The sequence below is a fragment of the Vidua macroura genome, chromosome 2 (genome assembly GCF_024509145.1).
Source record: "Vidua macroura isolate BioBank_ID:100142 chromosome 2, ASM2450914v1, whole genome shotgun sequence".
In the NCBI taxonomy this organism is placed as follows: domain Eukaryota; kingdom Metazoa; phylum Chordata; class Aves; order Passeriformes; family Viduidae; genus Vidua; species Vidua macroura.
This window is the reverse complement of record NC_071572.1, coordinates 4954383-5008451: the sequence shown is the minus strand read 5'-3', so window position 1 is coordinate 5008451 and position 54069 is coordinate 4954383. Positions and strand designations below refer to the sequence as shown.

Here is a 54069-nt window from a genome sequence, read left to right as displayed (position 1 = left end):
CCTGTCCAGGCTGTCACCAGCATGGTGCCAAGGGAAATTTCTCCAGGGTGCTGGAGATCAGGCCCAGTGGCTCTTCGCTGGGGTCTCAATGCTGGGCTGACCCCAAGATCGTAAAAGTCCTTTTTCCCTAGCTCGTGCAGCTGAAGAAGTCTGGAATGCGTAGGATCGAGTTTTCAAGGTTGTTTATTTATCGTTGTCTATAAAATTCTTTCCCTGACCTGCTGAGCTCTGTCTAGTAAAGAAGCCATGGCAATCTGCTCTGCCCTTCAGGGCGGTGTCTACATTTTATATCAGAAATTATGTGTGTTATATTTACAGTAATGTGCCAATAACTATCACCTATGTCAGACGGTGTGTCTCTACCTTAAACCAATAGAAAAGTGTCACACCAAGACATGGAGGACAAGAAAAAGGAGAAGAAGGCTAGGGTATGCCCAAATTCCTCCATCTTGTACCCCTGAATCACATTCTAAAAATCCCAAAATTCTACTTTTCACCCTGTGTCAATTCACCTATCACACTACTCAAACCCTTGTGGCTTGTAATTCCTCATACAGAGTTGGCAACCTTGCCCATGGGGCTAAAATGGAAGCCACAGGTATTTTTGACTTCATGCCAAGGTCTCCGAGCCCCCTGCCAGGGTCTGGAGACAGCCAGGGCAGCCAGAGGGATGTCCTGGACTCCAACAGTTCTTCAGCCTTGGTGTTGCACAGTTGCCACTGCTTGGAGGAGAGTTTCTGCCATTCTCCAGCACCCACACAAATTACCAACGGCTCTGCTTGCTCTCCTCCCACCTCCCAGTAGAAGAGGCATCCTTACAGAGCAGACAAAGCCCAGCAGTCCCTATCAGCAGGCAGATAATTACTTAACATGCATCTAATGCAGCTTTTTGAAATAAAAAAAATCAAAAAAAAGGTGGTTTTTTTTTTTAATGCAGCTTTTTGAAATCAAAAACCTGTCAATCAGGAAGTGGCTGGCAGGACACAGCAGCTGCAGAACCCTCCTAGAAGCTTCCAGAATCAAATGGAAAGACATAAATAGCAAATTAAAAGTACAGAGCAAGGCAGAGATGCACAAAGTGTTGTACAAGCACTGAATTCCACTGTCAGATGTTTTTCTCTCTTTCTGCAGGTGAATAAAGCTGCTCTGAAACTTTTTTTCCCTGATAATTTGTAAGAAATACCCTAATTATTATGTACACCTGTGTGGTTTTAATTGGCTCTCTCATACTGCAGCAGTTTTGGTATGAATATTAATGGGCCTAGATGCTGAGGTAGAGAATTGCCAGCCAGTAGCAGTTTGATTTTGAAGTGAAACAACCAGCTTGGGCCCACTTGGGATGAGATATTTTAGTGGTATTGCTGAAACAGGACTTACATTTCCTAGTTCTTCACCTCAGAGCAAGAAATCAATATTAAATGTTTAGTTTAGAAGAAAGAGGAAGAACATTTTAACAATTTCCATTTCTCTACAACTCAGAATTCCAACAAAAATGTATCGGAAAGTTTGAAAGTTAGTGATAAAAATGGATTAAGAGAAAGTGGAGATAGGGAAAACAGTCATATGAAGTAGAGTTTATTACATCTTTGCATTTTTTTTCTGCTGTCAGAAATATCACGGTGATAAAATTCCCATGCAATCTTTCTTCTCCTATCTTATATTTTGTTTGCAATTTCTTGTCACACTGATGTCCCCCAGTGCGTGCCCAAGTGAGCATTTTTAGATTAATTATCTTTTCCTATTTTTTGCTTTTTTTGATGAAGAGTTGTGCTGCATTTCCATTATTTCTGTAACTAGATCAAAGCTATCTTGGTCTGCTAATGTTGTGGGGAGGGGTTTATTCTTTTTGTAAGAAAATTAAGATAATTAGTTTACTTGCTACTTTTGTCATAGTCTACTGTAAATGTGAGGAATATCTCCCCAACATAATTCCAAACTCACACCCATTGTAGCATCATCTTCAGTCAAGCTGAGTTCATTCTTGGAGAGTTTAAATTACTTCTTTTCCCCTGCCGCACTGTTTGTTAGTACATGAGTGACCTCCAGTGGTATTCTTGAAAAAAATTTAAAGCCTCCTGCTTGGAATACAATCAAGGAAACCTGAGAACATCTGCAAATCTCTAGTGTGTTACAGGTTGCTCCTGAGAACAGGACTTGCTCCTTTTGGAGATCCTCAGTAAGTAAAAAAGAAGTAAAAAAATCCACTCAACTGGTTTATTCCTCATCTGTGACTTAAAATTGTGCAAAGAATAGAAATATCTTCTTCTCTGACTCAGCAGAACGGTGCATAGTCCTTGCACCAGTATTAAAGCTGGCACAAGGAAAAAAGCTTTGGAAAAATCAGGACCAGAGCATTCATAGCATGTTTTATCTCACTTTTCAGAAGAATTTGTCTCAAGTGTCTTTTCAAGCTCCTCTGCCTAAAAGTAGCCCCAAACAATATTTTTTTTAAATGTTAATATCCTTTCAAAGGGTATGGAAGAAGCATTACTGTTAAAAAAATATTGCTGCTCTTCCTCCTCATCCCTCAATCACACCAGATTTTGTTTAGCCATATAAAACTGAGGTTGTTTTCCCACAAGGGGTCACCATAGATTAGCCTCACTACAGGTCTTCATCAAAAGAATTTATGTTCTCACATTTTAAGATACAAAGAAAACATTCAGATTCTCAAAGCAGTACTAAAAAATCTATTGAAGCACATAACTTTGTAATAAAATGGATCCAGTGAAAGAAAACTGCAATGGAGTAAAGCAACAACTAATTTTAGAAGTTGCATTAAAAAAACCCAAACCAAAGAAATAAACAAAACAAAAAAAACCCCAAACAACCAAATAAAAATCACAAAAAAAAACCCAAGAAACTGGAAAATAATTTCCTGTTTCTTTTGCTTACCACAAAAATAACTTGGAAGATTCCAAGGACATTTTCTTAATTTCACCTGTGTTTAGTGATTAGTCTCATGCTGTGTACACACCACATTAGGAATTCTCTCTCTCTCCCAAGCACCAGATTGTACAACCAAGAAACCTTGTATGTTAAGGACCTCATTTCAGCTCTGATTTTAAAAAGTGTTTAGAGTTGAATCTGTGCTCATGGGGTCCCAGGAAAGCCAAAACCAGGGTCCTTGTGAATAGAAGAGCTTGTCCTTGCCCTTCCATTGTTAAGACTGAGATAGTTTCAATGGGTTCCTGAGTGTGCTGCCTGTTCTTTCTGTTCATGTTCTTCCTGTTCAATTGACTCAAACAGCAGACATGGAGAGGTCTTTATAACTTTAGTACAGTATTTTGTGACTAAGCATTTGTCCTCACCACAAAAAAAAACTTAAGTTCCCAAACCCTCTTTTAAAAATGCTCTGAAGTTTAATTCATTGCTTTCACTGAAGTAAAATTCATTGGAGTGCATCTGTATAGAGAATAAAAGAAAAGCACAGTGGGATTCTGGTTTGAGTGCTTTAGGAATCTGTTAAGTATACTTAGCTTGTCAGTAGTGTTGTCCATGCACTGTGGGTATCTGATTAGATGCCAAGACTGGGTGGAACAGAAAAATCCATCCCCTGTAAGAGACAGACAGACAGACAGACAGACAGACAGACACTTCCCCCAGCCACATCCTTCTCCCCTTCTGTCACCTCCCTCTAGCAAGCTGCACACACTCATTAAGGATAGGAGCTGGATGGACAATAACAGGATTAGAGTGCCATTAACTGGCTTTCAGCAACATTATTTCTGCAGGCTAGAAGGACTGAAAAGCAAAAAGAAGTTTCATTGTTACGTTATACACAGTGGCAGCAGCATAGGAAAGCTGTTAAAGAAAAGAGAAGATGCTGTTAAAGAAATGAGATGATGCTGTTCTTACAGGTTATTTTTCACAACAGACCCACCCTGAAATACATGTGATTCCAGTGGGTGGAGGGAGAGATCTCACTCGATATTTTATTTTGGTATTTTAAAGGAAGACACAGATTCTTAAACCAAACTGGTGTTTGCAGCCCAGTCTAGGATTGATGTATAACAGCATTATGGGAAAAAACTCTTATTATCTCTAGAAAGGTAGAAGAAAATTTGTAATGAAATTTAATATCACTAATACATTAAAAATGACCAGTCTTTTAAGTGGCTTTGCTGATTTTCTTGTATAATACAGCCCTTTCTCAGCCAGACCTGTGAGTCACTGCCCTCCCTGCTGACCACAGAGGAGCCTGGCCACCACCTTCAGAGCTCAGAGCACAATCATCCCTCACACCTGCCTCTCTTGGCTGACAGCAAGTGTGTGCTGGGCTGAGATGTGGAGAAGTAGCCAAGCCACAGTCCTCTCAGCATTGCAGTGGCATCCTGCTTCCCCTGATTAAGAAAAGGTTGTGGTCACATTTGGCGTTTTTCTCTTTTTCTAGGAGTGCAGCTGTAGCCACCCATCTCCTGAGCTTGAGTCTTGTGCCCTTGCTCATTAAAGAGCTCCTGTCTTAGCCCTGGGACATTTGACTTTCACTGTAAAATTGCAGCACTGTCAGAAAACTGAGAGCTCAAGCAACTCCACCAGAGCTGGAAAGTCAGAATGAATCATTGCAGCTGCACAGCTGAGATAACAAAATCTCTACACCCACAGATAAAGGTGCCTGTCAGACACTTCTCAGCCCCAAAGCTGGAATGTTGGATGGGCTCCTCTGCATGCCCCGATGGCTAATGGCATGCAGGGAGATGTCACATAGGAGCAGGTAGTGAGGAGTGAAAATGAAAACAGTTTTTAGTTATGCTCTGAAAGAAATATTTTCACTTTCTCCTTTCATTGAAAGAAACATTGTACTTTCCTGGAGGCAGTTATCTGATAAGCAGAAAGGAAAAGCAGGAGAAAAACAGACAGTGGAAAGGCATGTTCCTGTTGGTGCATAAAATTTCGGGGCTACGTTCTGTTAATTAAACACATCACCTAGAGAAGAGCTGCAGAAACCTTCCAGATGACCCACTGGGAAGGTGGGCCACCATTAATAAATTCAGCACAAAGTAAATCTGTTGTTCTGCAAGTGCCAGCTCTGGAAGGGTTCAGAGTTAAAGCTGCTCATGTCACAGTTTTGTCATCAGTACAGTAACACAGGGCATCTTTCTTTGTCCCAGAAACAGTAAAGCAATTGGTTCATTTCCCTTCAAAAAGAAATAATTTAGACCCTTTGGCAATATGCATCACTTGAGAATTGCTGGATGAGGAGCTGATGTGATAGAAAATGGACTCCCTTTGTAGAAGAGGTGAATAAAGAGTCAGTCTGGTATTTGCACACACAGAACTGATGGAGTGAACAGGAAATACAGTGGCTTTAGCTAGAGCTGGTCTCCTCTTCAGGTAGGAATTGACTTTTTTCAGTCACAGTCTTTCTGTTGTCTGAAAATACCCAAGTGACTAAAGAAGGAAAAAAAAAAAGGGAATTCTTGCTGGATCTAGTTCAGTCTTAAAAATACAGCATTGTTTACTTCAGTGCCTCTTGGAGTGGAGTTTATAATCAAGTAGTTAAATATCCATATTTATTAAATGTTTTTATGCTGAGGAAAGGTTAAAAGGTGCTTTCCTTACCACCACCAGAAGTGTTATTTCTCAGTTGAACACCACTTCTTAAGTTCATTCTTCTCAGTCACCAAAATAAAAACAAATCCAGGCACCAAACTCGGAAGTGTTTTTCTGTGCTTTGACAACTCAGAAAGGGCATTTCCCACCCTCTATGTGTCTTCTGGATGAATCACTGGACTGTGATGAACCATAACCTGCCTTTGGCTCCTTTTTGAGAACTGCAAAGGCAGAGATGACCTCTTAATCTTCCATGATAGTATTTCTCCAGTTAAATGCTGCGTTTGCTCCGTGAGTCAATGTCTTCACTGGTGGGTTGACCATCTGCCATTTGTTCTCCTCTTTCTGTTCTTCACAGAAACACATGCCCAGGGAAGGGATCTGAGAAGGAAGTTACCAGCAGGGTCATTGCTTTGACTTGAAGGAGGGGCTTTGCTACAGAAAAGAGCAGCCCCTGATATTCTGTCACTTCTGAAATGAACTAAAACCAGGCTGGAAGCCTGAGGGGTGAAAGCTGAACTTGTGTCACCACCCCACATTCATACCTGGGCAAGCTGTTCCTGTGCCTCACCCTCCCCCACAGTAAAGAATTTCTTCCTAGTATCCAATCTACTCTCTGTCAGTTTGAAGCCATTGCCCATTGTCCTGCAACTCCAGGCTCTTGTGAGTTTCTCGCCATCTTTCTTGTAGGCTCCCTTCCCTACTGGAAGGCTGCAATTAGGTCACCCCAAAGCCTTCTTTTCCCACTTTGAAAGGAAGGAAATTAGCTCCAAGTGGAGAGGTTTCCAAATGCGTATCTTGTCTGTAGGTGTTACGTGGCATTGACTTTCCAGATGAAAATCTTCTCCAAAGACTTAACTGCCAGTCACATACATAGCCCCCAGAATAAAATCCTTCTCTTTACCTCCAGTGCTTTGCTAAAACTGTGTGAGGCTCCCTTTGGAACGAGAGAGCTGACGTCACTGGTGCTGGCATGCTGTTATACATGTCTTGCTGCATAGGTAGTCTCATTATTAAAAATATAAAGCAACAACCCAAAGGCTTCCTGATGGAATAAAATCCTCTTACCTTCTGCACCATCTGGGCAAAGTCTCTGCTGTCTCTGCTGGGGAGCCCTGTGAGCGCTCGGGTGAGAGGTGCCAAGGAGGAGCCGTGGCCCACGATGAGGATGACGCCTGGCACAGCAGGAAAAGCAAAGAACTGTGGTAAGGGAGCTGCAGCACTGCCACAGATGGAGATGAGGTGGTTTGGGGCTGTTCATCTTTGTAGACCTTTTTGACAATGTGGCAGAGCGTGTTGTGATGGGCAGAAAATATCTGGTGTGTTGAGCATGCCAGCTACTGAGAGAAGGCATTTGCGAGGGAAAGAGAAAAAAGCTTTCCAGAAAAGCATATTATCTTTTGCTGAGCTCCATCCTGATGTAGAAAGATGAAGAAAAGCATATACTTTTGCAATGTTAGTACTCTACTGTGTCAGTTTTATTTTACTTTTTTCATTTCTATTCCATAAATTGCATTTATGTTACTTCAGTGTAGCCCAGGACAAACACTGAGTCACCTTAAGCTCTGTGCAGTGCCAACAGCTCACATTAAATGTGTTTCTGCTGGCAAATCTCTGCCAGTTCCTGTTACTGCAAGGGTCTGACAGAATATTTAAAGACCTGAAACTCTACCTTTGCAGGGGCAGGCACTGATGATGTGTTTTATAACCGCAGAGCTTCTGTTGACATAATCTTCATAACTTTCTGATGGCACCAGAGAAGAGAGTGGGAAGTTACCCCTGACAATAAAATCACAAATATATGTTAATCTAGATGAAAACACTCTTAGCAGCATTGAATGACTACACCAGAGAAAAGGCACTTAGTTAAAAGGTTTATCTACTGGCTTGGCTGACACACTGTTACCTCTGCTTGTCTGAAGCATTAGCTTCTCTCTGAGAAATTTCCATTAAATTTCATGGATAAGTCTCATAGCTCATAAAGCACCAGATGCAGGGAAAACCAGGCTTCAATAAAACTTGAAGTTCACAGTGGAGATTATTTAAAGCAGGATTTGTGGCTAAGAAAAGCTTTGAGAAATTCTGCCAGCAAGGACCACTGCCCAAACATGAGCTGCAGAGCTGCCTGGGTCTTCCAACCCTGACTGAGTTCAAACAGAGGAGAGACAATAATGATGTGAATGCTTGCAAGATTTGGTACCTCAGCATTAATCTCCTCAATAAAGCAAGTAAATAAATATCTACAATGAACGAGGCTTATCTGCATTGCTGGCCAAATGGATAGTAAAGACTTCCACTGCTAGATTTTTAAAAAAAGGTGTTTCCAGGGACAGTAATCACAATGCATTACTCCAAAGTATCTGAGCACTTCTGCTGAGACCAGGCATTCTTCTTTCTTTTATATACCAAGGCTTTCCAGGCACCCAAAAAAAACTAAGAGCCAGACCTTCACACTGCTGTGAATCAGGGCAGCCTCAGAGGTCTGGTGGGGCTTGGGTGATGGACAGCTTTTGCAGTGGTTGAATTGGTAAAACCAGACCCTGCTGTCCCACAAGCTCAGTAGTAGAGTGAACCTTGGCAATGAATTTTGTTGTGCTGACGCTTAATTTTGTATCTGGTTTTTACTGATACCCTTTGCTGGTGATTCTTTAAGTGATCTCAAACACTCATTTATGACACCTAGCACCCAAGGATTTTTTTAGCCCTGCAATTGATGGGAAGAAACTGGCATTCTATGTGCAAGTTTATAGTTCATCCACCCTGGAACTGAGTGAGCTATGAGGGGCCTAAACACTGTAGTTAACATTGCCTTGGAGATTCCCCTCTGAACCTCCCACTGCTGTGCATTTGCACAGTTTCTTTTGAGGCAAGTGATTTTGTACCAAAAAACCCCTAGAGAATACAGTCTGTTAGTGAAGAACACACCAGAAAGACTTGTGCTCCAAAAAAAAAGGATTTTGGAGACTTTATGCAGTCTCAAACAAAGATACATCTTTGGCTGTAAGGAATGTGTTAATACATGATATGTTTCCTTTCCCCCTTTCTTGAATACATGGGAAATCCCAGAGACAGCTGAGTAATTTCCTGGATCTGGCTGTGCACTGCAAACACTGAGCAGCCTGGTTTGTGACCAAGATGAGGAGCTAGTCTGAATTGGAGGTTTATCATTTCCTGCCGGGCTGTGGTTTGCAAGCGCTCAGAAAAGGCATCGACCCTCACCCCACCAAGATATGAGGGCTCCAAAAAGTCCTTGCTGAGCACAGTATTAATCTTTGAGCAACTTAAAATGATGCCAGAAACATCAGTTAAAGTGAAATGCTCTTATCTTGCCTGTCTTCAAAACTTCCTGCTGCTGCCCTGCAGACCCTCAGCCAAGGGCTGACTGACCTTATATAATGTCACATTTCTTTGTCACTGAAAATCAGGTTATTCTTCACATTTCCAAAGTGTTTTTCACATGAACCAAAGGTAAAAGCAAAGCTCCTGGGACCTGACATTAATGCCCATAATGTCAAGGCAACACCAGAGGAGAGCTGGTGCTACGCACAAGACATTTGTGCTAGTGCACCCATGTGCTTGGTGACAGCATAGCTTATTTTTATATCCTATTTTGATCTGAATTTGATCAGAATCACCCCATCTTTGCAGTGTTTGTAATGATTTGTGACACATAAAAAGACAAGATAGCTCAGGGAAAAACCCCACAGCTTTATCAGACACAGAGCAATTACCTGTAACTTGTATCTATGTCGTAAGATGCCTCCACCAGTTCTGCCACAGTCATGAAGTTAGGGATTGCTCTGCTTGCTTCCCACTTGGTCCATTCAAACAGTCCTGGTTCCACCCTGATTCTGACTTTTTGATTTAATTTAAGCCCTGCAAGAACAAGAAATAGATCTTAGGAGAAAGGTACACTCAAAGTGCTACATTCAGGCTATACATTCTGCCTTGTTTGCTGTTGTAGTTTCATTACTGAAAATGAATTACTTATTATCAACCAATTAATTAATGGAAGCCACCATTATATTCTTGTATGACTAACATAAAGGGACTGCAAGTTATTATCGTCATTATCATGATCATAATTTTTGAAGCTCTCTTGTGATGCTCTGCTAGAAGGAAAAAAACTCAGTTTTGCAATGTTGCAATCTGAATAAACTTCAGACAGGAAATATTTTTACCATTTTTATATAGCATTTTGCTCCGTGTTCCTCAGTGGGGCAGTAGATTGTCCAAATTGTCCAGTATTAGAAATGGAATTCTCTTGTCAAAAGAAACATTATTTTTTGAGTATTCTCAAGAGAGGTTACTGAGTGGCAGTGAATGCATTCTAATGTAAACATGGTAATGAACTGTGAACTTGCTGAAAGGTAACAGAAGATGAAAAAAAGATGAGAGGGAGAGGAAAGGAAGATAAAGATGTTCTGCAATATGAAGGATTAAAATAGTTTGGTTCACAAAAGGAATCATGGAAGCAGTCTTCCCTGATTCACATTCAGATCCTTCAGAGCACTGGAAACATCAAATACTTGGGTCAAAATATTTTCTGGAAGAGGTGGCAGTGGTGATTTGATGAGCAGCTACTAATGTTGAATTCCAGCAGATATGAAACACCTCAGTTTCACATAACATTAGATTCCATTCTAACTAGGAAGACACAGAGTTACTGTGATATATCCCACAGAATGCACATACACCAGCAGGTTTGTTGCTGCCTGCATTACCAGCAGTCAAAACCACTTTGTCTTGCCTGCTTAAAGAAAACCACAAACAACCACAAAGTTGTGCATCTTCCTAATTGCTCATGTCAAATGCTTCACAGAAGTTTGGTGGAGATGTTTGCAGTGTGGCAGAAGCACCTGGCAGGTTTTGCTGCCTTACCCTGCAGTATGTGCTGAGCTGTCTGCACGCAGCGCAGGGCAGGGGACGAGTACACGTAGCTGACTGTCACCTCCTGGTCCAGCAGAGCTTCCCCTGATGGCAACAGCAAAGTGAGAAATTACTACAAAACACTTTCTGAAAAAAAAAAAAAAAAAAACCCAAAAAAACCCCAAACCCTCAGAGCTTTGCAATTGCATCAACATGGGATATATTGACAGTCCCTTTCTATTAATTTTCTTCCCACTATCTGCTGATTGAGCTCATTAGAAAGCTCATTCTGGTGGAAACATCAATTCTAAAATGATGTTGCAAAGATAATTACTGGAGATTCACCCCAAATCTGCAAACAGCAGTTATAGGCATGTGGCTGTCTCCATATATCTGAGCCATCAGAGACAAGCAGTTGCAGCAGACCAGCACTGTCACAGTCATACATCTTGCTCAGGGAGCACAACCAACTTCATCTGGAGAGTGAATTGAGTCAGCCTAGCCCACACCACCCATCCTCCTGCAGCAAGGTGACCACACTCTGTTGACCATGGAGCTGTTTCCTCTGGCCAGCCCCTGCACTCCTCACTGTCCACTCAGGGACAACTGCATAAGACATTCATCCCTTGCAGACAAGCAGCAGGGCACAGGTAGTGCACAGGCTTCTTCCAGGACCTGGCAGAGGGGGTCTCAAAGACAAGTAACCAGCTGTGTTCTCTGTTTTATTATTTAAGAAGATCTTGCAGTGGTTGCCCACAGAGAATTGTGGCCACAGTGAGTGCTGGCAGGAAATTTTTCTGCTGCAAGGCCAGCATGAGCTTTGGCAGATGATGACAGGCTGCTTCCCAAACCCTTACATTTGCAGGAGGACAATATCCAGCTTACCTGTAAGCCTTGACTGGAAAATACCACAGCAAGATAAAGGAGGATCACATTCAAACTGCTTCATGCTGTCTTTCTGCCTTGGCAGGGAGGAGGGAAAGTTCAGATCTGCTCTGTAGTATTTCCCTGAAACAAGGCAGGACATTTTGTTGTGGCACAAGGGAGGCAGCAGCTGTGTTATGTTTGTTTTACAGACAGTCAGTGTCTCACTGATGAAAAATAGCCAGTGTTATTACCTTAAAGGGGTCATGTTTTAAGGTCACAACAATGGCTTGGGAAATCATCTGTCCTAAGAGAACATCTGTCCTCTTCTTCAAGCTCAGAAGGAGCAAATGGGGAGGAGGAGGAGGGAAAGAACAGGAAATCAGAAGAATTTGGCTTTGTGGGATTCAAGAGAAACAAAAATCGACTCCCTATCTATATTCTTTTACAGTTGCCAAAATGACCAAAAAAAACCAATTTCCACTGAATGAAAATGAAACCAATGCATTGATTATGCAGCTATATGTTACCACTCTCCTTATCTGCTGTGAATTCCGTGCACTAAACATGGGGAATCTCCAGCATAGCAAGGCAGGCTTTCAGCATAAAGCTCTCACTTGTGAACTCCACCTTCTTGTTCCCCTCCTTCCTCCTGACACACATTTCCCAGTTTTGGGTCAGTTTTCTTCACCTGAAAACATACCTTTTTCTTTTAATTTTTGAGGGAGAGAGAGGAAATTCAGATTTTAATTTATGTCAGTGCTGACATTTCATTTCCACTACAGATTCCCCAGGCTGGACTAGTGATGTAGTGTGACTGATCAAGAGCCTGTGATTCTGACTCAAGGCTCGGAAAGGTGGAGGGGTCTGACAACCATCACCTCATGTAATGAGAGGTGATGAGGGTGCTCCTGGGATTTGTTCATGTACCAGTGAGCCACACTTCCATCAGCAGCACAAGAGCTTTGTTTATCTGCAGAATTCAGGGAGCATGAAGGACTTTAGGACATTGTGACCTGGTTATGTGCAGGTTGAAGCAGTGCTGGGCCTTGCTTGCACTGTTACCACTCCTCTGTGCCAGCGTTGACATTTACACAAAGATTGACTCTCTTCTACCCATTACTGGGGTTAATTTGGTTTGGTCCTGGTTTTTGAAGATCTCCCTGTTACCTTACTCACCATCTGCAGTCAGGCACTGCTGAAGCCAAGATTTGCCAAAGACCTGATCCACTCTTTCCCCATGGCACATCACCAGCACCCCTCTCCTCAGGGCGGCGTTCTGAGACAGCTGGGAAAAGGGAGTTTCATAAGGATGTTACCTACAACCTGCAGGAAAAGCCTGGATTCCTGGAGAAGAGACAGCATAATAGATGCCTGTCCTTAGGACAGTGACAAGCCTGACTGGTTCTCCATTGAAGGCAAATGAAAGAGAATCATAAAATCATTAAGGCTGGAAAAGCCCTTTGGGATTATTGAGTCCAGCCTTTGACTGACCAGCATGTTGTCAACTCAAGCACAGCACCGAGTGTCACATCCAGTTGTTTCATGTACACTTCCAGTTTTGGTGACTCAACACCTCCCTGGGAAGTCTGTTTAATGCTTGACCATCCTTTCAGTGGAAATATTCTTCCTGATACCCAGCCTGAACCTTCCCTGGTGTGGCTTAAGGCACTTCCTCTTGTCCTGTCAAAGGTCACATCCCTGACCCCCATGGGCTGCAGGTTTTAATTCTGTATTAGCACAAGTGAAAGGCAGTGCTGGTAACAGATCTTTTAACCTCAGTGTGGGAAGGAATCATAACTTTAATTTGTATCATATGGGTGATATAAACAAAACCCAGAAAATTAACTAAGATCTGAGTGGCAATGCCCTTTTCTACACCAGGACTAACAGCAAGCTTCTCCTTCTTTTCCTAGTGAAAATACTACTTCTACATTTTCATAACTGTCTGTTCAAATCAACAGTGAACCCAGATCTCCTACAGGGCCACTTTTTTTACTTAGACTGCATGGAATTACAAATAAATTTGAAGTCGCTTGGGGTTAGTATACAATGAACATTAAATGCAACTGAGAAGAAGAAACAAGGAAAGGTTTTAAAACAGTGTTACTGCTGCAGCATTGAATTAAGTGCTCTGCATCTTCTGCAACAGAGAAGGGAACTCTTAAGAAGATGTTTGAGGTTGATATTCATGCATTCTGTTAAATACTTGCAGTTCTGCCATGAAACACCCATCAGCTGCCACAAGATCGGAGTATAGACCCAAGGTTTTGTGCTCTTCCTCTTCTCCTTGAGAGTAACCCAGAGGCCAGGGAAACTCTAGACTGGAGATGTGCCCTTCTGCAAAACACATTTCTCAGGCCAAGCCTTGGCTCTGCCACAGATCTGACCTGCATAAGAGAGGCCAAGAGCCAGAGGAAGGACGTGCGACTTGTTCAGAAAGGTCTTGCAGTCATATACATGGTGTCCTGGAGGCCCCAGGATGGAAGTTCCCTCAAGGTGCCCTCAGTTTCTCTGATGTTAGCACAGACCAGCCCGGAGTTATTGCCCAGCACAGCAGGAAGAGAGGCTGTGGGGCCAGTAAGCTAAAGGCGTTTCTGAGGCACGCTGAAAATGCATTTTGGCATCTCTGACAGAGCCAAAAAGGCAAAGCAGGTGCAAAATGTGCTGTAGGAAAAAAATCAGAGCTCTTATTTGTTTTGCTCTTCCTACCAGAAGACCAGTGGACACAGGAAAAAATGATACCTGTAGATTCTGGACCTGGGTGAAAAATGTGATCCTACCAGTGCTGTTAACCACTCCAGCTAGCTGTTCTGTGCAGTTATCTGCACTAGCTACTTATCTAAAAATAAGGAAGAAAACTGAACATTTAAATGTCATCTGGGGCCATGGAAGCCTCTAAGATGACATCCATAGAATCAAGATGTAAGAGCAGCTGTGAACAGTGAGCCTAATTCTGATTTATTTACTCTGCCTGAAGCCATGTGGAAGTCAGGGGAGGTTGTGCCTGTGTCTCACCTGTCAGACTTGTCTCCATAGCCACTGAGGCTGTGCTCAGAGAAACCTGAGCAGAGAACTCTTGTGTTGTGCTATTATGACAGGAACAGGGAAAGATTTATGAAAGACAAGTGTAATAAACATCATATACATTACAGAAAAAGGTATGAGATATTATACAATACAGTATGAGTGTGTATATATATATATATATATAAAAATGTACAACATAATAAATAAAACGGTGTGTATAAATGTACAACAAAACATGAAAATATGAGGGAGGAAAAGGAAGATACGATTAAATTTACCAAATGCCATTAATTAATAGCATATCTGCCAAAGCACATGGCAGAGATGAGAAATGGAATAAACGATTACCTGAAGAGAAAGAACATTGGTTACACTCCTTGACATACTGAGATTTTGGGCTTCCCCATTCAGCTTTACATTGGGTTCCTTTTCTGTTTTGGCGAAGGATTTTGAAGCTGTGTCAAAAATATATTCCCTATAGAAAAAGCAGAAGCAACATACACATACACACACAAACATACAGGTACACAAATAGAAGAGATTTTTGAGTCATGATGTTGTTTACAGGATCAACAAGTCAAGATTCATGTTCAATACTTTTTGCCCACTTGCAATCCACCTCATAGCTTTGCTGTTCATTTAGAATATGCCCAATAAAAATGAGGTTAAAATATGAGGAACTGATGGTGTATATTGGGTGCAACCCTGCCAAAGTGGGACCTTCAAGCAGGAAATAACTACCTGGTGGCCTCCTCCCTTTCTCTAAGACATCAAGAAGTGCACCAAAACTTCCCAGCTTAGAAAAATCAGCTCTAATCTACAAGTAGCATCAGCTGTGCTGCAGAATGTCAGCTGCAGAATGAAGTGCAGGAAGCCAACAGGTGCCTTCTGATGCAGGGCACATCAACAAGATAAAGGTGGTGCCAAGGTGGTGGAGCAACCTTTGTGTGGTTTCATTTCAAGCTAACTTTACAAACCCTTGAAATGAGAAAAAAAGAAGAGAGCAGAGAGCCAGGCTGAAGGCTGAGCCTGCCCTGGCAGAAAGTGCTCTTTCAAAATTCATTAGGGCGTTCAGGTTCTTCAAGAGTGAACAGGGGTCATCCCTCGAGCAGCTGAACTTATGAACTCTGGGTGCCTGCAGAGTCCTGTCTCTTTTCCCTCAGATATCCCACCCAGACCCTCAGGATTCCCCCTCTGCCCACAGATCCCGGCAAGGAGGAACTGCCAAGGAAAGCCACACCCATGAAATCCCAAGTTACCTGTGCTTGACCCAGGTGTCTGACTCGTGGGCCTTCTCGGTGTAGTTCTCTGGGAGGAAGCCCCTGCAGCCGGTGCGGTGCGAGGTGCCGATCACCCAGCCCTCGCTCGCGTCGCTCTGCTGCCTCGGGTCCACGTAGATCAAATCCCCAGCGCTGATCATCAGCTCGTCAATGTTCTGGGGCTTGTACTGGAAGAGGGCCCTCAGCCTCTGTGGGGACACACAGCAGGCTCAGGGTGTTCTCCGTGCTGCAGCTGCTCAGGTGTGGGAGCCCAGGACATCCCTCTGGTTGCCCTGGTTGTCTCCAAACCCTGGCAGGGGGTTCGGAGAGCCTGGCACAAAGTCAAAAACACCTGTGGCTTCCATTTTAGCCTGTGAAAAAAACTGCCAACTTTGTATGAGGAATTACAAGCCACAAGGGTTTGAGTAGTGTGGTAGTTGAATTAACACAGGGTGAAAAAGTAGGATTTTGGGGCTTTTTAGAATGTGATTCAAGGGGACAAGATGGAGGGATTTGGGCATGTCCTGACCTTCTTCTCCTTCTTTTTGTCCTCCATGTCTTGGTGTGATGGTGACACTTTTCTATTGGTTTAAGGTAGAGACACACTGTCCAACATAAATGATAGATATTGGCACATTATTGTAAACACAGTACACGTAGTTTTTAGAATAAAATGTGAACACTGCCCTAGAGGGCAGACAGAATGCCATGGCCGATTTGCTAGACAGAGCTCAGCAGGTCAGAGAAAGAATGTTAGAGATAAGGAAAAATAAACAGCCTTGAGAAGCCGACCCTATGCATTCAGACTCCTTTGGCTGTTCAAACTGGGAAACAAAGACTTTTACATTCTTGGGGTCACCTTGATCTGCAGACCCCGAGACTCAGGGGATGTTTGTTCGCCTCTCTCTGCTGGACATAGAACCAGCTCTGTTTTCCACTCTGCAACCTGCTCCTTAGTGGCACGTTGGCAGAGGAAAAGTATGGGGATTTTGGAAAGAATTCGAGACAGGACCTCTGAGTTTTTTCAGATGATGTGATTTATTTTTCTTATCTTCTACATAGGTAGGAAGGGTGAGTTTGGCTCACATCTTCATTGCAAGGCTTAGAAGGTCATAAGACCCCTAGTTACAAGACCTTTGTCAATAAATCCTTAAAAGGATTTAAGGATTTATTGACAATAAAACACTGCCAACAAGGATATTTATGTTTTTGACTCGATCCTTAAATATTTCATCTTATGGACCTATGCTACACTGTGGCTTTCTTAGCCAATCATGTTATGACACACAAACCTACAGTAAGGTATTCTAAACTTCTTGTTTACCTTTGTAACTACTTTTATTTTTTCTAGATCTTAAACTCTAAAACTCTAAACTTTCCTCAATTTAACTTGTCTCTGCTTTAAACTATAAATCCACATTCTTGTTTCTAGCACCTAAGTTTGGAAGCCTTTTCCAAAGTCTCAGATCAAATCCTGTGTTTAATTCTAAGCTTTGGCTTACAGGCCCAAAGTTCTGAGAATTCCCTGCATTTTGGATACCACCAGAAAAGGAAGACACTACCCACACAATATGTGTAAAAATAGGCACTTGGTTTTCACAAAAATACTTTTTCCCCCCTCTAACTGATACAGACTTATTTGAAAGCAAACACAGATCTGACCTATTTTTGTGATTGCTTGCAGCTCTCCTGAGTGTGACTAAAATCCAACATGAGACTTGTGACAAACTGATTTACTGATCTGACAAAAAGCTGTTGAACATTCCATAATTTAAATTTGGAAATGAGAACTGAAAGAATGGTGACTGGTTTCAACTAAGAGTCTGCTAAGCAGAAAATCATCAGCGAGAACTGACACCTGCTCACAGCTGCAGTTCTCATCATGGCTGGAACAATCAAGAAAACTAATTTTGCTGAAGGGAATTTTGCTGCAAAACCGTAAACTGACAAATCCTAGAAAATATTAGAGGATCATGACTTCCTGTCTCTTATTTTCTCATGTCATAGTAAGATTAGGTTTTTTCCCTCTGGGGTTTGGAATTAGACTTTGAGACATGCAGGTTGAGCAACCTACCAAAATAAAGGTATTATCTACCGATTCAGGAGTGCAGTTTTTCAGCCCAAAATGGCACTGGAAACAACCATGCTCTTTGAAACACTGTGCTGAGCAGGCAGAGATTTTCTTAAAGATGGAAAAGGCAAGATAACTGTAGCCAAGAAAATAAAAGGCTCAGGAAATGAAATAAATCTGACTCCAGTACCTGGTAATGCACAAAACGCATGTCCCGTGAATAGAGAGCAGCCACCCACTGGCAGGGCTCCCCTGGGTTAATGCATTTGGCCAGTTGTTCCAAAGTCTTCTGGTGGTGAGGATAAAACCTGTGAGCCAAGGTAAGGTGGAACTGCTTCAAGGAGGGCTTCACGTGGCAGTCTAGGGATGAAACAATCACATCAAGACATAGGAACAAAGGTTGTTTAAAGCTCCTCTTGTTTTATCCTACACAATCTGCATGATGCAGGAAATATCATAGTAGCTAGTGGTAGAGTAGCTCTACTGAATAATGGTTTTGAAGGGTGTCATGGTTTTAATCACGCCAAAATAATTCACAAATGTGGACTGGATTTGCTTCCTGGATTCATCTGTGAGGAAAAGAAATGATCATGGTTGGATTTCCTCTCCCAGCCTGAGGTGTACTGAACTTATTTCTCCCAGACAAAGCTGTGGTGGGGCTGTGCCCTTTCAGTCTCCACTGGCGATGCTGTTTCCCTTGGAAAAGGTATTAGGCCCTATTCCTAGGGATGCAGCCAGGCCATCATAGTGCTACAGCACCATGAGGGTGGAGATCTGGGGAGTGTTATGTCCCTGCCCATCTTGGATATTCTGATCAATCACCTGCCGAGTTGCACACAGGATCATTTCAGCATCTAGGCAAAAGTGCTGTGTCTTCAAAGAATAAAACTTGCTCCTCTGGCTACTCTGCTTGCAAATCTGTAGGAGCACAGGCTGTTTACTGGCAGCAGAACATAATCTAAGCTCCCCTGGAGACACAGGGAATGTTTTCAGTACCGTGGCTACGCATTTCTGCTACAGCCCACCCGTTTTCCCTCTGGTGTTGGTCCTACCTGCCAGGGCCGAAGCCTCTGATGAGAATGCCACAGCAAACTCTTTGAGTACATTTGCCTGGCTGTCATCAATGAAGAAGCCAAGGTAGCTGGGAGATGCATGTAGTGTTAGGGAAATGGATGGTGGAAATCTCTGGGAAAATCTGTCACCAACTTGCTTTAAGATGTCATACAACAATTCCACTTTCTGGTCTTCACACTGAAAGAAAACAGAGGAGGAGCAGGCTTTACCCACCAGCTCACAGCCAGTGTTGTAGATGCTGTCATACAGCACTGCCAGAAAACTGTGGGGCTATAAACTTCCTGAGAAACACAAAATACCTAGGAATTTGCCTGAAATTCCTGGCATTAAACCCAGCAGTATTTGGCAGTTGGATCAGCACAGTGTCCTGGCTCTATAACAGGAGATGGAACCTTCAACCCAAGGTATATCTAGATGGGTAGGAAAAAGCCAAAATATTTTACCATTTGTCAGGTGTGCATGAACCAGTCTGAAATGAGACAGGGATCATGATTTCCCTCTTCAGCTCTAAATAGGAATTTGTGTTATTGTTATCCTACAGTCCTTTACTGAAATGTGCAAGGTGAGGGTTGCAATGCAGTCATCTCTCCAGACAGGCCTTTAAACTTGATGCCTCCCAAGAGCATGGCATTCATTATTAATGAATGATTTTTATTCTGTATAATTGTGTTTAATGGTCACAGAGCACCACTCAGTATTTTGCAACAAAATACGCTTATTTTCACTGTCTCTACTTTTTGGCATGGTTGTGATGACCCACCCTCAGGGGGAAGGAAGCACTTAATGGTTTAACATAAAAGTATGATGAACAAAGTCATTTTTGTCCAGCTGCTGTAGCCCAAGCCTGTTTCAGCACATCCCAGACACAGCTGATGTTCATGTGTTTCACCATCAACATGCTAAAACTGGATTCCAGGAGGCTCCAGAGTTTTTCCAGACCAGTCCAGTGCTGGACATCACAAAAGATTTCACAAAATCTTCAGCTTCAATAAAAAGAGTAAAATCTGGGACACGCCACCATAGCAGTGACCGGCTGATGGGGCTCTCTTGGGAAGGCAAAGCTTTTCCTGAGATTCCCACAGGCTTGTACCAAAGCTGTCTGCATCCTAGGATAACCCTGTCCCTGCTGCACAGCTGGCTGATGGCAGCCACTGCTGCCCTGGCTGGGAAGGTTTATCATCCTAAATCCATGCAGCAATGGACACATGGAAGCCTGACAGCAACTGAACTGCACAGGGCTGTGGCAGGCACATTCTTCTCTCTCTCAGGATTTTTTTCATAGAGGAGCACAAAGGAAAGAAACAGAAAACAATTGCTATTTCTGCTCCTTGTTTTTCGCATGTGGAATGTGTTTGGAGAATTGTTTACCTGGGGTGATTGCTTGGTTGGATTCTGGTGAGAATTGTTTGAGCCTGATGGCCAATCAGATCCACCTGTGTCTGGACTCTTGCGAGAGGGTCACGAGTTGTGGGTTACTTAGATAAGGTAGTTAGAAAAGTAGGTTTGTAGTTTTAGTATCTTCCTTTATATAGTATATTAATGTATTATAGTATAGTTATAATAAAGAATTCATTCAGCCTTCTGAACTGGAGTCAGACATCGTCATTTCTTTCCACCACGTTCACCTGCGTTTACAATACAGGGCTGCTCTAGATGGATCTACCAAAATGGCACTGAAAACTTCTTTGAAATACTGTGCTGAGCAAGCAGAGGTTTTCTTAAGGATGGCAAAGGCAAGATGACTGTAGCCAAGAAAATGAAAGGCTCAGGAAATGAAATAAATCTGATTCCAGTACCAGCTGCCAGGTACCCCGAAACATCCCACCCAAACATTAACTGTGACTCAAACATTCAGCATCACTCGGGCATTAATCATCACTCAAGCATTAAGCAACCTGCCTGGACCTGGGTCATGTCATTTGATCACCAACAAGTTCTGGTGTCAGACCACAGCAGGTGGCCCAGTTTCACCAAACACCACCCAGCTGAAATCCGACCCTTGCACTCTCCTTGCCTCACCGTGAAGAAGTCGCAGAGGGTGACGTGTGGGAAGACCTCGTGGGCTCTGTTCTTCCCGCACTGGCGCTTGCTGTCCCTCCAGAAGTCCTGCAGGCGGCTGTGCAGGCGGCCCCTGGGGCACAAGTAAAGGGCGTACTCCTGGGGGATTGGGTCATCCAGGGAGGGGTCGTTGCAGTGGGAATGCAGCCTGAAATCAAGAGCGTAACACTGAGGGTGAGGGTGTGCACGGCTCTGGTTTCTCGTGGCTGAAGGCCTCCGTAGCAGAGATCACAAAAAGGAAATACAGTTTTATTATCTTCTTTCACATGAAAAGCTGAAGTAAATGTTCATTTTTCTCTCTGCAGCACTAAATAATGGAGGAATTTTTTTTTGCTTATTTTTTTGACTACTTTACATTTTATCTTGTGCCTTTACTTCTGAAAATGAGAGAAAACAAAAAAAAAAACTTTTTAGGGTTTGGGTTTTTTTCTCCCCCTTTTTCATGACTGGAAACAGAGAACTGGAGGAGGAAAAATGCAATGGGTGGAACATGTTGAAGAATGACAAAATTAAAACCAGCTGAAGATTAAAAAAACACTCAAAATGCACCTCTTTATTCAGCCCTAAGAAAATCCAGCAAGACAAATCAGAAACACGCAAGGAAAGGTCAGAAATGTATATGCCATGTGATGATATAATTTGCCATGTCTTTCACATGATGCATGTTTGTCTTTGCAGCTCTTGGATTGGGAATGGCTGTTGGGAAGTGTGGCAGCATCCCTGAAAAAAATATTTGGAAAGCATATGCCATTCTCAAATGCCTCCTCTGGCTTTTTACAAAAGGAAAGAAAACAGAAGAAAAAAGAAAAAAGCAACTGAACCAAGGAAAAAAAGGAAAAAAAAACCCAAAAGAAAACCCAAAAGAAAGTGCAAGGAAAGACTGTATTTAATGTGAAGGTTAATTAAAACAACAACAAAAAAATCAGTTGTCAGCACATGAATGACATATAAATACTCTGTGAGAGTCTTGGTAGAGAGGAAAAAACTTTGTGGCATTCAAAACTGAGACGTTATTTAAATTGTAATAATGCCTCCCTCTGACCATCAGCCTTTCACCTTAATTTCTGATGGGCCTTTCTTTTCCCCTTCAGCTGTTGTTTCTGCACATGTTTCTAAATGCAGTCATGGGCTTACAGAATTTTTCCCTATTTCCTTGTTCCTTTCTCTCAGGAGGCTTAAAGCTGGGGAGAACTTTCTGACCAGACCAGCTGGTCCTGTGAACTGACTCATTGGTAAAAGTAGTTGCTTTTTTAAAATTTACCTGGACCGTCTGCAAGTTACCTCATGTCCCAGAATAAGTACAAATATAAATATTTCTCTCTCTGAGTGAAATAAATGAAAAAAAAAAAATCTCAATTTCAGCTTTGTGTTTTTTATGGCAGCTAACTTCAGTGACAGGATGAGCACGTCAACAAGGATTTTTAGGCAGGTTTAATGTGAAGGCACACCTTAGAAATCACAAGTACTTACCATTTTACTGCATCTTCTATTGTCTTTTGTCCAGTAGCAACCAAGGCTTTTTGCCTAGAAAAAGCACAAAATTGGTTCCTCAGAATTCCTGAAAGAAAACTTCTATGAAGTATAGGCATTCAGTGACTTTGGTCATCAAGTCTATTTTTCAGTACAGGCAGGACCTTTAGCAAGACAGTTTTTCCTAGCAAATGTTATTGTTCTTGAAGCCTTCCAGATAGCTTTTTTCTCACTGCAGGTCTTTAATTCCTGGAAGACTGGTAACCTGTCCTCCCCATGAGATGCCTTCCTTTGTGTTCTGGAGGTGTTTCCTTAGCAGCCTTACTGACTATATGAATTTCCTTGGGCTTAGATAAACCATCCATCCAAGCACTGTAAGAACAGGATTTTCTTGGTTCATAGCAAAAAAGGGTCTGATTCAAGATGCCAGGGCCAAGCCCATACATTAAAACTAAGCAAAATATGCTTATATTGGGGTTTGGAATCTGGATTGAGGACCCCCAGAGCCAGCAGAGAGCCAGATCTAAACCAGCAGCTCAGTCCAAGGTAAGGGACAAAATCTCTCATTTCTCTCTGTTAATGCAACTTCCGTTCTCTGCGGTAGGATTTGATTCACGTTTCCTTTTCTAACTTGGGCTTTCAAAAAGCCAGCTATGTGTTTCACATGAGCAAATCCTTGTGCCTGAATACTGGGTGATGGGTGAAGGATTCCAGTGTTCAAGCAGCAGCTGCACTCATGAACCTCTGAAATGCACCTACAAACTTCTCAGAAGAAACATGAAGGGGATGTAGAGACAGAGGACACTGGAAAAAAAAAACTACTGAATTTCTTGGCATCTGCTGATGTTTTTCCTTCTCTTTTGAGGCCATCTTTTCTGGCCACTGGCTCCTGAGGGCATTGAGTTGTGTTGTCTCCTCCCATTTTTGTTCTTCATCCATCCCTGTGACAACATCACACATCAGCAGTGTGTGCACTGAGCTGCAAGACTCAGGCTCATCCTTGTGTTCCCTCCCAGCCTTCTGTCCTCTCTTCAGTGTAAAAACTACACTTGGGCTTGTTAATAACATTTCTATGCAGCCATTGCTGGCTCTTCAGTGGGGGTCAACAGGACAAACATGAGCCTTTCCACTCAAACGTTACCTTCTACCTCTCTTCTCCATAAAGTAAATCAGCTCCCATGGCCAGATCAATGCACAACCACGAGGTCTGAAGCCAGTCCTTGCCCTGTGTGACTGAATACGGCACATTTCCTTTCTGTGCCCCAGCTGAGCCCTCCTGTCCCTCTCCTCACTCAGCTTTTCCTGCTGTGCTGTCGGATTAAGCCCTTTTCTGACCCAGAGATGGGGCAACTGAGAGGCATTTTAAAAGATTTTATTCCATTTTCAGTCTCATGCGAAGGGTGAGACCATACAGATGTTATAATTCATGCCATCACAATCAGAAGCCAAGTATTTCCTAATTACAATACACTATAAGTATTTCTTGGCTTATCAGCTTTTGCCGCACCATGCTGTAGATGCCCTAAAACCAATAATCTAAAATTACCCCTCAGGGGTCCCACTACAACGCACCTTTCATAGTTCTATTTCTCTAAAATATCTAGTCTTATTTGCAAGGCCATCCTTTGAAACTTGTTTCTAGCTCCATTTCTCTCTCAACAATGTCTGTCCTATTCCATGGCATGCCTAAGTCAGCGTTTCTTATCTCAAGCTTTGCACAGAGATGCACACTGTGTGAGCCTTCTGTCAGGCTTTGAGAATTCTCTACAAATCCATTTCCCACACTGTGCCTTGTGGAAGTGTCAGTGGCAATGATGCCAGGGTCCAGAAGCACTCGTTGCACCTCCAGGGGAGTGTTTTACCACTTCATGCCATGCTGCTCTCCCACCTGGGCACAAGCTCTGTGCAAACAGCTCTGAAGCTAAAACCAAGAGTGGCTTCAGCTTTTCTTTACCATGGGGCCTTCAAAATTAAATGTAATAAGACAAGGGAGACCTGAGGCCATGAACTGCCATCCTGCTCAGTTCCATCTCGTTGCTCCCCTCCAAACCTGTCCCACCTTTTCTCTCGTCACATGTTGGCTGTAGGATGGTTTCCAGCAAGGTTTATAGAGCCCTTAGCACTAGGGGTGTGACTAATCCTACACTTACAAGATGAGAAGTGAATATTGAAAAATAATGCAAAGAATAAGTTCTGCATGTACCAATTTCTCTCAGATAGAGAGAAGAATAAACCATTGAGAATCTGTAATGAAAGTAGATTAAAAATGCATCTACAGTGAGAATAAGCTGGCTCTTCCCTAAAACAGAAACTGCTGGCAGAGTTTCTTGCGGAAATTTTTTGATCTTAGGCTAGACTTGACCCTCACATATTCGAGTTTTGTTCATTGGGGAAATGCTGCTTTGGCCTGTTGGTTATACATTATTGAAAATTTTGTAATATTTCTACCCCACCTCATATTTCTCAGGCCAGGACATCTCAAAAGAAACTTTTCAGTACTTTCATTCATGGTTTAATTGAGGGACAACGGAGACAGCTGAAAGGTTTTTTTAAAAAGCAATCAAAACTTTGAAGGTCTTAAGGTCAATAATAGGAAATAAAGCTTTTTAAAATTGCTTTTTGATATTTTGTTATCTTACATCAATTTGCACAGTATTTCTGCTGCTGCTTCTTAATTTTGAACTGGGAAGCACAAAGTCATCTCAGTAACAGCATTTGAAGGGGACTGGAAAAGCATCACATAGAAAAAAAATAAAAAAGTAGCAAATACTTTGAGCTGACTGAAGTTACAGTATTAATAGAGAAATTATGAGCCATATTTTCAGCTAAAATTCCATTGTGCATCACTGGGAACAAGGGACTCACAGTCCCCTTGTGAGCTGTGCCCATCGTGTCTGATACTGATCGCTACCACAGCTGTTCCCAAAAAACAACACAGCACTTACAAATGGAACCTCTTCCACTCAATTTTCAGTCAAAAGGTAGAGAGATTTAGCTCTTCTTTCTAAAATATTTTTATGAGGGGTTCTTTGATATTTAAATAATAAGATCTATTCTTTGAACAGTTTGAACCATTCAGAAATTGAAAAATCCTTCCCAAAACTTGCCTGTCCAACATGAGAGATGTTTGGGGGAGGAATGACCTGCACTTTCTTTTGCATTGACTTGTTTACCTGTCACCAGTTATTCTCTCATCCATTGGAGTTGCCAAGAATAGAGCCATGATTTTTGGAACAAGATCCTCATTCAAGACAGGAAGAAAAATTGACAGACTTAAGGGGCATCTTAAGGAGAAAAAACCAGTTTCCAGTGACACCAACCAGCAGGAGATTTTTGCCAGGTCTGAAAAAAACTTTGGCTAGAAATTACACCCATGTTTAATTCCCTTATAAGAAGAGTAAAAAGCAGAAAAAAATGAAAGAGGATGTATCCCAAGAGCAAGCTATGGTCAACTCCTCAACTCATTGAGAAGCCTCTCAAAAGTCAGGATTTGGAAGGGTGTGTGTCTTTAGATTTACACAGTATTTTAAAATATTGGATATTGAGCAGATTGGTTTTGCTGTGTGGGCAATACACACTATATATGAAAATATATCTCATATATTATACTATAGATTTAGATTTACACAGTATTTTAGATTTACACAGTATTTTAAAATATTGGACATCAAGCAGATTGGTTTTACTGTGTGGCCAATACATACTATATGTGAAAATATATATATGAGAATATATCTCATATATCATACTACAGATTTAGATTTACACAGTATTTTAGATTTACACAGTATTTTAAAATATTGGACATCGAGCAGATTGGTTTTGCTGTGTGAGCAATATATACTATATATGAGAATATATAAATGAGAATATATCTCGTATATCATACTATATATGATAATTTCATATATGAAATTCAGAGCAAGGTCTGATCCCTGCACGGGGACATCACCCCCAGGAGCAGCACAATCTCCTGATCTCAAAAACCAGGCTGCCTGTATTGGGATTTTATGGCAAACACCTCATATCTTAAATAGATCTCCCTGTGCAAGGGCAGCTGAGCACGCTACTCACGCGATATGAGCTGGGAATCCTTTGGCCAGGAGAGGCTCGAGGAGGGCAGAGGTGCTCCTGCCCCGGGGCTTGTTGGACACCTTTGCGTACAGCTGTGCCTCAGCCACCGCCATCTCCTCCGTGTCCTCCCCTCTCCGTGTGCTCACAGCGCTGACACAAACTGGGAGGTGGGAGGAGGGTGTGAAGGAGGGAGGGAGGGAGCCAGAAAATGAAACAGAGAGAGAGGCAGATAAAATGAAAAAAAAAACCAAAAACCCAACCTTACACCCCTTGTGATCTTTTCTGACAAAACCTGACATCCTGTTTTCATAGAATCTGCGCCTCTGAATTTTTGTCGTAGGGTGGCTGAAAAAGCAAAAGCTTTTCCTATCTGCCCTGGCAGAACAAGATGAGGAGCCCAAATGCAAACACCACAGTCAGAGTGAGCTTGCTGAAGGAGCTGAGGTGGAATCTTTTAGCTTTTCACTATAAACTGTCTCCTGAAAGCCACAAAATCCACCTGAGCTGCAACTGCACCAGGGGGAACTAGCGGGGCTGTCCTTCAGTGTGTAGGAAGTTATCTGGAGGCCAAAACTTTCCTGTTGGGCTCAGTTCTTAAGTCCTCCTGCCCATATCTTATGTGGCTCCTGCTTTGGTCTTCTCAGCCAAAGGCAATGAGCAACCAAACTGTGGAATATTAAACCCAATTTCACATCACACCCTGAGGCTGAGCTTGGAGCAGCTCAGGGTGGAAGCAGGGAGAAGAATTTGTCCTTTCCAGTGGTGCCAGTCCCACTGTGGGAGCCTTTGCAGAGCTGCCCTGGCTGGTCCCCAGCCTTTCCAGCATGGCCAGAGTGGGTGAATTGGTTGGAGACAGTTTTTTTCTGTCCTCATTGCAGGTCTCAGTGTTCCCTCTGGAGGACAGGACACCTCACCCCATGGGCTGAAAAGATCACCTGGACTGCTGGTCACCTGAAATGAGCCCTCATGTTTTCCCCACTTTGGCTGAAGTTCCCCTTGGGACACCTGGCCAGCTTGAGCTCATTCTCCAGCCATTTGGAGAACCTTCAGAACTATCTGAAGCCTGGTGGGGAGAGTATCTCCATTTCCAGGGAAAGCTGCTTAAAGAGTGACACAAGAGATGATGAAGGATTCTTGATGTCATGGCTGAAGTTAATAGGATCATGAGGTGGTGTCCTCTCCTTTGGAAGTGCCAGTCTCCATCGTGCACAGAAATGGGACTGAAGAGCTTATCTCATCTCAGCCATATTCCAGGGACATGGAAAACTTTCATTTCCTCCCTGGCCTCGTGGAGTGTAAGTTGTTTCACTTACACTCCTGTGGCTTTTTGTATCATCCTTCCTTCTCCTTCCTTCTTCCATCCTCCCCTCTATCAGAAATCTCTCTTCTAAGTCAAAACAACCCAGCTAAATTTTTACTACCCTCGAGCATTCCTTGCAGCTGAACGTGCATTTCCATTTTCTAAATCCCAGAGTACAACTGAACTGGTCCTTCAGCAACACGAGACGCTGCTTTTTCACAAGCCCTGTGCAAGCAACACGGCGAAGGCTAAACCCAGCAGAGGAGGAGCAAGGTGAGTCTGTGAGCTGTGTGTGCTCAGAGATGAAGAGCTGAAGAGCTGAAGAGATGAAGCCCTGGGGCTGCTGCTCCCTGCCAGCCACGGCTCTTGGTGTTCAGGGCCCTCTCTTTTGGCAGAGGACGAGCAAGCGCTCCCGTGGCGTTCGTGGGGCTCCTTTGCTAAGGGCTTACGGGAAGGTTTGCGGATCCCACAATGTTGCCTGGTGTTTTTAAGCTAATTAAACAGCGTGCTGAATTTTTATCTGCCCCTTTCCGTAGCCATGCCATCCAGGGCCACCCGATACCCCTCTCCAGGTTGGGTTACACGGGCTGCGGCCTTGATGCCGCGCGCGGCGGCCGGCTGGAAACCCTCCCCGAGCAGAGAGGCTCAGCAAACTCCGAGTTTCCTTTGGGTTGCTTTTGATAATGAAGAAGGAAAACAGTTTTGCTTTTAACTATGACTTCTCAGGAAGAGGTGAGTGAAGCTTTGGGAGCATGTGATAGCCTCTGAACAAGCGAAATGTCAGTGTTTGACTTGCATGTAATTTAGTTCACAATGCTGTTCTGTTTCCTGATGGGCAAATTATGCCCCAGCTAGAAGGCTTTTTTGCTTTTAATATTCAACAATCATGCTGGCAGATTCTCTACAAAGTTTAATTTATGTTCAATGAAATGTAGGTGAAATTTTACCAAATGAAAGAGCATAAACCTTATTGCTGAAAGGTGAAAAAATACTCCAGGGTATATTCCATTAAAAATATAATGTCACAGGTAAAACATGTATTCTTTGCCTAAAATACGTCACTGTAAGCATTTTCTGGGACTGACTCTGCAAAAATACTAATTTTTACAGCTTACTAGCTCCACTGTCTTTAACAATCCTGGACCTATTTCACATCACTCTGAGTTCAAAAATCTGATTCTTTTTGCCATTATGCAGAACCAGAGTTAGAAATTAGCATTTCAAATCTATTTGCCCCAAATTCTAGTGTAGCTAACTTTAGTTTTTTTCCCTGTGTAGTAAGTCATCAAAAGTTTACTGGAGTAAAATTCCCCAGAATGAGGATCCTGTCAGGTGCTGTGCTGCTGTCCTATTCATTTTAGTCTTTCTCTTGTTTCCTGTTGCAATTTTAGAGCAGGGGATGGATTCACAGCCCCAGTGTGAGTTATTAAAAGTAGCTCTGGTGCTTAGACAAATCTAAACAAAAATCAACCTCAGTAGTTTGCTGCTAAATTAATTATAAATGCTTCTCTCATGACAACTAAGTACCTAACGATGTATTGTGTCCAGCTCTGAGGTCCCCAGCACAGGAAGGACATGGACAGTGCTGGAGTGAATCTAGAGGAGGCCAGAAAGATACCCAGAGGGCTGGAGCAACTCTGCTATGAGGAAAGACTGGGATAGTTGGTGTTGTTCATCCTGGAGAAGAGAAGGCTCCAGACAGACCTTGTTATGGCCTTCCAGTACTCAAAGAAGGCTGCAAGACGGTTTAGATGAGATGTTAGGAAAAAGCCCTTCACTATGAGTACAGTGAGGCCCTGGCAACAGAGTCCCCAGAGAATTTCTGGATGCCCCTGGATCCCTGGAAGTGTCCAAGGCCAGGTTGGACACTGGGGCTTGGAGCAGCCTGGGACAGTGACAGGGGGTGGAACTGGATGAACTTTAAGGTCCCTTCCAACCCAAACCATTCTGTGACTCAATGACAACATTATAATAATTATTTTCTTTCTTTTTTTCTTTTATTTTCCTCTCCTGTTGAGTCAGGTTCAAGAGACAAATCCCACTACTGGAAGTCTTGAAATCATCTCTGTTACAGAAGATGAACCACCAGTACCACAAATTCAGTTTACCTTCAAAAGATTTTTCTTCATACCACAAGCAAGAGTGGACCCGAGTGCAGATGGATCTGGTAGGGACAATCCACAGCCCTCTGGCCTTTGCAATCCCAGTGGCCACTGTGTGCCAAGCTGTGCTTGCCCACCCACAGCAAGCAATCACACTGAGGAGGAGGAAACACGACCTCCCTCCCCCAGGTGTGAGGTTTGCCAGCTCAGTGATGTGATGACATCTTGTGTCGAGTTGCACACACAAGCATTTTCTACACCCTGATTATTCACACAGAAGCAAACGTTTCCCCACATATCCCAGACGCATTTTTGAATGGTTTGTTTGAAATTTTGCCGACCTGGAAATTGGTCCATTAAAAAACCTGACTATAAAATGCAGCAGCCTGTGGTAAGAACATCTCTCTCTCTCTCAGGATTTTTCATAGAGGTGTACAGAGAGAAAGAAAGAGAAAATAATTTCTATTTCTGCTCCTTGTTTTTCTTATGTGGAATGGGTTTGGAAAATTGTTTACCTGGGGTGATTGCTTGGTTGGATTCTGGTGAGAATTGTTTGAACCTGGTGGCCAATCCAATCCACCTGTGGCTGGACTAGAGCGAGAGAGTCACAAGTTGTGAGTTAGATAAGGTAGTTAGAAAAGTAGGCATGCAGTTTTAGTATCTTACTTTATATAGTATATTAATGTATTATAGCATAGTTATAATAAAGAAATCCTTCAGCCTTCTGAACTGGAATTGGACATCATCATTTCTTCCCATTGGGTTTGCCTGCATTTTACAATAGCAGCTTTGGAGGATTAGCATGTCTGTTTGCTGCTTCCCATTGGTTTCAAAATAACCACGGGTTCCAACAGAGGCAGGCTGAGCTCCAGAATGAAAATAGAGCAATTTAATTTTCTAGTCCATTAGCTGCTACAGCTGTCTAAGATTTTTGGCATACCAGACACCAACTCCATTGCCAAAACCAGTTACTCAGCTGCTCCTGAGAGTCTGAGGAAGCTGGGATTTACCTAGAGAGTCTATAAACCTTTGCAGACACTCCTTATCCTTGACTGATTGTATCTGCCAATCTCAATTATAAAGCCTGAAGAATGGGGAAGTGAAGAACTGTATAAACTAAAATTAAAGACAAGGTTCTGTCAGTTCCTGTGTGCACTCATGATCCAGCTGTGTTTGCTATTTCCCCACAGTTTGCCCTTTGTATATCAGAATACATTTGAGACAAGTGAACCACTCATTATTTTCAGCAGAATCTCTTGTTGTCTTCCAGACTGGCAATGCCACTGAGTAGAGGTCAGCTCTGGAGGTCAGTGGTTGGTAAAAAGGTCCAGCTCATGAAATGTATTCTGCAATAACTACTGATGTATATTTTAACTTTAGATGCAGCTTTTTGTACTTGAAAACTCAAGACTCAGCCTTGAGTCATCACTCAGTTCTCTTCTTGCCTTTATAGCAAAACTTTGAATAGATGACTTTTTCACAGTTTTTGAGACTAGGTAGAGGATCCTGGGATCCTGTTTTGGTTTTTGTTTTTTTTTTTGGTGGTTTTTGTTTTTTTTTGGTTTTTTTTGGTTTTTTTTTTTTTTGTTTTTTTTTTTTTTTTGTTTTTTTTTTTTTTGTAAATTTAGCTTTCAATAATTTTCAGTTAACCTTGCTTCGAAGTCCAAAGGGACCAGAGAATTTCCTCCTTCTTGTCTTGAACTTCTGTTTATGAGCTGCACACAGGTCTGATTACACAGACAGAAGTGGTCTGAATTTAATTTTTATCCCAGGGCTCAAGTTTTCAGCAGAGGTGCTCATATGCTTGAAAAGCTCCCAGTGGGACGTAGCCCATGAAAATGAAAATTTGGAGCTCACGTTGTTGATTGCATTGAGGACAGGCCAGGTGCTCTGCAGGGGCACAACTCAGACCCTCCCAAGACAAATGCTCAAGGGATTTGAGCATTAATAATAATAAAAAAATAATAATAATAAAAAAAAAAATAATAATAAATGAGCAGCAGCAGCCCCAAAGCACTTGGAACCTTCTCATTCTCTGAAAGAGCAAATCTAAATCCATTCTGATGAGGTCAGCTCATGAAGTATATCCAGGAGTTACTGATGACATCTAGTTACATTAGATAAATCTTTCTGATTGCCAGTTCAGCTGGCTTAACCTCACAGAAGCTTTCTCTCTCTGTTTTCCAGGAGATATTGAACCACCTTCAATGTGCCATGCTCTTGTCTCCCTAAAATACTTCCCATATATCTGTGGTTTATTCCTTGCAGTAATCCTAGCAGTAGCCATTGGCCTGGGTGGTGAGTACCATTAGTTATTTATTAAGTTCTCACTTAGCCATTCAAATGCTTAATTTTTCATGGGCCTTTTACTGAGAATGGAATTAAACTGCTACTGTGTCTTGTTTGTGGAAGTAAAAAATCTTGTTGAGGTGATGGCTTTAAATTTTATTTACATGTACAGATAAAATAGGTCTGGCACTCCTGAGAGGATTGGTGTAATATTTACAACACTGGGGAACCTGCAGCATCAGGAAACCTTTCTCTAGAAAAATTTGGTCAGCTTCCCTCTGGCAATGAGCTGAATTTAGAAACTGGGGGTAAAAAAGCTCCTGTGGGCAGCCCACACCATATTTTTGTCTTGTAATTCACTTCTCTTAGTTTGCTTTCAAAGAATTAAAGAACTTTCCCTTATCAAAAACAACTTCTATAAAGGAAAAGAAAATACAGAATGAGTTTAGTTGTGGTTGGGAAGTGTGACCTGCCCAGGCCCAGGGGTTGTTGTGTCTCCACACCTGGAAGTGGGAGCAGCTTGTGGGAGGCTGAGGCATCCCCCTGGGGAGAGTGAGCACTGGATGTGTTTTCCAAGGGTCTCCCTAATTTCCTGCTGAGGGTCTGAGGCACCAGGCAGGAACTCACCCTCGAGTGACACTTCAACTGTGCAGAAGGAGCTGGGAAGGAGTCAGCACACACCGCAAGGCTGGCTCCTCCTACGAGTCATTACTAATAAATGAGTTTTAGCAGCACCACGTAGCAACCTCCAGGTTGTATTTCCAAAGTTCCTGGAGTACAGGAGCTAGCTTTTCATTAGCAAGACTGAAATCTGGACAGATAATGGAATGCAGAACTGTTAAATTAAAATCCAAGTGTGTTTTCATTGCCCTGTGTTCTTTCATTCCTTTTAGTCCAGTACAACTGCATTGGGAAATTCCGCTGTCGATCATCCTTTAAGTGTATCCAGAAATCAGCCAGGTGCAATGGTGTCTTCAACTGTAAAGAAGGGGAAGATGAGTACAGATGTGGTAATTCAATTTTGATTATAAATCCCTCCTACCTCCTCCTGTAGAAGTGGCAAGTTATCAAAAAATGCTTGTTGTAAAGATTTTGGGTGAGACAAGAAAGACAGACACCAATGGAATATCTAAATCACCACTTCAGAGGAGCAATCTCTCTGAGGTACCGATTTACAGTTTATGAAAAATCAAACTGCTTTTTAGATAAATGTGATGATTGCTGAATATTGTCACTGCCGTTTTTGATAATTTTCTCCATTAGAAGCCTAGATGCTTTTTGACTGCTCACATTTCTTCTGCCTGCAAGGTGTCACCCCAGTGCCTTATGATGTGTAAATACAGAATACTCTGTATTCACTGGCACACCGTTGTGCTGTGTCAGTTTTGAAGATTGCAAAATCCTGGTGTTATCTTAAAGGATGTGGGAATGGGAGAAATCAGCCTTTTGTACATTCAGTGCTGTAGAATTTGCTGCTTCATGTGTGAGATGTAGAACTTCTTTCTGAATTTCTTTATGTGGTAGTTTTGGGAAGCACAGGGATGCTTTAAATAGTACTTCCCTGTCCTGTGCTATGGAAGGTAACTGTGGTGTTCACAGCCCCTGGAGGGAAAGGACTCTAATGTTAACAAACAGAATAACTGGGTTTTAGCTCAGTGCACTTGTAATCCTGGCTCCTGTACCTACAGGTAAGGAGGCAGCACAGCCTTCCATCTGTGCAATAGGAGGAGTGACGAGCTTTTGGCCCCAGCTAATCCTTCACAATGTGTTCAGCATTTGGAGAGTTTTCCCCAGGGAGGCTTGAGGTGTCTGTGGAGCCAGTGGCAACACTTCTGCTTTTCCTCTTCCTCTGCAATTCCATAACCCTGGAATCGTGGGCACATGTGGGAAAGCCCTATTCAGCAGTGACCACGTGCATGGCCCTCCTTCTCCCTCACAGATGTGCCCTTTCCAAGTCCAGGACAGCTGGGCAGAAGTGCATGCACCTCTCTGACACAGGAGATGCCCACCACCTTCATCCCTTACCCTGGCCATGGCTTTCCTTGGGGCAAAGCATCTGCAGCTCCAGCTCACTGCAGTCACCAATGGCTTAAAGCTCACTGGAGGGCCAGGCAGCCTCCACCACCTCTATTAGAGTTGGCATTTCCATGAGCAAAGATTTTTTTCCCCTAGCTGTCCTAGCTCGGAGTCCTTAAAAAAAAAAGCACAGAAAAATTCTGTCAAAGAATCCAAATGATGAAAAAGATAAGCAGCGGCTCAGTGAGCCAGAAAACACAGACACCAGAGTGGTGCCTGGGCACTGCTGTGTGCCTGTTGTGTGCCTGATGTTCATCTTCACAGCTCACTGGGGCTTTTCTTGTCCTGAATCCCAAAGTCAGGCTGAGTGGGAAGAGGGCAGTGCTGCAGGTGTTCACCTTCGGCTCCTGGCGCACGGTCTGCTCCGACGACTGGAGGGCAGAGTATGGGAACACGACCTGCAAGCACCTGGGCTTCTCAAGGTATGGCCACCAACTTCATTTGGCCTTTTGAACAAACTCTGAGGTCTTCAGTCTTTCTAAAGAAACCTTGTGTTAGTTTGTGCCTTAAAAATGACTTGACAGTCCACCTTTGTGAGTCATATGATTGAGGAGATTTGAGATGATGTACTTGTACATGGCAAATACCTTTTATTACTGCTATAAATCCTGCATGATGGCTAAATAGAATGGCTTGGCTAAATCTTTCCTGTGTGATGCAGATGCCCAAATCCTATTTGTTACTCTAGTGCCTTTTAGAGAGGCACTAAAAACATATGAGCATTTCCCACGTCTTTTACATGCCCTGTAGGTAAATTGTATACACAATTCATGTCATGACATCTGATAGGATTTAAACTCCACCTCTTAATTAGAGAAGAATGTGGCAAGGCAATTCTTGCTGGTTTGATCCCATTCCTGAAAAAGCACCATTTCTTTCACAAACTTGCATAAAACTGAGAAAGATTTGGAGTCGTGATTTGGCATGATGCTCTGTTATTTTTTACCATGGCATCATTCTGATTTCTGTTGCAGTTAGCAGTATAAAGATGCTTTGAATAAATTCTTGTTGCCTTTAGAATAAAATACATTTCAATTTTTAAACAAATAAGAGAAGAAAAAATTAAAAATTATTCATCCTCCCTGCCGCAAAACATAACTCTAGAAAAAGGAGAAAATGAGCTTGTAAGTGGCTCAGGAAATGTGCCAGCCACTTACAGTGAAAAGCTCCATTGTAATATTACAATTAAAATTTACTTTCTCTGCCAGTTAAATGCATCTCAGCATGTGTGGCTTTCACACACAATTATGTCAAAAAATACATGCACGTGGTAAGGAGCATAGGGGGAGGAAATAATTACTTTTATCGAATGCCAGCATCTGATTATTGTGGTTTTCATTAGCAGAACTGGTGAATTATTTAAACAGATTGCTGCAATGCTGTCTGGGGAAGCTGTGTTTATGGTTTATTTGCAGTTATGTGAGTTCAGGTTACCTGCCCGTGGCTGCAGTCGAAAAACAGTTCCAAAGACAGTTCGTATCCCTCAGCCACTGGTTCGCAGCTGATCAAGTGACATCCCTGCACAATGCCACCAACCTCAGGTATGCCTCAGCTGCTTCAGGAAGAGAGCAATCAATAGAAGGGGACTTATCAATAGTTTGGGGTTGTTGCTGTTTTTTCAGGCACATAGGACTTTGTGTTTGGTGGTGTTACACGTTAGACTGAGGTTCAACAGCAGTCTTGCTGGAATATAAACTGAGTCTCATCCAAGACCCATTAAAATCAACAAAGGCTTTCAAATGAGCTGTTTGGAATGACTGTCCCATGATGCCACTTTTGCCAATGGATTGGCACCAGGCTCTTCTGTTTTTCCATCATGAAGCAGTTTGTTTCAGTTTGCAGATCCTTACACGTTTCCCAGTGGGTTTATGAACCCTTTATGGTCCATTTACTCCTCCTGACGAATGCTGGTTTTTCTTAGTTACCTTCCAGTGAGAAGGGAGCAATGGATCCAAAGAGACTTGAGGTCTTCCCCCGTGGAAGAGTGAGCCCCTCTTCAGCAGGGCAGCAGATGGTCTGCAGCCTCCTGATGGTGGCCAAGCTCCCAGCTTCAGTATTCCAGTTAAAGGTCCTGATTAGATTGAATGAGTTCATGCCTTTGTACCTCTTTCAATATATTAGTTACTTATATTTATGTGCACAGGAAAATGATATAATATTGAAAAATCACAAGGTATTTGTGAATTGGGAGTAATGCTGCGCTTGTCTTGCATGTCTGCTCATCTCAGGGAGGAATGCACTTCTGGCAATGTGATCATCTTAAAGTGCTTGGGTAAGAATCAGAAAAAGTGAAAATAAAAGCAGAAACTCTCCTTCTTTATCCACTGCATGGAAAGAGTTGGGAGCAACTGTGTACTCAGGGCATATTATACTATCAGCTTATCACACCAAAGAAAAATTGTATTTTTTATGTAAAATTTGAAAGAATTTCAGAAGATAAAAAATAGGCTGGGAGGGCAGATTGGGAGCATTAGATAGCAGGAGCATTTCAATGAGAATCCCAGTAGGAAGTGTATATTTAAGGCCTGTGTGTTGAGTCCATGGACTCACACTGTAATTCCAAGTCTTTGACATCTTGGCAGGAAAAGGGAAATTCTGCCTTAATGGGATTTCCATTCCACACCTCTCCATGCCACCTAGTTCTCAGATTGGGATACAAAAAAAATCAAAATACAGCAGCAAAATCACCACGAGGGGAGAGGAGATGCTTGAGCCTACCTGTGTGGGACCCTGAGGATGAAGGAGAGCAGAGCAGGGGGGTTTTACAGCTCAGCTGAGCACTGCACCTGCATGGAAGGGAGAGACATGGACCCCACAAACCCCAGGCCATGAGTGACCTGCAGGGATGGGAGGGAGCAGGAGAAACCTCTGGGATGTGGCCATGGGGATGGGGTGGGGATGCTCCAGCTGCAGAGACCTCCCACCCCCAGCAAGGCTGGGAGGAGAGGGGCTGAACGTGACCCAAACCAGGGCTGTGTTTCCCCTCTGGACTGTAACCTTTGCTTCCTGGCAGCGTGTGGGACTCGGGCCAGCTACGGGCCGCGGATCGTGGGGGGCAACGCGTCGTCCCCCCGGCAGTGGCCATGGCAGGTCAGCCTGCAGTTCCAGGGCCACCACCTGTGCGGGGGCTCGGTCATCACCCCGCTCTGGATCCTCACGGCCGCCCACTGCGTCTACGAGTGAGTGCCCAAATCCCCCTGCTCCCCAAATGCCCCTGCTCGGGGGACACTCTGCTTGCTCTTAAAAGCAACCTGCAGGACGCACTGCCTCATCTGTGGCTGATGCCTTAGGGTTTTGGCTTTTATGTTTTTCATGTGTTTGTAATCCTGGAATTCTTCAGTGTATAGCTCTAGACTCCACACAGAGTGTGAGCTGCTGCTTTCCCATTTTGGGCACAAAAAATTCCTCTCTAGGCCTGGGAATCAAGGACACCTCATTGTCTTGAGCCTCAAGAAATGTAGACAAAATTGAGTTTGGGGGGGAGCAAACTTGGGGTAAATGACTTCATTACCTGAAGCTGTACTTGGAATATTAACCCCTGTAAGAAACTATACTCACTTTCAAAATTTTAAAAGGCTTATTAAAACATTATCAAAAATACAACAGAAGACTGAATAGAGAAAATATTACAGCGCTGGGACCAGAGGATCTTTCCCACCATGTGCTTACCCACACAATGGAGGTTTCTCCTTTTAACCCTTTAGCCCCTCCCAAAGTTCTGTCCATCGACTCCTTCTTTGCTGTCCAGTGGTGGAGATCATGTCCTTAAATCTTGATTGGAGGTCAGGTGCTGCTATAGTGACAAGCTGACCCTCCCAAATGTCCCAAACCCAGGCCACCCCATAATAACAATGCAAGGGGGGTAAAACATAACTATAAATCTATAAAACTTCTCTGAACACATATACATGATATTTGCCTTTTAACTCTGAGAGTCAGCCGTGGCATTACTCATCTATCACACCCCCAACATGCAAATGGACCAAACTTATAAAAGTGTGAAAACCCGTGACCCATCATCCATTTTGGGTGTAGCCCCTGGGGGGGTTTTGTCTGCCTGAAATGTACCTAAAGGCCCTTCAATAAATAGAACTGCTTTTTATTCCCTTAATTTTGTCTGACATCTCTTTTAAGGTAGTCCCCAAAAAGGCATCATAACATTTAAGTGGTTCCTCTCTCTTTGCATGAGTCTTTATTGAAAAAAAGCTTCCCCAGGAAGTGATCTAAACCCAGGACCCCAGTTTCCAGATGTTCTGGCCACTCCCAGCTCCTTGAGAAAACATCTTAAAACAAGGTTTAAGTCCTAGATTTTAGGTATCCCAACCTGCAATTTCTGTAAATTGCATGTACTGAATTTGCCACTTACTCACTGCTCCTTTCTATGCAGTTGAAAAGGTCTTCAGGCTGTAAATAGATGCTAAATAGTTATTTAAACTCTTCTTCTTAGTGCAATTACAAACATATTTATAATGAGCTATCTGGTTTTGCAGTCTTGTTTGATGCTACTAGTGTAGGAGCACCTCTTGCTCTTACAAACTCCAGGCCACTTTCACCAAAGACATTTAGACAGATAAAATGGGATTTGTCTGAAAGCTTTTAAGCACCTACCACATGGATGCCTTCTTCTGAGTAAGGTCTTGTAGGATGCTTTTATACCCAGTAGAGAGAAGAGAGGGGATAGACAAACCCCACTCCTAGTTCCTATTTAGAGCCCTGTGTTGTCACAAAAATAATTACTTATGAATTCAGCATTTTAGAACCTTTGTCCTTGACTTTGTCCCCCCTGCCCAGGTGGTTGTGGTGTGTTTGAAGGGTGATGGGGATGAGAGCTGGCAACACAACCCACATCCCTGGAGCCTTTTCCCAGGGGAGTGAGGCCAAAGGGAGAGGAGCTGCTTGTGTGCTGGAGGCTGAAGGATGTGCCAGCTCATGAACTGGGGCAGAAACACCTTTCAGAAGGGAAGTTTCTCCTTGAAAATGCCTTGCCACAAGTGCTGCTGAGGTCTGGCTGAGTGCAGGTGTGCCAGGCAGCAGCTGTGGGGTCTTACAGCAGCACAGACAGCTGGGCTGATGAAAAGCTCTCACATATTTGTAGTAAGATACATATAATTGCCCTGATAATGTACCAGTGACCCAGAGTCTTACTGAGATTAGTCACCCAGTGTCTTACTAAAATTAGTTTCACATTTTTAAAATTAGATGCAAAACATAGCCATTATTAATAGAGAGGCAAGCCAGTACAGCAGACTGGAGTTATTTGCCTGTTGGATGTATAAGCTCAGGGGACAATTAGAAAAACCTGAGGGTTTTCCTGGAGGTTTGACCCTCTCTTCTACCTCTTTGTTCCAGCCTGTACTTGCCGAGCTCATGGAGCGTTCAGGTTGGTTTTGTGACTCAGCAGGACACCCAGGTTCACCCACATTCAGTGGAAAAAATAATTTACCATCGGAATTATAAACCCAAGACTATGGGGAATGACATAGCACTGATGAAACTGGCAGCACCTCTCGCTCTCAATGGTAATTTATCTCTGTGAGCTTGCATTTGACTCTCTCACTTTCCCAGCTAAAACACCCCTGTCCACACAACACCAGCAGAAACCCCCCAGCCTCAGTGTGAGCGCCTCCTCTGTACTCCATATCCAGGCATGGACAGCAACAACGTGCTGCAAAATGTTCCCAGTCCACTCTGGTATTGATTTACTGCAGGCATTTATTAATAGGCAAACATTAACTTATTCTTTCTAAATATTCTTCCTATCTAAAATAAACACCCTGCCTCATTCTGCTTGGAGGTCACAGAGATTTTTATCATGTCTTTTCCATGAGTACTGGGGGATCCAGAAGTGTCCAAAGCTAAAAATCAAGCTTGAATTTCAAAGAGAAGAGAAGGCAATTTGAATATAATGATGATTTATATGAAAACTACTTTTATTTTTTTGATTGGATGCTACCTGCAGTTGATACAATGAGTTGAAATAATATGCAGTAATACTGTATGAATTGAAATATCTGCCAATACCTCCTAACCACTGTGAGCTGGCTGCAGAGGGGAGCTGGTGCTCTTTGACACATCTGGGAAGTCGTTTTCTAAATCAATTCTCCTGCAGTGGTTTAAAATTTCACTTTTAATGACAATTAATCTTGATTTTGTTCTTTTTTGTCTCTCAGATTTCTGCTGATTTCTTCTGCTCATGAATAGCTTTGGGAATAAGGGATATTAAGGGATACTTAAGGAATAAGGAATAGTAGGAAGGAATAGTAAGGAATAGTAGTGGCTCTGCACCTGAGCACGATCCCACTGTGTTCCATGCTGGGGGCTTGATGCCGTGAGCTGGGATCACTGCACTGTGCAGAACAGAACCACTGGGAGCTGCCCAGTTATATTTTGTATTTTCCCTCCCTTTTCTCAGCACCCATTTGTCCCTGCAAGCATCAAGCTCTGATTTTATCCCATGAAGTTCCATGTCCCAGAGCTCAGAGGCACCGAAACTCTGTGAGCTGATGGGTGGGAAGCAAAGAATCCAAGAAGTTTTTTGCCCTCTCAGGGATGTGCACACCCAGCTCCTTGTGTCACCCCAGCAGCCCCGGGGCCTCTGATATGCCTTTCAGCTGCATTTCTTGTTTGCTCATTCTTCAGTTTATTGACCTGCTGATACCTCCTTGTGTTGCTTCATACCCAAAACTCACTGGGGCTACTGTGGGTGTTGTCTCAAACCCTCAGTGTTGCCCACAAGACAAAAAGCCTGCAGAAAACTGCCAGGCTATTTATGTGAGGAGTGGGTGGTGTTCATCACAAGTTCATTGCAAGCCAAATCTTCAAGTTTTCCTGAGACATATAAACTTTTTTTGCTAAATTTTGATTCTCTCTCCCATTTTTTTTTTTTTTAATAGGTCACATTGAACCAATCTGTCTGCCCAATTTTGGTGAACATTTCCCAGCAGGGAAAATGTGTTGGGTATCAGGATGGGGAGCAACTGTGGAAGGAGGTATTTTAAATTGTCTGCTGATGATTTCACTACATGCACACATCTTACATACAGTAAATACAGGATTTGGTTGGGGCACTGTTTAACACTAAATTTTCTGGAATATCTGGAGGGGGAAAGAAGATATATTACTGAATTTTATGCACAAACTGAGCTGCAAAAGCGCTGTGCAAAGTCATATCACAAGGAATGGATGGATATCCTCTGAAACAGTTGAAAATTACACATATAAAATGTCCCCAGTGTTGTTCTCAGCCTCAGTCAAACAGGCTGTGCCCTTTAGAACTCCAAGCATAGGAAGCACAGCATGAATGCAAGAATTAACCATCCCTTTTTTTTAGAGAAAGCATATGTGTATTTTAAGGCGGGTTGGGCAATGTAGAAATTGGATAAGACAACATCAAAAAGAAAAGTAATTTTTTTTTTTACCATGACTCATGGCTCATGTTAATCAATAATATAAACTGAACCACCTTCACGTGAAAATGGGTGAATTGTCACCCATTAATTGTTTTTTATCACTCTTCATTTGTGTCACTGAACATGTTCCTGTTGTTCAGAGAACAAGAACAGAACATTACCTGACCCACAGATAACAGCCAAAGGCGGGGAGAAAATGAAAGCAAGGTTTGCCACATAAAAACAACAGCCCTAAACTGACAATAGGCAGTGTGCAAATACTCCCATTTGTAGAAAGGATCTGTTCAGGCTCTGAATGAAATAAAATAAATATTTATAAAGTAAATCAGATGTTTGCAGATGATTTGTTGACTAACAGAACAGGCGATAAATTCAGAACAGGTTTTGGCACTAGTATTGAACACAATGTTCAACAAGCTTTTTAGTTTATTAGTGTCATTAATTGTGTAGTTTGAAGTGGAAACACTCAATGTCCAGATTTCATTGTTATTTTATACACTGTGATAATCCACATCTCTACAGAGTGGATAATTGCTGTGTTCTGTAAGTGATGAGACACCAAGTTGCCTTACTTTTGTCTTGCCATTTAACCATGTTTCTTTCATCCTTCCTTGCCAATTCTTTGTATATAAAACATTCTCTGTTTATAAATGGAGATTATTTTCAAGGACAGGAAGGTTTTTTCTGGGGTTTTTTTTCTGTTTTTTTAACAGGTGACACATCTGACACCATGAATTATGCAGGTGTCCCTCTGATTTCCAATGCAATTTGCAATCACAGGGATGTCTACGGTGGGATCATAACTTCTTCAATGCTTTGTGCTGGTTTCCTAAAGGGAGGAGTGGACACCTGCCAGGTATGGAAGTTTCCAAACTGCAACTGTGCTCATTGGAAATGGAAAAACATGAGTGATAAGTTATCAGAAGGCACTCCCAGGCTTTTCTTGGGCAAACATTTGGGTTTGTGCCATTTATTCTGCTTACCACAATTATCAATCACTGACCGTGTGCATTCACACGCTACAATTTCCTTTTTATACTTCTTCTCTGGACCTTATCTGATACTTCTGAAGCCAAATTTGCTTAAGACATATTTTGCTGCATGTGCTGCAGCACGGTGCCATCCTTTCTCTGCCTTGGCTGTGACCTCTGCACTGCACTGAATTGCACTTCCCTGCACTGTGAGCAGCTCCAGAGACCTGCAAGGTGCAGGAAGCCCATGGTGGAAAGCCAGATAGGGCTGGGGAGGAATTCCTAGTGGAAGATGTCCCTTTTCCAAGCAGAGGGATTGGATCTACGCATACTTCAATGTCCCTTCCAACCCAAATCTCTATGATTCTGTGAACTTCATGTTTCCAGATTTGCTCCATCCCAATCACACTTGGGACAAAAAAAAAAAAAAAAACAACAAAAAAACAACAAAACAAAACAAAACAAAAACAAAAACAAAACAAAAAAAATAACAAAGGCAGTAGGTGCCTAGATCTGCATTTCATCCCCTTTTTGCACACAACCCTCCCAAAAAGGCACCTGGCACCAGTTCTGCCCAGGAGAACTGCCCAAGGGCAGCGTGCTCAGCACACAGCTCCATGTGACAGGAGAAGCCCTGCTCATCCATGGGACAGGCTTGTTCCAAATTCCCTTTTTTCCAGTTGTTGTGCTGGCTTTGATTCTTGTGGGGCAGGAAACTGCCCCAGCAATAACGAAATGGGAAGTTTTCAGTACTTAGATGCGAGTCCATTGAGCTGAATCTGCGTAGCAAAGTGTCTGGGAAGGGCTGGAAAAGCAGGCAAGAGCAGGCAGGGGAGGAGGTGAGACGTGAGCTTGGTGTTGCAGCCTTGGGCTCAGCTCAGCTCAATAGCCAGGAGCCAGGGAAAGAAAAATATGGTCTCATACATGTCTCAAAAGTCTCCAAGCCCTGCTGTAATGTGCTTTTCCCAGGAACCAGAACCCAGCAGAAACAAGAGATTTTGAATTACTGGACTATGTCTCTCCCCCTACCTCCCCAAACAGACAATTCCCTCCTTTTCTGGGACGCTGACATTTGTTTTCATTCTTTTTCCCTCAGGGAGATAGTGGGGGGCCTTTAGCCTGTGAAGATATGAGTGTCTGGAAGCTGGTGGGGACCACCAGCTTCGGAGTGGGCTGTGCAGAGAAGAACAAGCCGGGCGTCTACAGCAGAACCACCTCCTTCCTGGACTGGATCCACGAGCAGATGGAGGTCTGGGCTTGTCCTGCTCCTCCACCTCCGGTTGTCACTTTGTGCCACACGGGGTTTGGCCCATATTTGTCAGAGCTGAGCTGTCTTGTATGGAAATTGGAGGGGATGTTTGGGGACAGGCCCTCGGGCAGAGCAGGGTGCAGGGGTTGGTGAGGGGTTGGGGGCACCCCACAGGGGTAGAGAGGAGAGGAGAGCACATCCATAGGGGTGGGAATCACAGGGGAGGGGGACTGGAGCAGAACAGGGAGCAGGGAGGTGTGGAAGGGCTGAGTCAGGAGATGGGGGTCAAGGAAAGAGATCCTTGGGGACTACAGTGTGTACAGTTTTGGTGCCCCCAATATAGGAAGGGCATGGGAATGTTGAAGCAAGTCCAGACACAAAGTTGCTAAGAGGACTGGAGCGCAGGCTGGGAAAGTTGTGGCTGTTCAGCCAGAAGAAGAGAAGGTTGTGTGGGGACCTCAGAGCACCTTCCAGAGTCTGAAGGGGCTACAGGGAAGCTGGAGAAGGACTCTGTCAGGAATTGTAGTGACAGGACAAGGAATGATGGTACAAACAGAAAGAGGGGAAATTTAGGTTAGACAGGATTAAATTCTTCATTGTGAGGGTGGTGAGGCCCTGGCACAGGTTTTCCAGGGAGGTTGTGGATGCCCCATCCCTGGCAGTGTCCAAGGCCTGGTTGGATAAGGCCTGGAGCAGCCTGGGATAGTGGGAGGTGTTCCTGCCCATGGCAGGAGAGGTTGGGATGAGCTGATCAGAAGTGCCTTCCAACCCTTAACATTCTGTGATTCTGTGACTTGGTTTGGAGCCCTGGGGCTGCTACAGAGAAGCCTGGGGAGTGGAAGCTGAGTGGGCCGAAGAAATTGCAGAGGGAACACGGTGTTGGCTGGAAGGAGAGCAGAGACAGGGAAGTGAGGGGACACTGCAGCCACTTTCACCTGACCCAAGGGTGGCCCAGTGACAGGAGAACAGCTCTGCTGCTGCCAGCACCTCTCCAGTGCTGCCAGAGAGGTGCTGGGTTCAGTCAGCTGAGCACAGACAGGCACTGTGCTCCAGGTGGGACTCCCAGGCAGGGCTCCACTGCCTAGGCAGGGTCATCCAGAGCCATTTCAGAGATCTCAGGCTGTCCTGCCTGGCTCACAGGTGTTCCTGCAGAAGGCAAGGATCTGCAGCTTCCACCACCCATCCCCATAGGGATGGCTCAGATACCCTGTGTTGGCTCAGGTGATGCCAAGTGCACTAAAACACCTCAAGTGGCATTAGGCAGGGCAAGTGCAAGCCAGGAGAACCCTCCTCCAGTGCCCTGGGAGGATTCTGGGCAGGTAGAGAGCTGTGCACAGGCTTTTAATTGTTATTAATTAATTGCTTAATTAATTCTCCGGTCTCTGTGGCAAAGCCACAGAGTGTGCATCCCGTTCTGCTGCAGCCTTGCCCTGGCAGACAGAGCTGCTGTTCCCACACCCAGCCTGCTGGGATGAGAGCATGCATGGACAGCAGTGGTGCCATTCCAGCTCCATCAATGCAGCAGTGCAGGCACGTGCTGAAACCACCCCTGTGGCCATCTCACTTGTGAAATGCATGAGACCTCCTCCTCCAACCAAACTGCCAGTATCAAACATTCACAGACAAGCAAATGCCCAAAACAAGGTGATGTGTGCAATTTCAGCTCAGCCCACATCTGAATGCTGGATGACACACACTGTTTTCACAACTCGATGATTTGTGCTCTCACAAGCCGATCTGTCACTCAAAGAAAACAGGAAAACAGAATATCTCTGAGTCTTCAACATCTGTAATATTACTTTATTTTATTCCCCCTGAATATATATCATTGTGATTTATTTACATTTACAAACATTTCAGATGAAAAGCTCATATCACATGAAATCACAGACCTCCGTTATAAAGTGATCAAGGGAGAAAAAACGTACAGCAAAATCCTTGTTGAGCCAAGTGCTAAAATACTGGAATTTTTCAGAAGGATATCCTTCAGCTGTAAGTTTATCCCCTTAGAAAGGATTTTCAGGTGCAGCATGGAAACATGGGCACTTTTTTATGGACTCTGAAGCAAACCTAAAGAAAGGAGAACTAGTGTGCCTTTGGAAGTGGGGCCAAGGAAATGGCTTGTACCTGTCAGAGCTGAACTGGGGCATAGCCCAGATCAAACTGGAGCAGAGAAGCTTTGGGGTGACCTAATTGCAGCCTTCCAGTGCCTGAGAGAGCTGCAGGAAAGATGGAGAAAGATTATTGACAAGGGCCTGGAGTGACAGGACAAGGGGCAATGGCTTCAAACCAACAGAGAGTAGATTTAAATTAGATGTTAGGAATAAATTTTTCACTTTGAGCGTGGTGACACCCTGGCACAGGGTGCTCAGAGAAGCTGTGGCTGCCCCTGGATCCCTGGAAGTGTCCAAGGCCAGGTTGGACAGGGCTTGGAGCAACTTGGGATAGTGGAAGGTGTCCCTGCCCATGGCAGGGGGTTGGAATGAGATGATCTTTAAGGTCTCTTCCAACCCAAGCCATTCCATGTTTCTGTGATCCTGCTGGCAGGATCAGCTCCTGCAGCCCCTCAGTCCCCTTGGAGACCTGAGTGCAGTGGGGAAACCCTTCCAGAGCTCAACGGGTGGTAGCACCAGCATTTGCAACAGATGCATAAATGGGTTTTTCCCCCCCCAGAGAGAAGAACTGCAGACCTGAGGGGAGTGGCTGTTCTCTAGGCTTCTGAAAACCCACATCACACTCCAGCCCCACAGAAGGACCCAGCCCATTCTTCTGGTCACCTGCTCTGAGCTCTGGACCTTCACAGAGCACCTTTCACTGTTTCTCTTTGTTACTGGCAACTGCACTTGATGCAAACTGTTGCACATTCAGCTTGTTTTGGGTGGAAGAAGCAGATGGATGATGGATGATCAGCATGTGTGTTTACTGTCAGCTACAGATTTTACATGGAGGAAAAAAGCTAAGACTGATAACCCTGAATGCTGTCACAATAAAGTTTTGCAGAAAAAGACTAGAATAACTATAGGTCAGTTGCTCACTGTTATTTTAGTACTTACCTTCCAAGAACCAGACTACAAAAATGCCTTTTTTCCTGAAAGTATTCCTATGGGTCCACAAGAGGTCTGTGCTCCATTGCACAGGCAGCAGCAGCTTCCTTTGAATCCAAAAGCAAGCAGGAAGCAGAAGGTTGGCACTTTTGACAAGTATGTTCAACTCTTAGAAAAAATAATCTCTGAATTCAAATGTATTATCATGTTGCTGTGAACAAAGTTCATAAAAATCAAATTCTTATGTGTCTTCCTGCAGTAAATAGCTCTGAAATGAGCAACAGGTCGTAACTTGACTGGAAAATTCTGAGATGACTGAACTTAAATGGAAGAGGAGCTTCTTCATGCCCTGCTTTCCCTCCTTTTCTCTGCTAATGGGACAATACAGATCCCACACTCTTTGTGCCTCTTAGTGACATCAGTGTGTGGATGGACTGATGCCAGCCAGACAAAGGACGAAATATCTGAAATGCTGCTGTGGTTTCCTGATTTCCATTTTAATACAACAGTCTCAGCTATTTTTAGCCTGGAAAATGCCTGATTGTTTGACACTTGCCCTTTGTAAAAATCCCGGGGTGAAAGTTGTCAATTTCAGAATTGATCGCCGAGGATGGCGTGGGCTGAATAATGGATAATATTGTCAGAGCTTTCCAATATCAGCCAAAATTGATCTTATCATCTCATCAGGTGCTGGTGATCTGCTTGAGATGTGGTTTTGGATGCAGTCAGTGTGCTTCTAAATCAGTGTTTGCATCACCACTGCTGCAAGAAAGCGCCGGCAGAATCAGAACTTAATTTTTGCTGCAATGCATCGGGTCAAATCCGAGAGAAAACATCAAACCCACATGGACTGTCGACCTCCACTTTGTTCTATGAATACAAACCTTGATATAACAGGACACTGCTCCAAAACCTTTCACCCTGACTGAAGAAACTGCAGTGCAATGGAAACAGCACTTCCCAAGCCTGCATGTTGTTAAAAAGAAGAGGGAATCATTATTGAAAAGCTGACATCAAAACTGGAATTTCAACTGACATGACAGAACTACAACAATGTTGAACCCTTGTGTAGCTAAGACATTTTCAGAAGAGTTTTGATGTTCATTGCTTGTTATCATGACATTTTCACAGCCCAACATGGCTGATATTTTAGTATTATCAGCAGTCTGGAGATGAGGGTGCTGCTCTTGGAGCTGAAAGTGTTGTTATTTCATATTTCTGGAAGGACCCCTGAAAATTCCTTTTGAACTCTTCTGTTTCTATAAAAAGACTGTATGATAAGTATCCATTGTGGTCTGCTTTTGTATTAAATAGAAATCCAGTGTAAAATGTGGAAAGCTACTGGAATCTTCCCAACCAGAAGGCACACTGACCCCCAGTTCAATGACAATCACTTATGGGTAGACCCAGCCCTGTGAGCCTGCAAATCTTCCTTTATTCTTCCTTCTGATTTTTGTTAGACCCCTTGCTGTGCCTTCTTAATAATGCACAGGCAGGATGTAGAATCACAGAATCACGGAATGGTTTGGTCTCTAAGGGACCATCCAGCTCCAACCCCCTTGCCACATAAAAGAGTCACTCCCTACAGCTGGATTTTCCTGCCCCTCCATATACCATTAACATTCATGCCAGAGGCTTTAAAATAATCACAGTATTAACATATTTATTTATATTAAGCCCAGTGAGTATACCTGGGGGTTTAGGACGTTTGCTGTGGGAGGTGTTTTGTATGGACATGGGCATTGTGTTTTATTCAGAGAGGTGGGACTGATGAACTGGTTATCAGCATTACAGCTGGAATGAATTGGTGCACAAAAGAGTAACTCTTCAAAGAGTTTTTAAGGCAGGTTACCAAACCTTGCTGTTTCCTTGGGATTTCTTCTCTTCGTTCAACAAAAATCATTTTCAACACCACATGTGCAGGTACAGAGGGCTGCCAAAGCAGGTGGGGCTGAAGGCAGCTCTGGTTTAAGTAATCCTGATTAGGGGTTTCATGGCAAACACCTTGGGAGTGTTTAAGACCTTTATATTAGGGGAGTGTCTATTTGCCACGTTATTAAAGAGGCTGATGAAACAGCCTCTGGTTTGGGAACTCGGATCACTGGTGTGACACAGGGTTAAATTACAACCACAGTAACATGTCACAGACTGTCAGGAAATTAATCCAATGTTCTCCACATGCTGGACATTGTGAGACATGTCCAGCACGTGAAGAAAAATTCCTTTGCCATTTATCATCTGTTCCTGTCACCGTGACAGTTTAGCCAAGAAACTGAGAAAAAGCTGGGAAGTTTGGATGAACCACAAGTGACTTTTATTCAATATGAAGTTTTCCCAGAGATTCTGAAAAGTATCACATGGATAAACTCTCCTTTGGCCAACCCAAAATATTTTTTTTTTACATGTGTGATGTACAAATAAGCAGGAAATTTCTATAAAGAGTCAGAGATAAGCATAAAAACGAGAGCCTATGATTGGTGTCTGAGGAAGCCGAAGTGTCTTCTAAGAGGTGTCATGCATTTTACTTGCTTTTGACATGCTTTTAACACATCCTGCACCAGGGACATCCCAGCACAGAGGTGGGGATCTGCCCAGCTCTGCTCACAGGGCAAGGTTCAAGTAAGTCTGTAAACGCAAATTTAACAACTGTACATTTGGTTTAAAAAAAGGTTCTTCACTTTTTAGAGTGTCTCCAATACCCAAAGAAAGCAGGTTGAAAGCTTTCACTCTAAGTGCTGCACTGTGCATCCTGCTGGTGCTGCTTCCAGACTAATTTGATCCCTGAAAGGTGCACACACTCCAGCATCTCTGGGAGTGCAGCACGGGTTTAAGATCTGCAGGCCAAATTTATTTCCTCCAACAAAAAGCCCTGTGAGAAGCAGTATCAGAGTTGTGGGCACCAAGAGCCCCAGATTACACAAAGCACAGTAAGAAAGGAGCTTACCTGGTGTGTTTGACTTTAGGGAAGGTACAAGGAAGTGTTTCTTATCTGGACTGAAAGAGCACACTCGATCATTGCCTCTAATCTCTCTTTTGATGTGTTTAACACGAGCAGAGGCTTCCAAGTTTGTTTTGTTGCTTTTGTCACATGTGTTCTTGCTGGTGGAGCTCCAGCCCCAGTAGAGGACAGCAGGTTGTGGCCCCAGCATCGACAGCAGGTATATGAGTAAGTTTTTGAATAGTTTGCATCATTTTTGGCAAGGGAGAGGTAAAAAAGGCACCAATCTTATGGGTTGTCAAAATACAACTAGACCAGTATTTCCTGATCAAAAGAAAACTGACTCCATCACCAGTTCATTTCCCTGAAGAGAGCTTTGATAGTCTGAGCAATGCAATTGTAATATGCAATGAGCAAGAGGAAAAAAAGATTATTGATTTCCCCACCTCCTAATGCTGGAGTGTATTTACTCAAGGTAAATGCAGGCACCGGGCTGGCAGCTGAGACAGGAGCCTGGCCTTGCCTCAGGCATCCACGTCAGAGCTCTGCTCTGAGGCTGCCAGCCATAAATTGGTCCCCCTGGAGCTTTCAGGTGAGAGAGGGAAGGCAGGGAGGGGGGAGAAAATTATAAGGGAAGAGAAAAGAACAAGAATGCCTTGAAGCACCACAGCATGAAGCACTTAGAGGAAATAATTTGCCCTTAAAATCACCAGTAAATCATAATTCCTTCCTACAGGTTTCCCACTGTTTGAAGGACATTTTGCAGAGGGAGTCAAGTGGAAGGGAGTTTTAGATCCTTTTCATACAACTTCATGTGCCATTTATTTGGTCACCTTTACTCTAAGCAGCATTTTCTCTGTCAGAAACAAATTTGAAATGCTCATAATCATGTGAAGCCCACAGCAGATGGCAGCATACAGCAAAATTTTGCCTCCATCCTCTGTTAAAAGAATAAATAAATAAACGCTGACCAGCTCGTGCCTCGTGCCTCCACCAGCAGTGGAGAATGCAAATGCAGTCACAGCACTTGTCACATTTTTGGCTGTCTGAGGAGAGGTTACTGAGGAGATGCAGATCCCCCAGCAGAGGAGGGGACTCTCAGGCACCTGGGAGTGTGGTCAAAGCATCCTCAGACCTCCCCAGGTGTCCTCTGGTGGTGCTGGCCCCAGCTCCCCAAATTGTGTGGCTGCTGTGTGCTAGTGCTGCTGGCTTCTCATGCTGTGGGATACCCTGGAAATCACAGCCTCAGGATTTCTCATGTTCTGATATATTGTTATTTTCAAAATATTTTAAAAAATTGCAGTGGAATACCAGTAAGATGTCACTGCAGAGCTGGCTTTGATCCAGAGAGAGTTGTTGAGCAGTTTATTACCCACATCTCCAAATATCGGTCTATTCCCAGTGGAGGCTGAATTTATAATTGGACATTAACAGTGAAAAAGAACTTTCTCTTTAGAAATTATTTTGTCACTCACCAATGACAGAAAGAAAAAAGTTTATTTAAAGGTTTAGCAACCTTCCTTTTTATTAGCACTTTTACTAGGACTGGGATGGGATCACAACTTACAGGCCTCAGGGCAAAAGTAAGACCATCACATAAAAATATTTCTGCACAGGTACCTGGTGCTAGACACTTCCAGCCTCGTACAGATAACTGAATTTTAGGAAGCTGGTAGGGAAGTGGAAGATAAACTTCTCCAGAAACAAAATACTTCATTGCACCATGGCTGCAATGAAGAGGGAAGAGAAAGGTGACACCTATTCAAGATTTCCTTCACCTCCTCCTCCTGCTTCTCCCTGAAGAAGGAGGAAAACATGTCCATGGCAGCTGGAGAGCTCTGTGTCCCTGCCCCTCCATGGCTCTGCATCCCCACACCCATCCACGCCACGATAATCCCTGATTTTTGTAGCTCCTCCTCTGCAATACCCCAGATCCTCTCTGCCTCTCAGAGACCTTCTTGCCTCACAGGCCCTTTGCTTTCTCCACAGGTCTGTGTCCCTGTTGCATCCTGGGTTTTAGGTTCAGATTTGGGGTTTTGGTCTTTGTTAGCTTACCAGTTCCATGTATCCTCGTGTATCCTCGTGTATTCCCCCACCTCGCAGTGTCTGGCCCCAGGCTGCCGGCCATTGGGTGTTCTCCCCTGCCACTCCTGTGACCATTCCCCCGTCCTGTCCCCGGCAGTTCCGTGCTCGTCACCTCATCCTCGCGGTCCCACTGACCCTGAACCCCCGTGTCCGCCCCTGTCGTGTCCCCATTGGCCGTTGTGGCAATGTCACCACCACGGTGCCTGTGTTCGTTGGGCAGAGAGCTCCAGTTTTCCCCTGTCCCGCCCCTATATCCCTCCGCGGCACCCCAGCCTTGGGGCCAGATTCGTCCATGCGAGGTTGGGAGCGGCTGCAGCTTCTCCATTGCAGCTCCTGCGACCAATAAAGCATCCAGCCTCCACGCGGACGGGTTTGGACAATTCCCTGCCTCTTCGTTTCCTTCCCTCGCGCCGACGACAACGCGCGGCCAGCCCACCCCGGCACACAGCCGCAGAAGTGCCTGGAATTAGCAGCGCGCCGACCCTGACGAGGAGCCGAGGCGCCAAGCCGCGCCCTCGGGAGCCGGTCGGGGTGGGAAAAGTGACGCGCCGCCAGAAGTGGCGCCCAACGTGGGGCCACGGCCAGCGCAGAGTCGTAGCGCAGGCAGAGAGCCACCACAGAGCACCCAGGAGCTGCTCCCTAAATGCCAACCTTCCCTCTGCTGGCTGTCCCTCATGTGCCCTGCCCATGGCACTCGCTGGGCAAGGGGCAGGGCAGGCAGCAGACCATCAGCCCAGCAGCTGGTGCCAAGCCAAACGTGTCACATCCCTGCTTTTCCCTCAGTGGCAACAGTCACAAATTGCCACAAAACGTGTCCGATGTTGGTATCACCGTTTCAGTAGTTTCTCCTGCAGTTTCTGTCTCAAATTCTGTCCAACAGGATGAGGAGTGTTGAGGTTTGCCTCCAGTCCCACGCAGCTGCCTCAGAAGAAGGAGAACCAGAAGACAAAGGTGAACCTTGTGGGTTGAGATAAGAACAGTTTAATAACTGAAAATAATAATATTAATAAAAGCAACAACAGCACTGAAAAAGGACAGAGGGAGAGAGAAATTAAACCCAAGAAACACAAGGGATGCCCAGTGCTCACCTTGCACTGACCAATGCCCAGCCCAGCCCCAGCCCCTCACAGACAACTGCCCCCAGTTTCTACATTGAGTATGAGGTTTCACAGCATGGAATATCCCTTTGGCTACTTCAGATCACCTGTCCTGTCCCTCGTGGCTTCTTGTGCAGCTCCTCACTGGCAGAGCATGGGAGACTGAGCCCTTGGTTTAAGGTGATCAGTACTTAGCAACAGCCAAAACATCCGTGTGTTATCAACATTATTCTCCTGCTAAATCCAAAACACAGCACTGTACCAGCTACTGAGGAGAAAATTAACTCTATCCCAGCCAAAACCAGGGCATGGGGTGATTGGGGGACTGGGCAGCCCAGAGGGAGGAGGGCAGATGTGCTCCCTGTTTGCAAGAAGCAGGCAGAGCCCCAGGGTATAAGATAACTTCAAGCCTTCATTCCCATGCAAAGGCAGCACCCTCTCCTGCTCCCCAGCTCCTCATCCTTCTGGGGTGGAGCCTCTTGTCACACTGCCCTGTGGCCCTGTCACAGTCCCAGCCAGTCCTTGAGCATCCCTGCACTTGTCCTGCTGTCCCTGCACAGGTGTCACTCACAGCAGATCCATGTCCCCTGTTCCAGTGACCTCTGGGCACCAAGCACTGCTCCTTCCCAAGGGAACCACAGCCCCACTGGCCACCCCATCCTTCACTCTTGTGGAACTGAGCCTCCTGGGTGTTTGCAGAGAAAGGAGGGAGGCAGAGAAAGGACTGAAGCCTCAAACTGCAAATAGGCTTGAGAATAAACATAAGCCAGCAACCAAAAAGGGACAAAATGCCTTGGAAAAGTTAAAGAGCTTGACATTTGTGGTTTATATCCAGGACCTTCTGCTCCCTGCTTTCACAGTCCAGGAGCTCCCAAAAGGGTGTGTTTGGTGGAGATTGGGCTCCACAGAGAAACTCAAGGCCAGGTCAGTGGCAGCAGAGACAGAGCACACCTCACTGCCTCGGGGGGCTGCTGTTCCCCTCCCTGCCAGCAGCAGATGGAGCAAACTGGGAGCATCCCAGTTTATGTGTTGGCAAATGCCAGGCCTTCCCTCTGGCAGCCCTGCCTGCTGCGCAGTGCCAGATGTGCTGCACCTGTGGATCAGCCCTTCCCAGCTTTCTCAGCCCTTCCCAGCTTTCTCAGCCCGAGGGCCATAGTCATTTTAAACAAAGTCAGGACCATCTTGGA

At 44.0% G+C, this 54069-nt stretch overlaps 2 protein-coding genes across 2 annotated transcripts; one reads left to right on the top strand and one right to left on the bottom strand.

The window, feature by feature from the left end:
• Window positions 1-5796: 5796 nt before the first annotated feature.
• On the bottom strand, window positions 5797-26435 carry UBASH3A (ubiquitin associated and SH3 domain containing A). The gene is made up of 14 exons (XM_053972162.1): window positions 26323-26435; window positions 22249-22302; window positions 20740-20926; window positions 18699-18897; window positions 17837-18006; window positions 15576-15784; window positions 14734-14791; window positions 12466-12574; window positions 11308-11430; window positions 10435-10527; window positions 9285-9429; window positions 7214-7332; window positions 6622-6728; window positions 5797-5934 (listed from the first exon to the last, which is right to left on the bottom strand). Exons 1-14 carry the CDS (start codon window positions 26433-26435, stop codon window positions 5797-5799), a joined length of 1824 nt encoding a protein of 607 aa, XP_053828137.1.
• A 1901-nt stretch (window positions 26436-28336) lies between these two features.
• Window positions 28337-46412, top strand: TMPRSS3 (transmembrane serine protease 3). The gene is made up of 13 exons (XM_053969298.1): window positions 28337-28354; window positions 29645-29789; window positions 31912-32022; window positions 32907-33023; window positions 34388-34511; window positions 35505-35630; window positions 36318-36361; window positions 37103-37268; window positions 39439-39608; window positions 40983-41078; window positions 42212-42354; window positions 43566-43718; window positions 46392-46412. The coding sequence occupies exons 1-13, from the start codon at window positions 28337-28339 to the stop codon at window positions 46410-46412; spliced, it is 1434 nt and encodes a 477-aa protein (XP_053825273.1).
• Window positions 46413-54069: the final 7657 nt, after the last annotated feature.

What these genes read in the sequence shown, in the direction of transcription:
- UBASH3A (XM_053972162.1), bottom strand. Translation starts at nt 26,435, where the DNA reads ATGGCGGTGGCTGAGGCACAGCTGTACGCAAAGGTGTCCAACAAGCCC. An exon ending in AAACAGAAAAGGAACCCAAT is followed by an intron (nt 12,575 to 14,733) that starts GTAAAGCTGAAT and finishes CCCTTTTCCCAG; the next exon opens with CTGTCTCAGAACGCCGCCCT. An exon ending in GACATAGATACAAGTTACAG is followed by an intron (nt 7,333 to 9,284) that starts GTAATTGCTCTG and finishes TTTTATTGTCAG; the next exon opens with GGGTAACTTCCCACTCTCTT.
- TMPRSS3 (XM_053969298.1), top strand. An exon ending in AGTAGCCATTGGCCTGGGTG is followed by an intron (nt 32,023 to 32,906) that starts GTGAGTACCATT and finishes CATTCCTTTTAG; the next exon opens with TCCAGTACAACTGCATTGGG. An exon ending in AAGCACCTGGGCTTCTCAAG is followed by an intron (nt 34,512 to 35,504) that starts GTATGGCCACCA and finishes GTTTATTTGCAG; the next exon opens with TTATGTGAGTTCAGGTTACC.